Here is a 72089-nt window from a genome sequence, read left to right on the forward strand (position 1 = left end):
TAGTTTATTATCGTTTCAGAGATGTCTGTTTCATTGTGAACTAAAAATATTTTTTATTTTTTATTAAAAATATTTTTCATCTGTTTGGGGTATAAATAATTTTATACATTTTCTGTTTTTGATTTGAAACAGTAAAAAGTTTCTCAGTTGTGAGCCGAGCAGCGGAGAGATGTACAGAATCAATGTTTAAAGATTAAGTAAATTAAGAAATACAGAACTAACTGCAGGTAAAGTTTTGGGGAGAGGGATCACCCGTTAGTTACTACATTTCCCATGATGCACCACGCCACCCTTTCTGTTACGCATGTAAACAGCGCAGAAGCCCCGAGGTTACCGCATGGATGCCTGCTATCAAGAAACAAGAAGACTGCATTTATTTAGCCTAATTATTGCGCAGAGATTATTTTATATGTCTATCAATCCTGGAAGATGGTAGTGAATATGAGGTAGAGTTTTGTCTTTTTGCCCAAAAATAAAGAAATAAACTACCGGCTGCATTTTGTTTGCAGCACCGTGCCAAAGAAAGCTAATCTAGTAACACTAGTTGAAGAGCCGACTTTATAATTTAGGGAAAAGACAAACTGTACTGCTTAAAGGATGAATAAGCGAGAAGGTAAGTCAAGATACAAATTTTAATTTCAGACGAATTGTTTTAGATGCCCAGAATAAGCTGTTTTATTTAGCTAACGACAAATCTTTAGGAATGCATTTTTATGCACTAGCTAACTTCAGCCATAAATGTTTAACTTCTGTTTGTCCTACTGTTATATTGTGCCTTTTTAGCTCAGTATTAAGGCTCTACCCACTCTTGTTTTTGTCGGTACAGTTACAAAGTTTGTTGGTTTATTTTTTATCTGGTGTAATTCTAAGCAGTGTAGAATTGTAAAATAAGAGGAACAATGATAAGGTTTTTGCATTATATATCTTAAACTTCTGGGTTTTTGTACTCAACCGTATTTACTCATATGCTCCAATAATAAAATCTAGATAAATAAATTAATCAGCTTGTATTCTACAGTTTTATTCGTAATAAGACTTTATTTGAATTAATGAAATGCTTCTGGGACGCGCTTTATGTTGAATTGTGTTTTAACAATATTAGAAAAACATGCAACTGCAATGTTATTATTGTTGATTGTTATGACAATATTGTTTGTGATCAATCAGAGTTCCTGTTATTTGCACCATCACTATATCCCAGCCACACTCTGCGAGCTTTAGGATCTCGGGCCCAAAATTATATATCAAGGGCAGTGAGAGTTCCTGCCAATTTTCAAAGTATAACAGAGCATGAATGCATGACAAGTGAGGTAATATAGCCTCCTAAATACTTCAAACATTGTTATTGTGGTGATGACTTCACTGGCCAGATGTTAAAGCTAAAACTTAGTCATTCCAATTCCAGGCGGGCAACAAAAGATTCACACTGTTGGATAAAAAAGAAAACACCAGATTTAGGTCCCTTTGATATAGATTTGGGTTGAAAGGGGCTGAGGTGTGCACAAATGCCTCAAATTTGTGGAGCTAATCAGCAGATAAGCTGCTAATAGTGAGGAAATGTGAGTTCTTCAGTCAGGTTTTACTTGAATTCTGTCTAGAATAATAATAAAAGAAAATGGGCTTAACTCTTATAGCACTTATCCAGTCATTTTGACCACTCAAAGCACTTTACACTAGAATCACATTCACTTATACAATGATATGCAGATCAGTAGGCAATTTGGGGTTAAGTGCCTTGCCCAAGGGCATATCAACATGTGGCAGGAGGAAGCTGGAATTGAACCTACAACCTTCTGATTACAAGACAACTACTCTACCCACACAGCCACAATCGCCCAATCTAGCAGCCAATCAGATTTTTAAAAATGTTCATCATCCATGATTGCTTATTTCTGCATGGTGTCAGGTGAGGGCTGGTCACGGAGAAATGCTGAAGCTGCACAGGAGCGTGATGCGCTTGCCAATTCGTCCTCGCCAGTCATCGCTGCCTTTAAAGGTACGTCCGCCCTTAGCAATTTGACTCCACTTTTTAATGTTTAAATCTCTTTCATTAATAAATATTAAAACTTTCTTTCTGTCTTTAAAGTTTTCCAGCAGGAACTCGACACCAGACACGACAAATATGAGCGCCTCGTTAAGATCAGTAGAGACATCACCATCGAAAGCAAGAGGAGCATTTTTCTTCTGCACAGAGTGACCAAGTATGTTTAGGTTTTTTTCCTGATAAATTACTTTCTTTCTTTTTATTGAAAAACTTATTTTGAATTCCTGTTTGCAAATTTTTAATTTGTTTCTTGCACATTGAGAAATTGTACATTTCGGGACGAGTCTTAATTTAGCCTTTGTATTCCATATCACAGCTACTATGTTTGTATGCAAATGTTCTGTTTGCATGCATGGTGCCACATACCAGCTCTGATTTCCAGTTAAAATAATTCAGATCTTTGTTTTTCTGTGGCTGTAAAGCATTCCGGATCCTGAGGTAGTTTTGAATGAGGCCGAGAGCAAACTGGATGGAGTCAGGCAGAAGATTGGGCAAATTGCTGAGGAGCTCAGAGGAGAGGATATTTATCAGTTTCACAGAGCTTTCACTCCAGGTGAGCTGTTACAAACTGTGTGAAAACTAAACTTTTTTAATACATTTTCTTTATACTTTACAAATCTAGAACAAACTTAGAAAGTACTATCTACTTAGCAACCCAGAACAACTGGAACCAACATTTAGTTTTATACTTAATATAGTGACTATTTGTCCAAAAACTGAAAATCCAAAAATCTAAAAACTTGAAACTTAAAAGTGAACAAATCAAACATGAATTCGATTCAAATAGCCAGTTGATACACCGTGGGTTTAAATGCAGTTCCAAAAAAGATCAAAAAGTCAAAAATGCAATTCTTTGTTTATTCCATAGTTGCACGTAAAGCACGGTACAAACTTCACAGGAGCCCTACTTGGCTACCTGATTATCTCACCTGCGGAGTGACGACTGATTGACTGACTGATTGACTAGCTGGGTAGACTGATAATAAACCATGTGACCACCCATGTACATAAAGAGCTACTTAAAACCTACATATTTATACTGTGAAACTCCCATGTCCCAAACTGAAATTAATTAACCAATTAAGTGAATTACTAGCCAAAAATCTCATTCTAAATAACTAGAATTAAACAAGAATTCTAATTGTAAATTAACTAGAAAATAAGCAAATAAAAATAAACTAAATAATCTAAATTCTAAGATTTAACTGGAAATAAAGAAATAGCTCCTAGACTTAACCAACATTTAGTTTTGTACCTCTCTAATCCAGAACAAACTTAAGAGAAACCCCTATTAGGTTTTAAATTATTGGCTACTTATTATTTTTCTTATTAAACATGAGGAACCAATATTTAGCTTTGTACTTTACCTTTTTGTTTTTCTTTTGGTTTTGTTTGTATTTCCTTCTAATTCATGTAAAAGCACTCTGAACTGCCTTGTTGCTGACAATGTGCTATATAAGTAAAATGACCTTACCTATCAATAAATATGCATTTATTTGAAAATATGATACAAATCACACTTCTTTTTGTGGCTGGTGTACTACAGAAGCATATTACAAATGGATATGTTTTTTTAAAAACAGTATTTGTATTTGTGTGGCCATCAGCAATACAATTACCTAAAAAGGAGGTAATAAATAGTTATTATCATCACTTTTATAGTTATAACAATATCATCACAAAATATCGTGATAACTTCTGATTTGCGTCCAGGTAAACCAACTGTGTAAAAATATTGCTACATAACTTAAAGGGATATTTTATTCTTCTTTTCTCAATAAGTTGTATTCATATTTTATTGAAGTAGGAGAAAATGTCACTGAAAATGTTTTAAAAATTAACCCTGTAGTTTTAGTACATTTATGTAGAACAAAATGGCAGCAAAGTAGCTTTTTGCAATAAGTATGGTGAGTGCTGTATTGTGCGTCGCTACACGCATGATTTCAGTGAATTGTCTATTTATACTTCAGCCATTTTTTATCCTCACCAGGGTTATTTGAATTGAAAGATAACGTGACCTTGATGCTGCTGTGGGTATAACGGACAACACCCTCCGATAAAGCTGTTTTCTGACTAACACCAGTGCCGGTCTTTTTGAAAGCAGACATAAAGTCTGCTGCGTTTGGAGAAAAAACATTGCTGGGAGTGAGAGTGAGCTGTTATCTAGCAACTCGGAAGGGGTTTTTTAGATTGCGGCCACTCAGGGAATCGGCGGTGTCTCGTCCACGACGTGACCAGTGGCAGTTTCCACCAATTACTGGTTTCAGTGTTTTTTAACCTTATTAGATGGTGGCTGAGCTCAGGTCATGGGTTTCCCTGATAATCTTTGCTGTAGAAGTCCCCAGGCTTATGTAATGGGTCTGTTTTGTTTTTTGTTTGTTTTTTTTCCATAAGGACTGTCAGAGATATTGTGGCTAAATTTAAACACAATTACCACTGATAACGCAGCACTTTGATAAGCTATTTAGCTCGACCTCAGTAATGACGCTGTGAAAACAGAAATGCACTTTTCCCATGATTCACTTACTTCTCAGCAAATCTCTCTGTGGTCCAACGCAAATCAAATAAAACCTAAATATTCACTTTTCTCAGTATATTAATAAACAATCAGTATTTATAAAGTATAAAGAGATATTTTTGTCAATCAGATCCCAATAGACAGTCCACGCAGATTTAGCCCTCAACTTTTCCAAATGCTGTGCCAATGAAATCTCTTCTATTTTCAGTTTGTTTTTCCCTTAGTCATTGTTTATGAATTTCATTGACCAAAGGTAACGACCGCTTTACAGCAGACAGCATAAACAGCTCCAGGCCGTAAACTCAGGAACTGAACCCTGGCTGCTTGCCTCAAAGCTTTTGTAACCTTTTCATGTCAAATATCCTGTCCACAATCAGAGACTCCACTTTTTTTCGCAAGTTTGGTCTACAAATGGACGATATGGCTAAAAAAAACAACTTATCACAGTACAAGTGTTTCATATTTGTCAATATTAATAATTATTGATTTTTTTTTTTTTATTATAATTTTTTTTGTTTTAAATATCTGAAATACTGCCAAACTGGTAGTGTGACATTTTCTGCTTACCCAGTTTTCTCCACATGCCGTTGTTTTTATATTTAAGCATTTATGAGGCTCAGTGGTGAAACTTTAAACTGCTGCAGCGCCAGTTTGGCCCTGTTTACACGACAACAATTTCTGGTGAAAATGGAAGAGTTTTGTTGTGTTTGTACCGTACATATTAACACATATTGACAGATTAAAATAAACGAATAATTCATAATTATTTTTTAGATAAGAAAATAAACATTTTATTGCTTAAAATTCAACAAGATAGGGTCCCTCTGACGTCCGCTATGCAACTGGAGGAGTTATATACATGCTCCAGCTAATGAGTAATAGATTATGAAATTAGTAATTGCAGTAATTGGTTAATCTGATTCATCATTTCAGCCCTAATTCAAAGTAATTCATAGTTGTGACAAAAATAAAAATCAATAAAGGATGCATTTTTTTAAACCCTCTTTACCCTGAAACACCAAATAAAATCCAGACAACGTTTCTAATTAATAAACGTCGTCTACCTGTGTGTGATGTCGCTGTGAAGAGGCCCTCCTGCCTGCTTGTTGCTCCACGCTGCGGTGAGCGACCTGGACGCAGCGCGGCGGAGCCTTTGAAGCCCGACTGCAGCTCCTAAAGTAAACTTCAGACACGACATCTTCCGTCCTGCAATTATTTGATTGTTGTTTACTCAGGGGCTGAAAACAAATGAGGGTTCATCTTAGCCGCCACAAACAAAATCATCACCATTTCATCAAACAATAGAGGCAGGAAACAAGATGATTATTTTCATTTTTGCTCTTTAATGCACAGGCAGCAGGTGTTAGCATTTTCTGCATCATTTAATTTCTGCTGTACAACAAGTAAAATAACTTAATGCACTTTTTATAACATCTTGTGCTGATTTATATTTGTTATATTTTGTGCTTCAGGAATTCAGGAGTATGTGGAGGCCATCACCTTCCTGCACTACATCCGTCATCGCAGCCTTATCAGCCTGGAGGAGATAAACGCAAAGCTTGTCTTCATGAAAACCGGCAACGCAGATCCAAAAGTACGTTTGACGAGCTATCATCTCAAAATAACGTGTCTATCCACTAATGTTCCCTATCAAAGCTCACATAACGTACTCTGATGAATCTTAAAGTGGTGCGAGTAGATTTTGTGAAGCAGTTGAAATCTTTTTTTCAGTATTTTATTCGCTTTCAGGGCTTGGCGGAAGCCCCGCCTTCGTCAGCTCACGTCCTGACCTTCCAAGTGACGCCGGCCGACTACCTGCTGGGCGTGGCCGACCTGACGGGAGAGCTGATGCGGCTGTGCATCGGCAGCGTGGGCAACGGCGACATCGACACGCCCTTCCAGCTGAGCCAGTTTCTGCGGCAGATCCACGACGGCTTCTCCTACATCGGGAACACGGGGCCTTACGAGGTCTCCAAGAAGCTGCACACGCTCCGACAGAGCCTGGGCAAAGTGGAGGACGCCTGCTACACCCTGCGTGTCCGCGGCTCGGAGATCCCCAAGCACATGCTGGCGGACGTGTTCTGCACCAGGACCACCCACATGGACACAGAGGAAGGAGTGGTTTAGCGAAACACTCTTCATCACCTCTGGTGTGTCCTTGTTCGGCTTTATTGTGTTGCATTTTTAATGCGGTTTGAGAACCGTTCTTTCAGCATGCTTGTTAATGTAGCGCAAACATTGATAGAGTTGAAAATCTGTTGTTTTTCTTTGTTGAAATTTTGAATATTCTGCTGTTTAGCATGAATAAAAGTTCTGTTGTGCTCTCCTTCGGCCTTCCAGCCGCTTTGATTCATTTTGTTTATTTTCTTGGTGGCCTTCTTCTTCTTTTCTACCACTCAGATAATCTGGTGGTCAGGTATGACCATCGGACGCTCACAACAACCTTTGTACATCAGCAGACACAAACAAACCCCTTGCTTTAGCACACTTGTTTCTTTAAACAACCACCACCACTTTTATTTGCTTTTCATCTAAAGCTCAGAGCATGCAGAGAAATATTAAAGTCACCCGTTTTGTGAGAACACATTTCTGCACATTTTTAACTTAAATATATTACACTTTTGTTTTTGTTTGATCTGTACCACCTCTTCTATGGATTTGGCATTGAATACATTCATTTATTTATTTATTTTTTGCTAAAAATCAAAATTTCATCTGGTTTAATATGTGTAAATGACCATATTTATCCAGAAAGCTGCTTAAAAACAATAAAAGGTCAACAAAAATGATAACGCAACTACATTTTTAAAAATTGTTTTAGTGGAAATAGTCATCAGGAAGCTTCACATTTAAAGAAGCTTATTGAATCCTTTCCATATCTTTTCCAGAATCATCACCCCCTAGATGTGCTTTTAATATATAATGGTGATTAGCTGATGTGTATTTCTTCAGAAGTGCGTTTCACATTCGTCAACATTATCCAGAAGATATTTATTTTGGCCTTGACATTGATAATAATTTGAAAGCTCCTGCGTTTACTTGTACATATTAATGCTGCCATCTCCTGGACAGTATTGATACTAGCTGCAGACTCCATTATAATTTAAAAGCCATATAATCAGTAGAGCTACATAAATAATTAAAGACCCACTGTATGTGGATTTTTGTGCAATTACTTATATTTTTTAAAATAATAATGTGCTGTTTCATTAACAAACATTTGTGTTTCTCTGTTAAATAAAACTCCAATAAAATTCTTTGTGACAAAATGTGAAAAAAACATAAAGAAGCCCTTTACTGCCATCTGGTGGCAGTCGTTAAGTGCAACACCAGAAACTAGAAAAAGACATTCCATGTTTATTTTACTACTACCACCAAAGTAATATGTTTAATTTTGAAATAACGTACTGGCGATAATAAATAAATAAAATAAAAATAAATAAATAAATAAATAAATCTGGTAATGAGTCTATTCATTTAGAGGAAGTTTGCTGATTTGCCTGCTGCATTAGCTGTTTAATGCTGACGCTCCCGTAGTCCGCATGCAACCTGATAAAAGCAGCTCCATACATCACTCTGTGTTGAACTGAGCCGCTTTTATCTCTCAGTGTTGTCCATCAGCCAGCCAGGCTGAATGAAAGGAGCCTTTGGAAGTGTGGGAAAGAAAATGAAAAGACTCCTGCTTCTGTTCTGTGGTGGTTTTCCCATGGATTTCCCCTCAGCCAATGAAACCAAAGAACCAATGAAACATGTTAGGAACCCGTGGACATCAACATTTATCCTTGTAAACAGAAATTCATTTCAATCGTCAATATTTTTTTAGCAGGTTTTGGCAAAATGACTCAGACAACAGATCCAGCTGGATCTTTCCTAATTGCCTGTCTTTTTTAAATAAAGCACGAATAAACACAAACAGCTGCGGTGTTTAAACAGGTGTTTTAACTATATGTGCTACTCATTAATCCGTCCTGCCTTGTGGGAGCACAGATTGTCAGAACACCGGAATGTGTCTGCAGTTGTGAGGCGGTCTGAAGGAGTCTGGAGTCAAATTCCTGAACACGTAGGAGCTCCAACACGGCGCATGACGCAGGGCGCATGACGCAGCGCGCAACGGCGACCGACTAACGGATTTACAGATCGATTACCGATCTGACAAGACAAAGTAGATTTCTATTCACTGTTATTTCTCCATATTGGATAGTTCTTTTTGTCCTCCTGCTTTTAATCTCTTGAGGAAACATGACTACAGGAACAGCTTTTCTTTTCCGCCTGTTGAAGCGCAACTGAACCTACTTGTTTGTTTTCAGCAGAGAAGAGAGAAAAAAAAGTAAGAATCTGATCTGATCAGCTGTTAATACTTGTATTTAAAAAGCATTTTGAAATGGAAGAATCCCACGTTCACACGATAATTAGAAGGGGAATTAACTGAAAACAGCAGCCCGTGTTTAGTTTCCACAGCGGAAATGAGATCAGTCCGTTCTCCTGGCTCCACTTTTTCTAAAACATGGTGGATGTAACTCTGTTGCTGCAGGATCTGTCATTATCGGACTTCTGAAAACCTTTCATTTTATAGTTATTGATATAATTGAAGAAAAGATGTTTGCCGGACTGATGGGGCTCGACTGTCACCTGAACTCTCTACATCACCGCTGCGAAAGCACTGAAGGTAAGAAACTGCTTTATTTCTTTTTTTTTTCCTATAAGGGACCGGTATAATAGAGTGATGTAAAAAAAAAAAAAGTACGTAACTCTTTGCTTTATATCTCCAGTACCTACTATTACACTCACCGAGTGAATGGGTCCGAATATCCCCCAGCTTAATGTAAATAACACAGAAAACATCATTTTGGGGTCAAGATCAACTAGGACCTATACTGACAAGTCTAAAAGTCTGCTACTAAATGAGTTTATATTGTTTTACAACATGACCAGGGTAATGGATTCATGCCAAAACATGACAGAAAATCTGGTGCATGTCTTTATTTTCATTAGGCTAGATTTCTGCAATAGTATATTTACTTGTCTCTGTGATAAAAATAAATAAGTACCAGGCAGCTGAAAGTCATCGTCAGAGTCCTGACCAATGACGATGGCTGTTTTATGTGACTTTGGAGAAATTTTGGTCCAATCTTCTTTGTAGAATTACTTTATTTTTGAGGATTTTTTTTTTTTTTTTGCATGATTAGCTTTTCTGAAAGGACTTCAGTCTGGACTTTGAGTAGGCCGCTTTAAAAGCTTATTTTAAAAGTTTTAAAATAATTCACAGGTGGATTTGATGGTATTCTTTGTTTCTTTATTCTGCTGCACAACCTAAATGCCCCGTGACCTCAAGTTATGCCAGTTGTCTTTTGCTTTGCAAACCTTTGAATTTTATTACATTTTATGATTAAATTGCTGTCTTGTCTGCTTCCTGTTGGCTTGTAGGGATGTAGGGATGATGTGGTTTTTCCACATTTTCACTCTTCGTTTCACACCAACCCAAACTGGACTGTTTTTTGCTGTGAAAATGTCAGCATTAGTCTCAGGGACCTTTGCACCAGCTCTAAGTGCTCCATGCTTTGGTTTGTGATGGTTTGGCAACCTATGCCATCACTTCTACACCACCAATTGGGATGTAAACAAGCTATATTAGTTGTAATGAAGACAATTTTTCATAAACATGGGTCCTCTTTCTGGTGGTCAATGTCTAAAATAAGTTGGGTTTTGTTTTGCTTCATGTTTCTACACCAAGGAAACAGAAAATCATGAATTAGAAAATACCCAGAAATTGGATTGACTTCAAAAACTAAGTCTGGTTTCCAATCCTGACTGTTACTTGATTACTCTAAATTTCCCTTGACTTTGGTGCATGGATGGTTTCCCTTTGTTGTACCTGTATGAGGTTTTTTGCTCAATGATTGGAGATAAACATCAGACAATGGATGGATTTTCCTGTTACATTTATTTTAAAGGGACATTTAGGGTACCAATAATTGTCACAGCACCAATTTGATTGTAGCACCTCTTTTTTTTCCCTCACTGAATAAATGAACTCAAATTAAAGGTTGTATTTTTAAAACTTTTTTAACGTCAAAGATTATGATATTCTTCTTCAGGGTTCTGGTGAACGACTGGTTACACTTTTTAAAATATAAGAAAAAATATTTATCATAACAAGAGATTATATTCCAAAGTGCAGAAACTTCTTCTCAAGCTGTCTTTTATCTCAACACGTTTGATTTTGTAAAACAGGGAGCATAAAGCGTCTGCATATGTGTCCACCGCATCAGCTCTGTCACATTATGCTGGTTCATGATCGTCACGGGAATACACAGGAAGTCAGGCATTAAGCCTCACACCCGCAGAGATTTTTAATGCTGGACTTTCACGGGTAATAGTCAAGCTTCCTGTTTATAAAACTGGCAGGTTTTCAGATAGACTCATGGTTTATTTCACTTCCCTTTTCTTCCTGCTGCTCTTCATCACGAATGCCGAGGCGTCGCACATCTGCCAAGCAGCGCTTCTTCTCAGGAGGTTGCTGACATGCAGGACTGCTTGTGCGCTGATCCTGTTCCTCAAATGTTTGTGTTTTTATGAGCTCCTCTGCATTCTTCTGTTGTTTCAGCAGCCAGTAGGGACGCAGTGTTTAACCTGAGGGCCTCTTCTAGCTCCAAAGGTAAATAACTCTGTGACGCTTCGTTTTTCTCAGACTTCGCCAAAGCAAAGAGTTACTGAGGGGATCAATTGTTGCTGCAGATTAGATTTTTAGTTGTTGGATGGTAAAAAAAACAAGCCCCTTGCTTCATACTGAGAGTCTGGACTATTGAGAAATGATTGCTTGATACAAAAGGGATTCAGGCAATTAAAAAAAGAAAAAGAAAAATTCTGACTTTTTTTCTCGGAATCAGAATTGATTAAGTTGTTTATGCACCACCAGGCAAATTTAATCTTAAAACTCATATCTACCAAATAAATTTTGAACATGTTTCATTGTTGGTAAAGTGCAGGTTTACAAATCTTACAACAAGGGAAAATAGTTATATGATGATTGCTATGATTATTTTTATATTCTAACAACGTAATTGACATACATCTAATCTAAGAATGTTTGGTTATTTAATTAAATTTGGATACAGAATTAGAACTCTGAGGAGAAAAAAAAATCACAATTGTTTTTATTTATTTATTTTTTATTTCCAGTGGCCTTAATCCTACTCCATATCTGGAGTTGATTAGCCGTTACATTTACAATGCGCCAGTTTGATGCTATGAAGCTTACCAGAAATTAGCTACACTGTAAACTACCAGAAGTGTCGACCTTAACGAGGCCACCGTTAATGTTAATTCAATATTTAGAAGCGTAGCCAACAAGTGAACGTTTTACTAAAACTACAGGCAGACTACAATTTTAGTTTACATCATCGTTGACAATTTCTCCTTCTGTTTTCTGATTGGTCCGGTTGAAATTCCACCAGAGAAATCCAAGCCAATGGGAGAAAGCCCAGACGGAGCAGAAAGGAGATGAGAATCAAGCATAGGAAGACAATGACTAGTCTACTTTCTGATAGGATTCCTGGCAAATTATTTTTGCTCACATCCTCACAGGAAGCAGAGAGACATGCCATTGAAAGGCCAAGAAGTTGATGTCCCAACACACATGAACACACACACACAGTCAAACAGAATGAGCCCCTAGGCATTTCCTTCCCTTTTACTGGGAAAAGCGGTCTGTGTGCAACTGAATCATGGCGAGGATACAGTAACACAACCAGCAAGTCCTTCTCCTTTCACCAGCCAGGATCTTTTACTCTCCTGAGGGTTCCCTGTATAACAACAGCGACCACACCAGATGGTGGATGGTGCTGTGGTATTTGGTCCTTATGATGAAGGGTTGGGTTCCTTCAGTCTTTTATGGGACAGAAGCCACGTCTACAGATCCACTTTAATGAATGGAGCTGGGTGGAACTTGAGCTTTCGTGTTGCGGTCCCAGTGGACCGGGCGCTCTTACCGAGCCCAACCTGGGCATAAAGAAGGCTGCTTGTTATTACTCTCTGAGCCTGACATCCTAAAGTGGATTCTGTTTATGCCCTCTGCTTCCAGTCACATGGGACGATTGCATCACTGGAAGTCACTGCGGGCTGCAGCTGCTTAGCCCATTTTCTCGTCTTGACACATTGCTGCGAGACATGGAGTCTGTACATTCAGACGACAAACTACAATAACTTCTTTTAGTGTGTGTGAAATGGACAATGCTTATCTGATTCCTCTCTTTGCGGCACAAAAGTGTCAGTGTGCCTCTGTGCTTTTGGTGTGTGTGCATGAGTGGAGGGAGAAAAGTGAGAGTCAGAAGTAGGAAGTGCAGCTGGACACAAAGAGGCTGTTGATTCCCAACGTCTCGGCTTGCCTCTATTGAATCCATCGCATTATATGTTTTAATCAATTTGCATCGCAGCAGGTGTCTAAATGCAAAAACAGAGCTTTCTTTATCATTCTAAAGAAAATTAGGCTCATCGCTCAAATGTGATTGGCCAAGACAACGCTGTCCTATTTACTAAGTGTTTTTAGCTCAACAGAGGTTATTTGAGCTTTTATTAAGACTTCTTTTTTTTAGTTGTGTGGGAGTTTGTTTGGTTTTACTTCCCTCATTGATCTGAAGCTGCTCTCAAGTAAGCAAACAAAACAAAACAAACAAAAGTCTGGCCAGCTCTGGGCCTTTTTGTCCCCCTTCATGCTTATAGTATGTGTAACTGTTTCATCTCCAAATTTTACTTCATTCCCATGAACAATTTCCTTCTGCTAAACTTCAGTTTTTTGTTGTATATGAACTCAAATCTCAAGTATTCTTTGTTTTCAATCGATTTTTATTATGAGACAGATAATCCCCAAGAAATGTATCTCCTCTTCCTTCTTCCAGTGCTTCTAGTGTCAACTAGAAACAACCAATCAGAGCTAGGAGGCGGGTCTTAACGCTGTCAATCACAATCTCTTCTGGTTATGCTGCCCTTTAGCTATAATAGCCTGTTGTGAATGCTAAGGATAGTTAGCATGGCAACTGATGACAGCAGACAAACGGGTTTCCTGTAACCTTAAGTTGATTCTCGGCCTTTAGCACATTGAGCAGTGAGTACACGAGGTTGATTGACAGCACTAAGACCCTCGTCCAGGCTCTGATTGGTTGTTTTTGGTGCATTTCCTCAAACGGCAATAATTGCTCAGGGATTAGGCGGAGGAGATCGTTCTTTTCACAGATTATTTGTCTCACAACATGATGGCAGTTTTAACAAATAGTTAAAATTTATATATATATATATTTACAATACTTACAAACTGTAGTTTTAATTATGTAATCAGAAATATTTTCTCTCGAGTTAGATGATTGTTGTTCTGAGCAGAACAAGCAGAAGAAGTGTTTTTCACTTGGCCACTCTTTCAAAGAGAGCCGTGTTTCGGTCTAAAATATGACTGTGGTGTTTCCCAACAGCTGGAGCTGAACTGTGGGAAATGTTGCACAGCAGCACAGCTTGTTTTTTTTATTTTTATTCCAGACAGCGATGCAGTGCTGGAAGAGTCCAGTTAAAGTAAAGAACAATGTAATGCTCCAGATCTTCAGTCTTTCGTGCTGCAGTTTTTCCTTCCAGCCCGATGAGCTCACACTTTATCTCCCACATGAACCTACTGCCCAGATTAATGGTTAATCTCTGCATCGACAGGTGGCAAAGTATCTGGGACAGCTGGCAGCTCCGGCCGTAAGAGGCTGCACAGGAGACCAGGGTACATGAGAGGAGAGCAGGCCAGGCTGCAGTGCACTGCTCATGCTCAGGACGAAGAGGAAGACGAAGAAGAGGAGGAGAGCATTGCTTGCATCAGGAATGGAAGATCTGGATGCCATGCTGACCTCACCAAGGCAACCAGAGTTCAACAGTTGAGTCAAGCGCCTACCGTCAAAGTGTCTTTAACGAATGAACTACATCACAAGCGATCAACATGTAGTTCTTCAGAGAGTAAGAATTTGGCCGGCCCTTTAAATGGAGTTCAAACCACATCGAACGAACTCAGTCCAAGCCTCCAGTCTTCATCTGAGGTCGTCTTCAGCTCAAGTTTTAGCTTCATCCAGCAGTCTCTAAACAGCAACCAGAGGACAGACTCTGCCAGGCCGTCGCAGGAACCAGAACCAACAAATCAACCAGCTAATCTAGAGAAAAAAAGAGAGGAAATCATCACCAAATCCAGCCAGGTCCATAAGGAGGAGCGTTCATATGGTGGGAGATGTTGGCGGGACTGTCTGTGGACTGGCAAGGAGGAAATGTCCCACCTTCCAAACTCTGAGTCCCAGTCTCTTGACATAGAGGTCACTTCCTCCCTGTCGGTGGACTCGGACACAGCCTCGGCCTCCTCTGTCACCTCCGGCTACGAGAGCGCGACGCCTGCCTCTGAGCAAGGCTGGGACAGCCTGGTGAAGACGTACGATGGCGTCCTGCAGGACTGCCTCCAGAACAACCGCACTTACACCAAGGTGGGTACGTCACAACGCTCGATGCACTCCAAAAAGTGTATTTGGGCTGCAGTTCATGTTATGGACATTACATTGATCTCTCTTAATTCGTTTGGTTTAGTGATGACAACTTACTTTTTTGTGTTGAATTAACTTAATTTTAACTTAATAATTTTACTTTATTTGAAACAATCTAGTTCAGTGCCGCGTTCGTATCCTACGTCTGATGTTCTGACGTTAGCTTCACCAGGGTCAGATCCTGTATCAACCAGGTGCAGGGGTTAAGGACAACTCGCATAACGAGGCCTTTGACCTCAACGCGGCCGTCACAGGTTCAATTCCCTGCCTGATGACCTTTGCCACATGTCTTCCCACTTTCCTTTCTATCTACTCTCAAATAAAGGCCAAAAATCCCTTAAAAAAAGATTATTTACTGATTTATTTGAAGTACAATAAATTATTTGAGTAGGACTGACCTAAATTTGTCAAGTTGAATAAACTTAAGTTCCGTTTGTTCAAATAAGTCAACTTAATTGACTTATTTGTTACAGATTGAAGCAATTCATTTAAGTTGGTTCAACTATTTTCTTTTTTCAGTGTGTGACAGGGCTCAGGTCTGATTGTATCTAAAATTAAAGAAAGGATTTTTCTTATCTTTTTTTATGTAAAAATAAAACTTGTTTTTTGTAACAATCTGCAAGTTTCTGGTTTAATCTTAACCGGATGTTTGACCACTCTTCTTGGGTTGTTTGGTAGAGTCAATCAAAATTGTCTGGTTTCCTAAGGGCCTGGTTTTAAAACACGGTCCATAAAACTCCACTAGGTTTGAGTTTGGCTCTTTGATAGAGACTCAAAGTGAACGTTTCTAAAGCGTAAACAGGGATTTGCTATTTCCAGCAGCAGAAATCTCCAGGAACTTCATCTGTGGCGACTGCTTAAAAAGTTGAACTACAGAATAAGAAACCAATGATACAATTTCTTTTTCCAAAGGTCAGTTTAAGTTAGATTATTTTTTGATTGATCTCTGACGTAAGTATTTGAACTACTTCCGTCAGTTTCACATCGCTTTAGTAACCAAACTGGATTTTGCTTTTAATGTAATGATAAGGTACTTGTGAAAAATCACTTTGGTCACTTAGAGATTTTTCTTAAAGCCTTTCTAAGGATGACTGAATATCATAAACTTAAGGAGATATAAATGTGTACTGGACAATCTCATTCTATAAATATCCTAAAAATGAGATGTTAAGACATTTAATCGAAATGTGAATTAATCTAATTTCATGTTGATGAAACGTCCAAAACTCTTTGACCGAGTCACTTTGACATGGCGGTCGCTGCTCTCTCTGACCCGTGGAAACTATTTAAAGAGTTTTGACCCGGTGGACTCACCGCTCTGTCTTCTGTCCCCTCAAAGATCGAGTCCATGATGTTGAAGCTGCAGAGGCTCCAGCAGAAAGCCATTCTGGACGACGACTACGACGCAGGTGAACTTTGAACCAACGTTTTGCTTTAATAAATATTCATTTAATAATACGAATAATCAGGTTGTAGTTGTGGAGGTTTGCTGGTAAGTTGAGTTTGTGTTTTCATATTAAAATTTGTTAAATGAAGGGAGACCTTTGCAAAGTGCTTTTATCTGTTTGTTTTTTAATTACATTGTTTATTCCACGCTGTCTATTAATTTATACAGACACAATTTACAACACAAACCTTTTAAAACGAGAGATGCATGGCACCAGGTTTTGAGATAATCAGATGTGATTTAACAGATTATGACTTGGCAAGATTTCTCCCAAAAAACTTGCTAAGCTCGGTGCAGGGAGTGAGAGGGCAGTCATCCAGCCAGTCGCCATGTTTTTGAGTTAAAAAATGTTTAAAGATGACAGGAAATTTGAAAAATATTACTTTATAGTTATGCATTTTTGGAAGACTGGAAGATTATTACCTTAACTCCAACTATAAAGTCTTAAAAAAGGTAATAATTAAAGTTTTATTATATTTTTTAGAAGCAGAGTGAATACTTTAGCAATAGAGCTATATAATAGAGATTAGAGTCATGTTCAATAAATTAGAATATGCTTTCGAATTAAGTCATTAAAAGTCCACATTTCTGCTTTGAAAATTATGTTTCTATAAGCCTGACGTAATATTATGATCTTAAATGTCTTATTTTTCTTAGCTGTAAATGGAAATCATTATATAAATTAACGTGCAAAAACAAATTCATTTGTACAATTTGTTTCGACTAGCGACATAAGTTGTTGAAATAAAAGGCGTTTTACAGTATGAAATGTTAATTTTCTACACTGACATGATATTAATTTTCTCAAAGTTAATTTGCATGTTACGTTTTCAGCTGAGCGCTTTGGGAAGAAGCTGGAGGAGCTCTGCGGGGAGCGCGGCGCTCTCAAACTGGGTTTACCCTCCATGCAGCCCAGCGTCGCCCACTTCCTGGAGAGACTCTCGAAGGTGGTGCACAGCGCCCTCCAGAGGGAGGACTGCGGTCATCGCAGGTCAGTTTACACCAAAATGACCGTCATTTTCCATTTCAGTGGAAATAATGTTGACTGTCGAGAAGTGAAAGGCAGCATTTTGCACTGGTTACAGCTCACTGCACATAACGTAACATTTATTATGTTTTTATTTTCCGTCACACTGTCTTGTTGTCGTTCTTATGCTGTTGTTGTAAACAGAGGAGATCCTGGAAACGATAACCTAAAGCTCAAGAAGCATTGTAGCTACTCTGACATGATTATTGTTGAATAATCAGGAATATTATTATTCCTTTTAAGGCTGAAAAACATATCATGATAAGTTATCTGAAATATTACCATGCTAGTGGTGTAACCTTTCCTGTTTTAGCCACAGTTTTCACTTAATGACGTTGTTTATTGTTTTTAAGCAGTCGCGGTGAAAATTTAACTGTGAATTCTGAAAACGGATGTCCTGGGACCTGACTTTTTGTGATTGACGATTTATTATTATTCTTTTGGCAGAGAGGGATCAGAACCGGATTCAGTGGAGCAGTCTGACCCAACGCAGCGGAGGGATCGCTTGATTCAAGAAAAACATCAAGTTGAGGTAAATGCATTACAGAATATTTAATGTTTGTCCTTCCCAGGGTTGGTGGATAAATGAGCCCATCATGGATTCCTGTAATTTTCTGACTTGAACAAACTTATACTAACTTATATTTCAGAGTTTTATCGGTTTTATTGACCAGGTTTATGGATTTACACGAGCAGATATCACTTTATTCACAAATATATACGTTTGACGGACTCTTAGTGCCATCTATTGGCAAATTTCTTTAAATTTTGATTTGCTTTCACTGCTAAATAATACATTTTTCATTAAATAATGCTTAATTTAACTGAATCTAAAAACAAACAGTGGAGCTGATGATTATTCGTGTGCAACGTGTCACCAGGAGGAAATTGAGAAGCTGCAGACGAGGCTGGCGCAGCTGAAGGATCGCAGTCGATACCTGGAGCAGCTGATCCAGCAGGAGGAGCAGCGGGCCGAGGCCGCGGAGCTGGAGGGGTCGGTGGTGCGGAGCTGCACCGTGGCCCAGCTCCGGGACATGAGCCGCACCCTGCAGGACCTCATCTCGTCTGAAAACCGCACACAGATCTCCGTCTCCCCTCCACCTTCAACGCTCAGGTCAGGAACGCAGATGGGAAGAATATTTCTCAGTCTAGCAGCAAATTTTGGTGTGTAGCTTGACATATTTCTAAGGAGAAAAGCTGGAAAAACTGAACATTTTTTTTCAATTTGTTCTGTTACTCTTGTAGGGATTTCAGGAGATGAGATATGCTGTGTGATTTTTAAAGATGTTACTAATGCCCACTGAAGCAACTAATCGATTATTAAAATAATTGCCAACTAATTTAGAAATCAATTAATTGTTAACTGGAGTATATAGACTCAAAAAAAGAGTAAACTGTTGAAAAAAACCCAACACCTTCAAAGCAGTAATGATGACAAAACTGTACAAAAAATTTTTCTTCACCCAAAACTTCTCAAATAACAGTTTTAGCTTCACCTGGCTCAAATTCTGTAAATAAAAATGTCCTTTTAAGGGCTTTTTATAGTCTGATTATTAATCACTTAATCAAAAAAAACAGTCAACAGATTAACTCTACACTGTAAACAATCAAACCAAAAGAACTAAGCTTTTCACAAGTGGATGCTAAAAGTATTATTTAGCTACAAATGCATTCTTTGCCACAAATCATCAAGCGTTCACTAAAGAAATGCTGTCAAAGCATTTTAGGCAACATTTTCATTTTTTTTGTCTAAAAAAAAAAAAGAAGTGAAGCATCTGTTTACTTGCATTATTTATGAATTTCTAATATTGTATAGTGTAAGCCTAAGTGGTTAAAATGAAAAATCTGCAGAATGTGCCAATATTTCTGTCTGATTAATCAATGAATTGTCAAAAATAATCAACAGAATAATTGATTGTTAAATAATTGTTAGCTGCATCTCTTCTTTCCAGAAAGCTGATTATTTTCCAATCTTGGGGAAGATTGTCACACCTTTTGCAGGTGCATTAGACACATGCATATTTATTTCTGTTGGTTTCCGGTAGTGCTGGAAAGTGAAACATCTTTCAGTAATAACAGCGTCCCAAAACTAAGTGTTTAATTTAACATAAATACATCTGTGGATGGACGCAGAAAGTATCTGTGCTTCAAAAAACGATTTCAGCTATTTAATTAAATGTTCTTAACAAAATAATAAAAGTTGTATTTCAGAATTGCTGAAGTGGAAATACAGTGACCGGAAAATCCTTTTCAAATTTAGTCACATCACAACCACGAAAATGTCAATTTATTGACGTTTGTCTTTTGCTGCAGTTAGCAGGTTTTTCTCCTGGAAGTTTGTAGGACTTGGCGTTGACAGCATCATGCTGTAGCGTTCAGTAACAGAAAATATCATTCAGATATATGCATTTATATAATTTAATGCAGCTTTTAAAAATATAGACTCGCATCAGAACAAAGTTTTTGGATGACTCTTGCTTTTTTCATTAAGCTCAATCAATTATTGTGAAACAGAATAGAATACAATATACCTTATTGATCCCCAAGGGGAAATTTGCTTATTTGTTGACAAGCTACACAATAAATATTAAATATTAATATATTAATAATATAAATATAACCATAAGAGATAACATTTATAAAATATATATATATATATATATATATATATCTAAGAGTTATGCAAGTAATTCAATATGACTGAATATAAGTAAATAAATAACAAGCATGCACATACAAATATGTTAATCTAAACATAATCTAATCAGGGGTTAACTGCAGTACAGTTAGTCTGCCTTTAGGGGACACCAGAGAGCCGTGAATGTCGCTGGCAAAACAAGCTGCACTTCTACTTTCCTCTTTGTCTTACAAAATATCTCGCATCTAGAATAGCTTATTTGGAGAATATTTTATGATGTTTTTTCCTCTAACCAAATAAATATTACAGTCAGGTTGATTTTTCCCTCGAGAAAGAGTAAAATTGTGATTATTCTGAGAATCTCACATTGGTATTAAACCAAATCTGAAAAAAGAAATATTTGATAATGTTCTCTATTAAAATAACAATAATAAAACAAAAACCTCAACAACAACAACAACAAAAAAAATCAGCGTTTTGATGGAGGCACAGCAAAAATAAAAGACAGGCAACAGTTGGGTGAGGCTTGAAGAATAATTTATGAGAATGCATTAAGCAGCACCAAGTACTTTATTTTATTTATTTATTTTTATCCAAAGCGTCCTCTGTGCCGCCAGCCTTCTTCCCTCACACCTGCTTGCTCCTGCTTTGAATTTTAATGGTTTTTCTCAGATGCTAATGATTACTTTGCATTTCATCCTCAGAAGTTAATAGCTTGCGAAGCAACCCTGCGGAAAGCCCCTCTGTCTTGACACTCGTTACAAAGACATGTAAATTGTACTTATCGCGTTCTGCTGGTGTGACCCACCACCAGGGCAATAATTTGATACCTGACACATCGCCACCACAAATGCAGCACATTTATCTGATTGAAATCGTGGTTTCCGATTGGATCTCCACGCGACTAACTCTGGGCTCTTCTTTTTCACGCTGAGGTATTTCTAATGGCGGCAGATTAGAGTATTCATGAAAAAGTGGTTGTCCAACGGCTGATAATTTTGGAACATCAGCTTGAATAACATGCAAAGGGCACAACAGATTTTTGTGATATGAGGAAGCTGGGACTTCCTCAAGGTGACTGTGTTGTGCTTAATGGATTTTATGCTCCATTTTCCTCATCTTCTAATTAATTTATACCTCTGCCACCACATAATGTCACCTTGCATGTTTGTCCTGTTTGCATGTTTACAGAAGTATAATCTATGTGACCTTTGCCCTTCAGATTTTGAAAGAATCGTGCAAACACTGGATTCAAATGGACGTACTAATGAAAACACACTTATAGGCAGCCGTGGTGAAGATGTGTGAAAATCACACTCATGCACAAAAACAAAAAATTTAGTAAAATTACTTTTGATTGGAAATAAAACGCCCACGATAGAATTTTTTTCTCCACCAAATTAATGAAACCAAATGTTAAAATAATTTTTTCTGGTAATTTTAAGTTCAAGTCATTAAGCTAATAAACAGTCACACAAATTTTAAATCAGCGATCCATGTCTTCCAAATTCCCTGGATTAAAAATGACGTGACACAGAAACCCATTTGTCTTAGCCACTCCTCAAAATGGGAAAGACAAACCATATAAGTTGTGGAATGGCTCCAGTTTAATTTAAAAATTAAAAACAACTACAACTGTGACAACAGACTGGACAAGGACTCAAGTTCGTCTTCCAGGCTTTCACCATTAGAAATGGGAAACCAAACCAATAACTTACATTGGCAACGTCAAATATGAATCCAAAAATACGCACCTCGTCTTTGTTGTTGAACAAATCATACCAGCGGCAGTGATCTTTGTCAAACCCGTTCTTCTCTGAACTGTTGACACTTCTGATGGTCCAATTATCTTTCTTGTCCTAGCATGCTTCAGCTCAACACATCTGATGTCTTGACAATACAGAGTTCAGGCCTAAATCTGACTAAAGCCACATTTGTTAGCTTGAAGAGACGAGGGTTGAGCTTTACAGCCAGACTACAGATGATTCTGGTGTAAAAGAAAGGATGAAAATGCAAAAAAGTACCCTATATCCACTGTTAAGTACAGTGGAGGAACTGTCATGATGTGGGACTAAGTCTCAAGACTTGTTACGGTCTTTAGGTTCATAAACTAAATTTAAATCAACCTAAAATTATGCCAAAAATTGTAAACAAGTTATTTCCCATATTTCACAGTTTAGATTTATTTAATTTGAAAAGAAAAATATTTATTTGTGTATTTTGTGCAGACTCCAGGAACAGGAACAGGCGCTGAACCTTTCCATGAAGGAAGCTACAGCTAAGGTAAGCCGATTTTCCTTCCATGAGTTAACCAGGATTGACTGAATGTGAATGAAAACCTAATGAATTGTGAGTTAAAATAGACGGCATATGTCTTGTGACAATGTCTGTGTGCTCACAATATGTACCGATGTCAGAGTTGGTTTTTTTTTATCTGCTCTTTTTGATCTGACAAGGCAGTGATTTCCTCAGTTGTGTGCTGGAGTCAGAAGCAGCAGGATATGCCATTTCGAATAAATTCTCCCCTGATTCACTCTTTCTCTGAAGGAAAAAAGGACTAAAAGTATAAGAAATAAAATGAGAAAAAAGGAAAAGTTGGAAATCTGGTCAGTATTGAACCTTTGCAACTACGTCACTTCATCTTTCAAGGCGCCATGATGGACGTTGGAAGTGAGGGACGGTGTTATGCCGAGAATTGCAAGCCCCGTCATGGGAACGCGCGTCGCTCTAAACCCTCGCAGATAGATGAGAAAACGGACCGACCGAAGAGACAATTTTTTAAAAAACTCGTAAAATTATCATGTTTCTTAACCATGAAAGCCCTAAAACGGTGGGTTTTATTTTGCAGATGAATTGAAATAAATACAGTTTTGACACCTTGATTGAGACGTTTGAGTCGAACATTTTAGTCAGTGTCTGATGAGTATGTTTTCCACTAATGGTTTGCATTTCCCCTCTTTTTCTTTTAACACCGTAATAGCTTAACGCATGACAAAACAGAGGCCCATGATGTAGAGAATTTGATATGACCCTTAACTGCTTGGAGGAGATGCATTTTAATTTCTGAGCCTGCCAATATCCGCATCCCCTGTTTATTGTCCTATTGATATGAAACTTATACCAGTAGCTCAGAGAACAAGTGTAATTATGCAGAAAAGGTGAAATCCCTTTTAGCTCTTTGTTTCTCCATGTTAGCACAGCGATGCATTTTTTTGGCAAAGCAAATTATTAGCCTGCCAATATTTGAATGCCTATCCATTTCCCCCAAATATTGTCCTATTGGTATGAAACTTATACCAGCAGTTCATAGAACAAGTGAAGTGTGATTATGTAGAAAATGTAATTTCACTCTTGACTCTTTATTTCTTCAAGTTTGGAGGGGAGAAGAGAGACCAACGTCATGTGCAAAGGATCAGTAGTGGTGCTTCTGTGTGACTATTTGGTAAACTAAAGCAAGCAGAAACTTTGAATGGTTTCAGGACAGGAAGAGGTGTCACACTTCTCTATGTGAAGCGTTTTTCTCCCGTCACACTGTCCTTCAGAAACCCATCATCAAATCGCTGGTTGATGCTGCAGCTGCACTTCAAAGAAACCTAGAAGCTCTTCACAAAGAGACACTTCTACCCCGGTTACCATTGTTGTGTTGGAAATGGAAAGTTTGCTTCTTAAATGAAATATCCATCATGCTGGAAACGGCACACCTGCTGTGACAAAACGATTGCAGGCATGAAAGTAACCCTGGCTTCTCTCCGTTGACTTTTTTATTTTATTTTTTTGCAACAAAAACTGGCAAAGAGCTGCATGTTTTGGAAATTAAATCACAAGTGTTAGAATTTTTACAGTTTGAAAGGCACTCCAAAGTTGTTTCCAGTTCGTAGATTGTGTGAAATTAAATTATTCAAGCCTGTTTTGCCGGATTTCTGTGCGAGGAAAACTCCTGGGAGATGTTTTGCCTTTGAAATACCAATCAGGACGACATTTTCTCAGAAAACTGTGACAGATTCAGGAAGAAAAGGAGTCGGAATATCCAGTTCAAGGTGTAAAAACAGTCCCTTAAAAGAAGGAGGTGCATTGTGGCAACAACACAGTGCTACACCAAATCTTGCCAAATATTTATGGTGTAGTTTCTTGGTACACTTGGAATGAGACAAACTAACTAAAACATAACTTTTCAAACACATATTGGAACTTGTTTTGAGTAAATAAATTCTTAAAATCGATGTGAAATACTAGCTCCACTGAATTAAGGAGTTTTTAAAAATGTGTGGCTCTGTTGATTTGGAGGGACTAGAGGGACTTATTGATGTAATCTGGGAGTAAACGGATAAAAACTGCTTTGATTTGATTGCTAAAATAACATTTAAGCACACCAATGCTATCTTGAGGAGTCTATTTATGCGTTCCTCTGAAGTCTAAAGGGTAAAAACTTAAAAAGTTTGGCCCCTAAGCCTTGAGTTTGACACGTATTGTAGGTGATTTGAAGCTCACCAGCAAGCCAAGGACTATATTACTAAAAAAACAAACTGGTTACGCTCAAAACCTTTCCAGTGTGACTTAATTAAAACAATTCTGCAAAAAAGAGTGGACCAAAGTTTCTCCACAGTGACTTTTTGGCACATCCAGGGCAATTACTCCTTCCTCATAATCATAACTTAATAGCTGCATTTTGAGTTTTCTAAGCTAATATTTGTCAGAGGAAATCCGTTTGGGCCTAAATGCTTTTCTGAGCTCCGTATTCGGTCACAGTGAAGCAGAGGTTTAACGGATGTAGCGAGTGAGAGCAGACGGAGGCCAGAATCCTCAACGGATCGTCAGCGGCCGCATCTCCATCAGCCGCTGACATTCAGCTTCCTTTTCTATTTTTTCCTTTTCTCTCTGACCTTTTAATGATATCTTTCATAGAGATTCCTCATACTGCTGTCCCACCCTGTTTTGTTCTTTCTAAAGGTTAGGGACAGGTAACACGTTCAGTGTTGATTCACAGCTGCATATTCCAAGCAGGGCGAGCACAGAAGGATGCAAATACACCCGCAGAATGAGTGTTAAAAAAAAAAGGAAAATGGAGGCAGAGGAGGAAATGAGCATTGCGTCCTGTGGGATCCATGTGCCTGCAAAGGTTTTGCTGGTTAGCACCATCCCCCCACTTTCTACTTTCGATCATCTTCTCCGTTTTATCCCCAGGTGGTCATGAGTCAGAGGCTGGGCAGCAGCCTAAGGAGGAAAGTCAGCGAGACTGAAACGCAACTCTTGGCTCTGCACGAAGCCAAACTGGCGGCCATATCTGGTAACTTTCCACTCATCTCCACCCCGAAAAACATCCCTGCTACATTACACATCCTTTATTTACCCCATTTACTTGAATGGCTTACCATTAGCCGCACTTAATTACGCCATTAATGATGAAAAAGCTCATTAATGGGCGGTGAAAGCGTAATGTCCTCCTGCGGTGCGCCCGTGCAGGTAATGACTTCGGCTGCGCCAAGGAGCTGAAGGCGGAGATGAAGGCGGTGTACCTGGAGCGGGACCGCCTGGAGGCGCTGGCCAGGCGGCTGCACAGCCTCAGCTCGGGCAGCAGCCAGGAGCTGGCCAGGATGAAGGAGCAGCGGCAGCAGCTCAGGCTGGAGCTGGAGCACAGGGAGGCCCTGCATGGTGAGCACTGCCGGTTATTAATACTCATTAATAATTACTTCCCCAAGAAAGTAATCCAGATACTTTACCTACAACTTATTTTCAAAAGCAATTCAACACACTCACACCTATTTGGAGAGGCCAATTAACCTGACAGTCATGTTTTTGGACTGTGGGAGGAAACCGGAGTACCCGGCAAAACCAACACATGCACATGCAAACTCCATGCAGAAGGACCGGGGCTGGGAATCGAATCCAGAGCCTTCTCACTGCAAGGCAAGAGCTCTACCAACTGCGCCACTGTGCAGCCCTCTATATCTAACAGTTATTTACAATTTACTATCTGTTAAAATAGTATTTCATGAGATTAAACTGAAGTAAAACACGCTCCCTGCAACGGTGGGAGTGAATTACTGTAATAATCCAACATTGGCTGGAAAGTGCAACGTCTCACCTTTCAGAAACCGTTGACATTTTTCAGATGGTGCAACGTATCGCAGAGTTACGGCAACGCAAAGCTGGATCGTGAAAATGTCTCGTTGGCGACGCATTTTGGCTGATGAGCGTTAATTACTTTGTTACTTCTTAAAAAACAACGCAGAAATACTCAAGGTGCACCAATAAATTGGTCCCGATTTCCTTAATCTTGGGAGATTGGTGATCAACTGATGCTTACATGTGAAGCCGATCTTCTCCACCGGTTTTATCTGCATATAAGATCTAAAAATCAACCACTGTCCTCTTCTACTCTGGGTTTGACTGACAGACCAGATCATTTTCCAACGTTTGCAGGTAACACTGTTGCCAATTCAGTAAATTTCTTTCTATATTTGGCAACATTTCAGACATAAAAAATCACAATCAGATGATTTTTAAACATCGGTAATCGGTGCACTCCTACTAAACACCTAATTAAAGCAATAATTTCATTTTTTCTGCATATTCCATCATATAAAACTAAATCAAATGAAACGGTTTCCTTTTAAAACTTGATTTGTTTCGCTCTGTAACTTTATGTACATTGCATCATAAATATTGAATAATGCATCAGTCTCGTTTTTAAGGAATTATGTTAAATATTTGAACTTATTCTCTGCGTATTCATCTATATTTTAAGAAAATCTGTGAATCTGTATTTCATTCTTAGTCCACCATATAAAATACAATTAGTTTTGTGTTTTCACTCCTTCATATAAATAGATGTGTAATACAGCGATTAAACAAAAATAATTAACCCTCCATGACCGTCTGTATGCATACAGTATCTATCTACAATGTGAAAAAGGCAAAACTATGTTTTACATGAAACCTGCCAGTGACTTACAGTAACATCATTACATAACATCTTTATAAAGTTAACAGCATGAAAAATTTAGTGGTTCTGTAAAACTTTTTTGCATAAAAAGTCAAATTCTCACTCTGTGTGGATAAAAACGTTATCTTAGAAATTATTGATGCCCCCAAAATTGATTGAATTTTTAAATTTTGCTCTTTCTAGATGAATATTTAATGATCATTCAAGAAATTTTGCTGCTTAAATCTGTTTTTGCTTTCAGGCTGAGAGACTAGGCTTTATTTTCTAATATAATAACAGTAGATGTGTTGTTTGCTCCTGCATGTAGATCCTTTAAAAACTTAATTAAAAGTTTAACTTAATTAATTTAAACTTTAAGGTTATTTATTTCTGTCTAATGTCGATTGAAGACATTTTCAACAGTCTTACTCAAAAATAGGAAATTATTAATATCAGAAATATTTTCAAATTCTTTTTTTTAGTTCCTTCACTTGACAAATATCACTGAGTTGTTCAAAAAGCAAAGCTGAAGACTGAAAAAAAAAAAAAAAACAACACTTCAGCTTCACAGTTGCAATGCACAAATACTTTTGCACCAAAATACCTCCATGAGGATTTTTGGTAGCAGTCAGTCTTGCAACAAATCTGAAGGTGCTTCTGACTGAAGAGCATCACTGTATCACAGTTTCATGACTGTCCATTCAATAGAGGCAACATTTCACACTAATTTGTCATGGATGAAATCATCAGTTCTTGGTAAGCACTGCTAATCCACCTCATTTGCTTTTGCCGCTCCTCTTCAGAGCGTCGTTTGGTTAGAAGGCCGGTCCTAATCTCTCTGCTCTTTGGTCCTGCTCTGCATCAGGAAAGCTGAATTTTTTTAACTCCTCTGGGATTCAGGGACAAAGATCCTTTATTTCAGCTTTTGAGATGCTAATCAGCTACTCCAAGTTGTAGAAACAATACCTTGTTGTCACGGTTACGCATCGTAACATTGACCGAACGTAAAAAGAGAGTGCACAAATCTCACCAGCTGACAGCAGAAGGAATAATTACACAAACATGCAACAGTTTAACCCAGAAAACTATGAATAACTGCTCTTCATTTTGGTTTATAAAACTGTTTTTAGTGGTTGATATGACTAAAAAAAAAAATAAGTTCAGTCTATTTCTATGCGCATCTTTTTCACTGCCTTTTTATCCTAGTTCTCTCCTATTTTTTCATGTTTCTTTCCTTTCACAAGAACACTTATTAAAGAAACATTACTGTTGCTTCATGCAGAGCAGGTAGTTTTTAGAGCTGTTAATGGTTATGTTCTATAACCATTTTAATGCATAAATATGAATAAATGCATGCAAGCTTAAAAGTAACCTCCATAGATCTCTGGGTTTTTCTCTTTTTTTGTAACTGCCTGCAGGTTAAAGAAAACTTGTTTTGTAGAGGATCTTTCTTTCTATTTCAAAAGCTAAATTCAAATGCGAGTCATGAAAACTCTTTAAATGCTGCCACACACTGTGAGGACATCAGTGACTTTTCTCCAAACCTAAGAGCTGGCAGAGGAAGAGGAGGAGGCGGCGGCGGGATGATGCTGAGCCCGTTACCTTGGAGCCCCTCAGTGCACACATGATGCATCAGCGATCGGACAGTCTGCGTCCAGATCACAGACCCCAAACGCTGCATAAATACGGGGCTTGCTTTTTAGGGTTGGGGATATTGATTCGGCACGCTGGCGCTGGCAGAGATTTAAATGGGTTTTGACGGCACCACCTGCAGTGCTGCTCTCTGTAGTCCATCAGTCACACAGAGATTTTCTAAAAAAAAGGTCACTTCGCTCTCTCTGAGGCGCAGAGACGAGGGAGCAGAGCGGAGACCAGCAGCTGCAGATCTGGGTTCTCCTGGAAACCTAAAGATTAAATTCACACACCAAATATAAATGTTTAACATCTCCATAAATTAATGTGTGGTTAGTTCTTTTGTTTTGCCTGGCTGCACCCCTTTCTGTCAGTAGGGGGCACCCTTTTGTTGTAAGATTTCATTCAGGATTTCGTGGCGCACTCCTGCTCCAAAGACATTCAAATCAACTATCATCACTTAATTTTGTAAATTCCTTTCACCCATGCATAACATTCAGACTCGCACTGTGATTTCTGGAGCCCGAAACAACTCGTCCCGGTTGCATTCTCACAACCCTGATCCACATTGAGCAACAAAGACTTGCCCAGCTTCAGCGCATTACAGCGCAGATCTTAGACAAACAGGCTGGGGAAAAACCAATGACATGATAATTCTGCGGCCAAACAAAGGAGAAGCAGTCAGGTGGGTGTTACATCACAAAGAAAACGGCGATTTAATGGCTGGGTGTGTGTTCTGATCAAATGCTTAAGTGGGTGTGAGCGCTACGGGCACAAAGTGTTACAGACACCAAGGAAAGGGATTCATTAAATTGTCATCCTGTTTGGTAATAAGCAGGTTGGCACACCCTGGCTGGTAACTGATAGCAAACGGCACGTTGCTGTTCTGTATGTGGACGGGATTAGGAATTACTGTCAACATCTAGATGGCTGAGCTTTTGCTAACCGGAGCATTTGTGGTTGATTCTTGTCATCTCCCCTGACAAGAAAACCATACGTTTCATTGTGGAAAAGCTTTTTGTCTTCAACTAAGCTCTGGAGGAACATATAGTTCAGATAATGGCGTCATGCGTTCGTTCGCCACTTCGGCATGTTGGAGCTGCTGGCCGGGGAGCCATTAGGTCCCTAATTGCTGCTGGCGTTGAGTGTTGATGAATACCAAATTGGAGGTTTGATTCCCTGCTGAGCGACGCTAAATTTACAAATAAATAATTGAAAGGCTGGAAAAGATGAGTAAATGACCCCCAGAATGGGGCTTTTCGAACTTGGAGTGCTTTCTTTTTTATTTATTTTGGAGTGTTCTTATAAAAGCTTTTTAAATGGCCTCCAGTTTAATACAATTAAGTCGACTATGAGTGTTTATTCAACTTTTCTAGTGCTTCAGATACAAGATTTTATGTATGTTAGAGGTTTTCATGTAATAGAATAACATAAAGTAGTACAGGACTGTAAATTGGAAAGAATGATGGCTAGTTATTTTTAATTTGATATAATTCATGTTTTTTAAAAACAAGAATAAAACACAATCAGTAGGACATTCATAACCAAGAACAGAACATGTTTATTACCACTTTTCTGTTTGAAAAGGGGTAGGAAGGAGTGAACACATATTTAATCCTACCTCTTGTCTCAGTTTAATTAAATATATTACTGACTCCATAACTGTCAGAAAAAATAAATATCAGAAAAATGTGGCATTGATTTGACTCCTAATCTTCTCTCTATGAATCAGATTAGATTAAGAAACATACATTTTAAAGTCTTACCACCAATATTCAATTGGATTTAGGGCTGGAGTTTGACTAGGCCATTCTAACATTTTCTTTATCTAAGCTGTTCTGTTGCAGCCCTTAAAGAGACAGAGGCCCAATTTCAAGGAGTAAAATTATAATTATTTATATATATATATATATATATATATAAATTGTACTCGAGTAAAAGTAGTAAAAATACTCCTAAAGGTACATTTTTTCAAAAACAGTTATTTAAGTAAATGTAATTGAGTAAATGTAACTAGTTACTACCCAACTTTGCTCACGTTGAAATGTATAAGCTCAGTTCATTAAGTACATTTAAGAGTTTACAAGAGCTTCACCAGCTGTAAAGATAAATTACTGAGTGAAAGTAAGACCGTTGTTGAGAAACTAACTTTGTCTTAGGGAGAATTTGGTTAGTAATCAAAGTAAGATACAAACACTTTTTATATGGTTTTTATGTTATAAAGTGGTGGTACAGTAGCCGTCTAAAGTCCATTTTGACATCTTGTGTCTCTGCTGGTGCAGGATTTTGCAACCTATCCAGGTCAAACTCAGCTTAAGCAGCTGAAGTGCACATCACAATGCTGTCAGTCCACGTTATTTAACAAATGCAATTCCCCACATGCTTCTGTGGCACTAGAGAAGGCGAGGACGTACATGATTTATTCATGACCTCTTCTTCTTTCAGGGTGCTTCTGGTGAGTACATGGTGGAACATATGATAGCTCTTCTCCTAAAGAGCATCTGAATGACTGAGACGGTTTGAGCAAAAAATAAATATATTTCTGCTGTAGGTTTGGACAGGATGCTGCATGGAGGTGATTCTGCATGTGGAGTTGTGGACCTACGTGTCAGAACTAAAGGTGGTTTATGATTATTGTCAAACCACTTCATACTTCAAAAGTTAAATGCTAAACCATAAAACGTCTGTCACTTAAAGAAGACAACACACACCTGATCACTTTTTATTGTTACTTATATGAATTATTGTCATTTTCGTCTTTAAAATACCAAAATTTCCACTTAACTTTATATTTTTGTCTGATTATGTAATTTTTAAATATTAAATGATTGATATTTTGACCAGATACTCAGTACTAATAAATTAAAATCTAAACATTAATGCATGACTGAGAATGGATAAATGTATTTATATTCATTTTACTATATTTTTTTATCGGTTGCATTTAAATTGTAAATAAATAATGATAAAAAAGTGACATTTATCTGCTGGATTGTGACACTGTTGTCCCTTTAAGCGCAGTGGTGCGTGTGCTTTCAGCCTGAAGCGTCATTCTTAGTATAAATAAACTCCTGGTTGTGTTTAGACAGAAATCTTCCTGGGGAGAGTGACTGTGCCAAATTCAGAAAAAAAATCACTTTATTTTGGGAGAGTGAATTAGCTCGGATTTCCCGAAGGAAGCCAGAGAAATAATAAGATGTGAGATTAATGGAGCAGGATTGTGAGCAGGTGGAAAGTTTTCAGTGTTTCTCACTACATATTTGGGGGAGAGTTTCTCTTCCCAGACTCGAGTAAAACATCTTGGCAGCCTGCAGCAGTCGATTTTTGATTTCGCTCTGCTAACAGAGGTGGAACAGGACAGACAATAGCAGGGAGAGTGTTTTAAGTTTACACCCAAAGCCAAAGAATTGAACTATTTTTGGACAAAGTGTTGCACATTTGTGCAGACCAGAGCTGGAACATCACAGGTTATCGATTGTCTGTCAGATATCCGCCTGCAGGTCGTTTCCCCTCTCGGCTATCCTGCTGTTACGTTTGTATACAATCATTCAACATGTCTGCATGTGCTGACTGAGCGTTAGTGCAACCCGCGGTGCTTCTGCTCCCAGACATCCTGAACCGAGCTGAAACACATTAATCACAGCTCTGCTCATTTATGAAGCCTTACATACTTTCTCCTACGTTGTTATGCAGACATATCACCTGTACTGGTTTGACAATTTAATTTATGTCAAAAAATGAAGACTACTGTTGTTTGTGTTCCTACAAAGCAGTGAAAAATGTAAAGTATAATTCAATTTAAGTCAAAAAAAAGATGTTTAGGTACTTATATTACAGATTTATATGCTAATGCTAGCAGGTTGACTCACAGTGCTTTGCACAAGCATTTATACACATTTACTGTTCCATCTCAATGTATTTTATTGGATTTTGTTTATGTGGTTGACCAAATTAAGGTAGTGCAAAACTGTGATTGACACAGCAAACATGTGGAAGAGGTCAGATTAGTAGAAAAAATGCTATGGGAGAAAACAACTTTCAACATCAGCAGCATCAAATGTTCTAAATAAAATGTTTGGAAGATAAACTATTACACTGCAAAACATTTGAAAGTGGTTTAACTTGAAAGTGAAAGTCCACCTGCTGCCTTAAAAATGCAACAAAAAAACTGTTTTGGTTTTAACTCAGAAATTAAAGTTCATGAAGTTGATTTAACAACAAGAGACAAGTTGTCTAAACATTGTTTTTTAAGTTCATTAATCTTGAATTGAGTTTTAATTTAATGCTGCAATTTAAACCAAATAATTTCACAATATGCAAAAAAAAAAAAACCTCTCCCGACCTAGTTAAAGGGCAAATATTTCTCTGTTATTTCACTCACACTATTAAGATAAAATAATTATTTTACTTTGGAATACTTTAAATTCTTATTTCAAATCAAATGAACAAAATTTCTGATCTGAATGAATTTTATTAAACATCCCAAAGGACATTAAAATGAATATTTGCCTTAACACAAGAGTCAGATCAATGCAACTCACTTCCATCTCAGGATACAAAAACCCGCCGCTAAGCATTCTGGGAAATAGTTCCCTCTCCTGTCTTTTCTTCTTTCAGTTTTTTTAAGTGCTAACCTAAACTCTCATTTATTCAACTCTTGGAGGTTTGACAAAATTAACTACTGTAAGTTTATCTTTCACAAACTTTCACACATTTATGTTTAAAATCTAAAACTCGCTGAATTTATTTTGACTTAAAGAATAGAAGACAGTAGACAACTAAATGTGGCTCAAATGTTTTAGAGTGTACTGCAATAGATTTGTGACTAACGTAGAGATTTACTTTCCTGCAGGTCAACGACCTTTGAAAATACAACCTGAGAAATAGTGGATCAAAGCATAATTAATGTGTTACGGTGGTCTAGTTAAAGTCGAGACCCAAATTCAACTTAAAAACTGTGGGTGGTCTCCATCCATTCCTACTGATTTGAAACCATTTTGCCAAAAGAGTGGGTAAGTTTGTACTCCATGACAAAGAGCAGAGCAGTTTAACTCAGTTATGGCTCTGTTCATCATTAGGACGTAACAACCTGAGTGCAGCTCATTCTCCTGATCTCTCAGAAGCATCCCGGTTCTGTTTGTGTTCTGAACGAACGACCTCTTCCCAGTTTGGCCGGGGCCCTTGGCAGCAATCAGCGATGTCTGACGCCTGCTGGGATCACTGGGGGCGACGGCAACCAGAGCTCATGAATTTCTAATGCAGCCTTTCTCTCTCCCTGAGTGGCTTTGTGGAGTTCCTTCAGCACCAGAAACACACCGCTGCGCGTGTTGCCGAGTGGCCGAGTGCCTCCCTCTTTAGTGCTGATTTTATCCGCATGGCCTGCCAACGACGGCGGCCTCCTGCAGACATACAGGAAGTGGTAACATTGCCCAGTGTGCGCAGGCAGGGTTGGGGGTGAGGCTCCGCCACTTTATGTTTTGCCTCACGCTATTAGGGGAGAATAGTTTTTCCCCAAATAACTGCTCTCTAACCCAACTAGTTGCCATGGAGACAGGGTCATGCACCGAGTGTAAACATGGGGTGGGATTTTTGAAGAAGTTATTATGCAAAATTCGCATTTTGCACATTTTTGTACTTCCATTTGGGTTTCTACTGCTACCAGAAACAACCCAAATGCTTAAAAAAAGAAAACACCTGGCCGTCTTTTGGCAATAATTAAATAGGCGCCCATAACTCCTGTTCTCACCACTCTGCACTGGGTTCCTTTGAAGGTTAATTTTAAAAATTAGATTTTAACTTTGAAGGCCATCCAGGGCCAAGTTCCTATATACATTCATCTTTTAGCTTCATCTGGAACCATGATGTCTTTGAGTCAAATGGGGACAGACTTATTTAAGAAACAACTAAAGACATTTTTATTTGGACAGGGTTTTTTTTATAATTTGTTTTTGTTATTTTTGTTTGAATTGTCCTATGAAGCACTTTGTGATCTATATGTCTGTGAAAGGTGCTATAGGAATACAATTTTACTTATTTAAGCTTTTTGGTATCTGGAAAATGAGCCATTTCAAAAACCTTCCTCATTCAATGGCCACTGAACATTACCTAGAACTCCAGCACTTTTGGTCAGCAGGTTTTACCGACGTATGCGCTGCACAGTGGCATATGCGTTTTGTTATTGACTTACCATTCAGAAACCCCTTACTGCATTCTTGTTGGTTGTGCAGGAGGCTCTACTAATGCTTTTCAAAGATGTATGGCTGTATAATTGTGTATCTGTTTGCAGCCATTTTCATCTGCGAGTTCAAACGTTGAATTGGGGGAGCTCCCAATGGGCAAAATTGACTAAAATCTCATTATCTAAGAATGATTTTGTGCCAAAATCTATCTATCTATCCTAACAGTTGGATCTGTGACTCCTTTGATATGTATCTCGTTGTCAATAATTTTCTGAATCGAGTTTTGTCTCAAGAAGGGCCTGCTTTGTCATTTTGCCTGTGCATGCTCCGTGCCATCCGGCGTCAGGCTTCATGCCTGCATGTATTATTCAGCAGCTATCCCGTTGCAGGCTGCTTAAGGGTTTGGCATGAATGGAATCTGACAAGAGAGACTGTCAGGTGGGACAGGATCTCCGCAACGCTGCAATTAGGTGATGGGTGGCAAGTGAGCTGTCTGGATCACCTGCACACACTTTAAAGCCTTCACAGGCCTCGCTCTGTTGATCTGATTTAGTTACTTTAGATGAAAAACTTTAGGGAGAGATTCACTTCTTTACTTGCACCTCCTCGTAAATAGCCCTACTGTCTCCAGCTCCGAGTTATTTCAGTTATCTGTGTTAGTGGGTGTGTGGAAGTGTGTGTCACAGCCACTTTCTCCAAGACATTTCCTTTCCCCCCCGCTGAGCCTGGCCCCGAGCCTGTCACATCCTTGAGCTGAAGCTGTCTAATAACCATCATCAAGACAATGATACAATTATAACTCAAACTTCTCTGTGACTCAGAGCGTCCAATTAGGTGACGCTTTTGGAGCGGATTCTGGCTCAGTATGAGAAGGATGAGTGGGATTAAACTGAATTAGTATCCATTCATATCCATTTAGACTTAAAATTAAGTGCTTTCTTCTTTTTGTCTGTGAGAATACCTTCTCAAAGTTTTTCTGTGAAACTTTTAATGGGTTTTCTAGAAAAAGCAAATGTATTTATTCTACATCAGACGTGAAGGAAGTGAATACAGAGCTAAGTTGGACAAGACATTGCTGAAACTGCAAGAGTACAGTGTCTTTTCACAGAATGTTTATTTGTTCTTGGAGAAAATTGATTATTTAACAAGCATGGAGTGTTAAATGCATTCGCAGATTTATTAGGTTAGTCTCTTTTGGAGCTCAAACCTCAAGCAGAGCGTAGAAAAACACAGAATGAGTTGTGAAGTTTTTAGTTTGGGCAATCTAAAAACTGTGTTTTCACGGTAACTACACTGAGAAAAGGAAATAGACATCCAACTTTAAAAAAATGAGTTAATTTGTTACATGTAATCATATGACAGCTTTGGGAAGAGTTGGAGGCACTTGAGCTGATAAACGGTCATGACATACCAACAGTTTTGTATAAAACACTTTCTTTTTAAAAGTTATATACTGGAACTTTTACCAAAACATTTGGTAAAAACAGAAAGATCCAGATGATAAGACTAAAGATTTGTTTCCAGCTTGGTTTTATCTTGTTTACTTTATGCATACGTAATGTTTCAGCAGCTTGTTTTACGTCAGTGAATCCTGAATATTGATGAAAAGCACTAGTTTCATAAGTAGATATCATTTATAACAAGGTATTTCCCTCATGTTATTATTGAAAAAAATCTGCTAGCGGAACTAATACTTTTTAAAACCAATAATAAGCTCCTATATTGTGCTGAAAAGTTACTTGCAAGTTAGTTTTGGCTCAATTAAAGTGAAATAAAATTATTTGCACTAGAAAATATTTGCCAAGATTTTGTATTTCTGCACAGAATCTTAGCAAAAACTGATTTTTTTGCTAAGAAATATCAGCTCCACTCGTATGCAAAGCTAAAGATAAAATGGAAAAGTGTCTAAGAAAAAAATGTTAACCCTAACAATCCTAAATATGTCCAATATAAGTTAGAATCCATCATTTCGAAGGTGATTTTCTGTCTTTTTACCCTGACGACATCACTAAATTGGCTCGGCTATGATCTTCCTTTTTCTTTTTTGTGCTCAACTACATATATGTGGAGCAATTTGATTAAAGTGCATCCTATTGTGTTCAAGGGTCTCCTGCTGTGTGGGGCATATTCTCATGTTTCATACATGAGCTCATTAACGGTGCTCAGATTGCCCTCGTCTCCGAACCGAACACCATTCTGCGTCCTCCACCTGCCTCCTCGGGCTCTGCTCTCCTCTGGCAGGAGGGCACAGGAAACGGCAGCATAAGTTATCCATCTATCCATCCGTCTTGTGCCCTGCAGAAAATCTGGCAGGTTGAAAGGAGCGGCACCATGATGAAACCCTGAGTCTTCCTCAGGCTGCCTGAAATTTGATTCCCTCCTCAGATGTGTGCTAGCGTAGCGAGAGGAGAACCAGCTGGTTCTTTGTACTGTTGCAGTTTCTCTGCACAATGCCGTTGCCAAGTGTGATGATGACTACCTTTCCTGAAAAGGCCCATATAACACAGCTAATGACAAGTGGGTTTTAATAGTATTAGCGCCGTGATTTGTTGCTAGGATACCACATCTCTGCCAATAAAAGCTGGTGAATGAAAGTAACAATATGCGTTTTCCTTTTTGTGCCTTTGTCTCCACGCAGAAAGCCGGCTGAAAGAGAACACCACCAAGTATGTGGAGCTGCTGGAGGACAGGCTGCAGAGGTATGGCTGCTCTTTTTCTCCGTGTTCCTCAAGTGAAAGACATAAACAGAGCAGAACCCTCAGAGGAATTTCCTCTCACCTCTGCCGTCCTCTAACCAGATCGCCGTCTCCTCAATGCATCACCTCACAGTCAGCTCCGTGCAGTCACACCTTGTTGTTTCCCAGAGCCGCTTTCTCACATTTCACTCCGTCTCTCACCTGCACTTTGTCTTCATCTTCTCACCCTCTAATGTATTTTATGTCTTTACTTTCATTTCTATCTCCCCCCCCACATTCTTCTCTTCCAAAGAAACTTCCAAAGTGGCTCCTCCTGTTGTGTTTGCTCACACAGGTAGCAAATTTGACATACAGAGTCAATAAATTCAACACCTGCCTTACGTTTTGCACCAAACTAAAACCGCTTCGGCTGTTGCAGAACAATTTATACCAAAGTGATAGAAAAGGACCTGAGTTAATTTCCAAACAGGGCCAAACTGGAGCCAATCTTTAATCAAATATCCTGTTTTTCTTCTTGGCATTTCGTGTTTCCCTGTGTGCATCCTTTTACAGACAGAGTTATCTCTGGAGGAGTTTGTGCCAGACAGAAATGAGTCACTTTATGTCAACATAGCTTGTTGTGTTCCTACCCTTTTTTTTTTTTTTGCATTAAAAGTGCAAATAATATTATTAACGCTGAATGTAAAATACGTCCCAGAATAAAAATTAATTTTTAGATCTCGAATGTTTTTAAGAGCCAGTTATATGAGTATGTGTTGATAAAACCCATTAAAAAAACTGTTAAAATATCAATAACTAGCTCAGAATTAAGTATATTGAACATCAGGACTCGTCATTGTTTTTGTGATTTTTGTGGAGCCACTAGAAATATTTGCAAAGAATTTTGAAATAACGCTGTATTGATTACAACTTGACATCAAGTAAGACTGAGGAAACGGTGTAAATAGTGCCGCCTGCAGGTGGGAGTTACCACCAAATGTTTCTCACCATTTTGGGGAAAACATTTTCAATAAACTCTCAATAATGCATTAGTGTGAAAAACTGCAGGGGTCTGTAAATTTCCACAATCGCAAAATTGTGAAAAACTGTATTGACGTAATTTGGTGTCTGGAGTTTAGAGGGCCACATGAAAAGCCACAGCGGGCCGGATTTGGCCCTCAGGCCTCGAGTTTGACACATGGACTAAAGTGTTTCAGTTTAGGTTTTCTTTTATTAACCCTATAAATATCCTATTTCTATCTAATGTGTGACATATTCGCCTTTTTTTTACGTCTTTAACCAATTGACTGGCTTAACCAACCTGGAAACTTTGCATCTAATCTCAGGAGATTTTATTGAAAGATTGAAAAATGTAAAAAATGTGACTTTCTTACACAGATTCAGTAACTAATGCCAGTAACCAAATAATTGATTGTATAAGATTCTATTTTGACTGATTTAAACCCAAATTTATTATACAAAATAACTAAAACTGTAATTCAGAAAACATTTTTAACAGAAATAATTAAAAACTGTAATTAAGTTGAGAGTTCAAAGACATTAAAACAACCTCTCGTTACCTGGTTAAAGTCTTGCTCTCGCTCACTTTCTCACAGCCTGTACAGATCTCAGATGTCAGAAAATACAATTAAAATAAAAATAGTTCCTGACAGCTTTTCTGATTCTCTTTACTTTGATTAAACATCTCACTGATATTTAAAACAGTGAATTCAGAGTCTTAACTAACAACCTTTACAAAATGTCAAAAAACACAAAATCCTACCAAGTATTTTTGGCAAATGTCAAGTGCAAATATCTTAGTACTTCAATTAAGACAAAATTCATTTACAACCAACTTTCCAGCAAGATATAGCAGCTTGTTTTAAGTAAATAATCCCTTTAGTGAACAATTCACCAGATTTATATTTTTGAGTCACAGCAACGAGTTAAAGAACTTAATAATCGCCCTTCATCACACTCACAAATGAGTTCAGTTTCTCAAAATGATTGAACTAGACTAGAAGTCTTGCTCTCTCTTGCTTTCTTGCAGCCTGATTGAATCTAATCAGAAATGTTTACCTTTTCAAAAGGCTCTGTCAGCAGAAACACATATTATTCTTGGTAAAATACACCACATGCAGATGCAAAGATCACCTCTCAGTCACTGTGAATGTTCTAGACAGTGGTGAAGAGGTAGATTAGTGTCTGGTCTCTACGGCGACGGATTCCTCTGAAAAAATAAAAACTATTATCTCCTCCATACCGAAGACTAGAGAAGAATAATAGAGCAGTGCAGAAGCTGCTAAGTGTGTCACCAGACAAAAATTAATTTAATTCAAATTAGCTGCACCTCGGAGTTGTTTAAAGCATTATGTAGATGCTTCATTAGTAACTGCTTCTTGTGTTTGTCCTACTTTTTCACGCTCCTTCCTCTGCAGAGACTCGGCTGCTATTTATCATGTATGATAGATGCAAACCAGCTGGGTGTGGAAGTCATTAAAATGCTCAGGCATGTTCTCCTCACAGTGGTTGCAGACACACAGTTTGCATGTAAGCAAAAAAAAGGAAAAATGAGCAAAATCACAACATAAATTTAGGAAACCTTGAATGGACGTGTATGGTAAAAAAAAGACGTGTTAGTAAGTCTTATCGGCTTGTTAGTGCCTGGGAAAGACTTTTGTTTTAAAACATCTCAATGGAGTCAAAAAAGTATAATTAAAAATTGTTTATAATTTCAACATTTTTCAAACCTATCATGTATTGTATCATGTTCGAAAAAAATTTCATTTCATTTCATTTAAAAAAAAAAACCTAAAATCCTGCTTTCACTAAATTTCTGACCATTAAAAAGGGTTAAAACCCAAGTTTCAAATCTCAGCCTTGATATTTTTGCTTATTTTAATTGTATGCAGTTCTTTAAATGTCCTGTGAATACATATATATTTGCCCATTTATGCATAACAGCTGTAACTTTCAATGGCTACCAAGTTATTTTCGCAATTTACAGTCTATTAAAAGAGCGCCCCTCAGATTAATTTCACTCCCTGCTACAGCTGGGAGTGAAATTACCGTAATAACCTGATATTGGCTGGAAAGTGCAACGTCTCGCCTTTTAGAAACTGTTGTAATTTGTCAAGGAATTACGAGGAATTTGGCTGGAACGTCGCAGATCCGTTCAGTCTGGAAGGGTTAACTAGCATAAAACTCTTTTCTTCAGTTTTTGCTGTTCATAAATGCCACTTGAATTTGTCAATATTCAAATAATGTCAGTAATATGTCAAATTCACTAGCTGACTTATTATTTGAATACATGCTATTAATACTTTGTTGGAACGACTTTAATAAGACAACCATTAGCTTGTTGTCTCTTTAGAAGGTTGGAAAATGCAGAAAATTATGGATTTTGTATCTGGTGAGTTATTTCTGTGGTGATTTGGTCAAATGTTTTGGGTCATTAAACCAGTAAAGATCCTATTTTCATTGAATTTTGGTATAAAATCTTTTAATATTTAAAAAATTTCACTAAGCCATGCATTCAGTCTATGTTCCCAAAGCCTTTTGGAGAGCAAAAGGCCCTCAGCATCATACATCCTTTACTGTACTTCGCATTACGTAGGCAGTGTTTTATTTCTTGCCATTTCCATCTGGTTTTCTGGAAAACAACATGATCCTCTCTGTGGTTTATAGCATGATAAATAAATGTCCTAGTCCAACTTTGTCACCAGTAGATAAACAATCTACTCTCTAACTTCAAAATCTTTTGTTACATTTATTTTCAGGTAATTGTTGGGAGTGCCTGTATTCTGAAACGATTCCGGTTAATAGTTGGATGTTGCGAATACTTTCAGTGTAGCAATATATTGATAGAAAAAGAGATAAATGTAAGTTTCATCCCATTGTAATGCTAATAAACGTGGCCCCCGTTGTTCTTTTCCCGTCTGTCACTCCTACCTTTAGAGACCCTCTCTTTTATTTCACAGTGTTATCAACACCTTTTTCACAGCTGGTTGTGTTGGAAATTACATCACTAAGATGAAACACTAACATCCATTTCTAAAGTGTGAATACCGACTGCAGTTTGTTAGATTTTCCTCGCTCATGTCTGATTTTTCCAGCAGCTGGATTGAATTTTGATCATCATGGAGGCATTTGGAAAACAGTTTCATTTAAGTTTATCGTGCATTATTTTGGGAGTAGATGTCAAAATATTGGTACACTGACTAAAAAATCTGTGCATTTTTGAATCTGTATTTTCCAGTTAAAGATTAATCGATTACTAAATTAATTACTGATTATTTCTGTAATCGATAAATCAGGATTAATCTGATTCAATCCTAGTTTGGATATACAGCTCTAGAAAACAAAAGAAGAGATCAGTTTCTCTGATTGTACTCTCTATAGGTGTATGTTTGAGTAAAATGAATATTGTTCTTTTATTCTATGTACTACTGATAACATGCCTCCAGAAATCCAAGCAAAAATTTAATATTTATTTACAGAAAATGACGAAAAAGATGCAGTGCTTTCAGACCTCAAATGATGCAAAGAAAACAACATTTCAAAACAAAAATGCTAATGTTTTGACTTAGAAATCAGCATATATTGGAATAACCAGGAGGTTTTCAGTGGGGTTCAGTGCAGTGGACTGTGGATGTAGATTTTCCATCACCTGTTTAGTTTTTAACTCTCAGGGGGAATTGTGTTTGCTTTACATTATTTTCCACCCAAAAGCCAAAAGCTGAGCACAAACTTTGTGCGATTCTTTAATGCACCTTTTTTCACGCTCCAACCAAACCTGCTTGCACAAGCAGGATGAAACCAGAGCCTTTTTGCTCAGCAGTTAGCCCTCGGTATATTTATAGCGCTCCCTCGGCGGCTCTCTGAGCTCAGACGTAACGTCCTCAAGGAGAAAGAGCAGTCCTGTCAGTCTGCGCTCCCTCAGGACAGCTGGGTGTTTCTCCTTCCTGACTGGGCCGTCAGAGGCGCAGCACGCCCACACCCTGCCACTGTCAGATGGAAGACCGAGCGGCTGCCACCAATTAACCCCCTGAGTGGGAAGTTCATAGCGTCGGGCACTGGGACGCCATCACAACAAGGAGGCTTAGGCACTGATGGGTTTATGTGAGCTTTGATGCCGGCTCTCCACAGCGAGTCTCGAAGATTTTCTGGCATATTTATATTTCCCAGAAACGCATGAACCTCCAGTTGATAATGATTTAGGAAAACGTGCATAAGCGAGCATGCGTGTGCCTCTCATCTTCAAAAGAAACAAAGGAATAGAAAAAAAAAATGGCTCACTGGGTGCATCCCCACGATTAGAGAAACTCTGAAACACGAGTGTTGAGTAGAAAATTGGCGAGGGCAGGGAGGTGGGGACGAACAATCTCTCTATTGTCTCTTTGCCAAATGAAGGTTAGAAAACAGCTGAGAGGCGTGCGTTGGCAGGGAACAGAGGTTGGCAGCCTTTTCAGGCGGGAGATGGGCTGCAAAACAAGTGGCATTCAATTTTGGGGGCTGAGACTCTCATCGCTGAGTAGAGAGAGATTAAACAATATCATCTGAGTGCGTTTTGTGTTTTAGTTTGTTGACAGACGAAAGAGAGAAAAAAGAGTTTTACACTCTAGGTAAAAAAGGCAATACTTTAGAGGCTTAAATCTAAGCATATTGTGTCTAAGAGGATGATTTGTATTTTTTTTGTACATGTGGCTCATCATTTTGAACTCTTCAAAAGATCCTTCTTCCTTTAGGATGGTGAAAATGTCAGTTTGAGTTTAGTTTCTTATTCATTCCTGAGATAAAACTTACTCCTGACATGTAACCCCCTGAGGAAATCTTTGCTGAAAAAAGGGAAACATAACATTATCTACATCAAAACCAGGAAGTGTTTGTGATGTTTCAGTAGAATCAACTTTATTGCTGGTAGCAGATGATGGTAGTACCAACATCACACAATGCAAATGGGGGTCAGGAAGTAAATGCAGCCCAGTTACTTCTGGGCTGCACTTATTTTGGACCAGAAACAGTAAATGTGTCCATAAATGTTCAATGTTTGAACAAAAGGCTGAGTCAAATACATTGTTGTACATGTTCAGCGTCTCTGTATGTTTTTTTTTTTAATGTGTGATATGTTAAAGCTAGAATGTGTTTCTATGAAGATCAATGGATATAAGTCGTAAAATGTCACCTGCTGGGACTGAAGCCAGCTGGTAATAATTTGTTATCTAAAGGTCACTAAAAGAGGAAGGTGAATACATAAAAGTACTGAAAAGGTCAGGAAGAGACTTCACATCTGAAACTGTAGAGAGGCTGTTTGATTTGAAGCAAAACTGAAAAAGTATAGAAGATTTTCATATTACGCTAAACAAAAAGATGCCAATCAAGGATAAGAATTACATTTTAAACCATTCATAGCCTCCAGTGTAGCATTAAAAAGTACAATAATGGATTGAAAATAATTAGTTTTGCATCTCCAGGTGAGTTTTTTACTGGTCAGAGCGAGGGATCGTAACACTCAGAGAGCAAAAATCTTCTTGTTCTCTTTCATGCTCAGAAAGATGAAGACATCCACGCTCCTTTTTCCCTCCATGCCGCCTCTCTTTGAAGCTAAAGGGCAACCTGTCAGGAGCACATTCACTCTCGTTACGTTTCTGTCAGCGTCTCCCAAACCCAAACGACTCCCTCTCCTCCCGTCACTCTTCTGTCGGCGCTTTAATGTGGAGATGCTGTTAAAGATGTCCTTTACCGCGCTTCTGCTCTCAGATGGTGTGACTGGCTTTAACACAGAGTCATTTTAGCTTCTCATTATTATTTAATGGTCTTATTAGAGTTGCTCCTTATCAATGGATCTTAGCAGATAAATCCACATCTCCTCATTTATGCTTTAAATTTATTAAGGGGCCGGTTTTATGTAAAATCACCATCATGCTGTAATGTTATCAAAAACATACATGGAGTGATGCTTTGATTCTTTCATTCATGTTTGAGAAAAACTTTAACCTCCTGAGGCAACCACATGTGCAAATCTCCACCTCTCAGCTCTTTCTGACTAGCCAGCAGCAATTGGCAAACATCTGGTGGAACATCACATCTTCTGAGCTCATTATACGAGCTACTTCTTAGTTCCACAATGTTAAAACATTAGAGGAGTGATGTTAGCTTCAGAAAGAGTTTTTTAAGAGAAAGAGGTACTAAATTACAAAGTCAAATGTCTTTGAAGTCATATTTGATTAGTATGGCTTTTTTTTTAACAAACTTTAGGCATCATAGTTATTTGATTGTACTATAAAATGAAGGAATGTCCCACATCTACATGTCAAACAAGACGACTGTAGCTTTTATATCGGTATCATACAGCAAACTGTTGTGTCTGTTTCTGTAAATTTCACTGTAATTTGTAAAAACATAATGCTGTGCAGTACTAAATAACTTCTTCCAGTGTAAAAATGCAAAGAAATAAAGTGTGAAATGTTTAACACTTGGCTGGTTTGAACACTAGGTGGTGCTCTTTAGGAAATTAGTGCCATTCATTAAGTGTCTGTCTGTTGCTGCCTGGGGGATTTCTTTTATGGTGTTTAATTTAAATCCAAATGAAAGAGAGAAAATCAAGACATAAACGTTGTTGCAAAGTGTGCATGGCAATTTCCCAACTAGGGGCAAACCTGAGGGCTGATTTTATGGACATAAAATAAAAATACGACCTGCCATAAAGGAGCTATTATACGATTATTGGGCATTTATCCACGTCTCACTGTCCACCAGAAACCTAAACACACTCTGCTGATTGAACACACACAGTTGGATCATCCTTTTATCTATTTTTTTATTACTTTGGTGTGAAGAGTAGATGGTGTCTTAATCTACTCATGCTTTGTAAAGGAAAAAAAAAAATTAAATACTTAATTACAGTACCGTGATTGTTTGGTACAAATACACGCAACCCAATAAGGACTTAAATATTTATCACAACATTTTACAGTACGATCATGATAACAATAAAAATGAGGATAAGAAATATTTCTATCTTCTCTTTTAGATAACTGCACGGCTGTTATTGTGTGTCGTAGCAATTATAATCCCACAAACACAAACACTGCTTTTAAAAACATTCCCATTTTTAAAACACCAGTTAAATAAAAAGGTATTAACTGTATTTTCAAACTTATTGGTATTTTTTGATGTTTTCATTGAACAAACAGTGCAGAAAATAGTAAAACTAGCATTACTGATTATAAGTTTTGATACCTTTATTTAGGGGTGCCAATTTCCTTAATTTTGGGAGATCGGTGATCGGCCGATTTTTACATATGAAGCTGATCTTATCCACTGATCTTATCTTCTTTGGCAAAGGTCTAAGAATCATCCACTGTCCTCTTTTGCTCTCTGGTGAGAAAAGTTTGACTGACAGACCGACCCACCAAGTTACGTCTGCACGTTTACAATTAACAATAGTGACTCCACTGTTGCCAACTCAACAACTTTCTTGCTACATTGAGCAACATTACATAAAAAAAAAAAATTGGTATCGGTCAAAATCAGAATCGGCAAATTAAACTTTTTAAAAGATCGGTAATCAGCGATTGGCCAGAAAACTGCAATCGGTGCACCCCTAGTTTTATTATCTGTGGGCAGTTTTGTTTTTTTTTAAACATCATCAGTTGGGATTTATTGTTATGACAATAAATCAAAAGTCTTATAATGAAAAGAAATAAATTTCTGAAACATTTCGTTCTTTTCTCTCTCTCTCTTTCTTCTCTCCAGCTGTGGCTGTCCCGGGTTGGAGCGGATCTGGGAAGCTGACCTGGAAGCGTGTCACCTGTTCCTTCGAGGCCTGCATCTGCGAACCTCCAGCTGCGGCGGCCCAGACGTGGACGACGCCCCCGATCCGGTGGTTTATGCCTCCACCCATCCCTCCACCAAAGAAGAAGAAGACTGCGCCATGCTGACTGCGTTAGGAGGCCGCTGGTGTCCTGAGGCCAACTTGCAGAACTCAGAGTTCACAAAGGTAACAGTGAATGTATTCTTACCAACACAACATGCATTATTCATGTACATTCATGCTGCAGTGCATAAGATATATGAAGTTTCTTGAATGTATAAGATCCCCCCTCTCTCGCTTTAAGGCAGGATAGTAACATAACCTACGCTTGCCACCAAGAGGTCAAACTGAAGCACATGTTTTTAGACTCAGCTGCATTTTTTTACATGTAATGTGGTGTGAAGCGTGGCCTCAAATAAAGCATGCCTGCTTTGTCAGCCATCCCACTTGACTGGAGAGGACGTTTTCAGTTCACACCGCTGTGAGAGCCTAAAAATCTGCCGACCACAAAGAGTTGAGCAGCAGCCTATTAGCCTGTTAGCTCGGAGGCATTTCTGAGGGAGGTGGCCGTTTGGAGACGCCATCAAAGGGCTTCATTCAATACACTGCTGAATTTCAGAGTCGGTTTCTACATGTTTACATGTGTTTAGTGTAAAGCAGGCGTGTGTGTGAGTTTTTTTTTAACCCGACTGAGAGGAGAGGTCCCGCCGCCTCAGGGTCGAATCGGACTCGCTCTCTCCTGTTCTCGCCCTTCCCTCCACCCACACGGCCTGATAGACTCATCTGAGGCAGGAACAAAGCCAGCAGTGGAAGAAATAACTCCGACATGTTTTAATCCTTGGCTGTTCTGGATTGTGATTTAACCAAATGGTTTTCTATAATTTTGCTCATTCAGATATGTAACTTCACTGATGCATTGCAATAAGTTTAAATTTCATAATCTTTCTCTGAGAGCATAATATAATCCCTTGCATGTATTAAAACTCCTTTATTTTCTTGCACTCTTTAAGCCTTTTAACTTTTCTTAAACCTGCTATTTGCATCCATTGAGGTACCTTCTGCGTTGATGTTTACCACTCCCGTCTCCTGCATTTTACAAACTGCATGCAGTCATTTTCTCTGCCTGCTTTGTCTCTCTGTCTTTCTTTTCTTCCAAAAGCCCCCAGGCTCATCCTAACGTCTCTCCAACAGCTAAAAAGGTGAGACAGGGAACCATTTCTCTCTTTTTGTGTCAAGGATATTCAGTTTTCCTCTTTCTCTGCAAAAGAAACCCTGAAAGGAAAATAAAAAAATATTTTGTGGCTCATGTTTATGGTAAAGATGTTCAGAAAGTCGTCAAATAAATTCATATATTATGGCAGAATTTTAGACTTAAATGTGGATGTTTTTCAGTGGGGGAGATAAAAATCCTTATTGTTTTGAACCAAATTGCAAGTGTCAAGTACTTTGGTTCCCTGCTATTAATTTCAAATAGGACAACACTTAGTCTAATGTAATATTTCATAAGGTCGGAACACAAAGAGAAAAAGGGATCCTTCACCATTTCTCTTTGCAAAAGATTACTTTTTAATAGAGATATTTTGCAAATGAGCTGAATGAATCATGTTTTTTAAATTAAAAAACTCCAGTTGATAGTTTGTGCTTTGCAGTGCGATTTATCTATTTCTTTTGCAAAATATTTGCTTTTTCTGCTATTAAAATTTTCGTGTACATTTTCTTAACCGGGTTGCAATTTTGCCTTCCAGCTGCAATCATGCTTTGCTTCCCTGCAGGGTTGGAAATAATCATTTTGTGAATGAACTCTTACTGCTGGTCTGCTGTGTTTACCTGAAAGGAAAAAACGACTAAGGCCTCCGTTTTTAATTAAAACCGCTGATTATTATTTGTTGCCTCTCTTATGAACTTTCCCTTAAGCCACAAACAATACGCCGGCCTGCAAGAGGAACGGTAATTACTTCCCTCCTTAGTGAGGAACGCGCGATTACATATCTTGAATACAAACAATAAAAACCTGCAGCAAAGATAATACAAATATTCGTTGTCCTTTTTTTTTTCATTATTATGCTTGAATTGGGGATAAATAATCACGACCTCTTCACAATATGATGATGCTGCACACATGGAGCCCTCAACCGGCATAATTGGAGTTTTAATAATTCATGAGCAGGTTTACGACCGAATGACCTCAACAAACGTTTCCCTCTTTTGTTGCAGAAGCTGGAGGAGTTTTTGTTCTGCATGGAGGAAAACCACCCAGAGGTTGGTATCCTGAACGCTCTCGCTGGATGTCATCGCTGTGATTGAAGTGTGTTGACCTCGGTTGATGCAAAAGAATCCGATAGTTGACTTCAACTTAAACATGACCCATGACAACTTTCTCACTGTCAGATCAATATTTTCTACACGAGAAGCCTTGGCTGCGTTCCCAGACTGTGTTTGGTTTTTATTCATCTGGACGAAGCTGGGCGTCTCTTTGCTGAAAAAAAAAAAGAAAAAAAAGAAAACATCCAGTTGTTTTTTCTTTTTATATATAGTTTTTTGTCTGGAAAGTGAGCCGTGTCAAAAACCTTACGAAGTGTAAAGTCACAAATCAGCAGGCACTGCCCCGTTACCTAGCAACCCCAGCAAAGCACAGGCCGTTACCTAGCAACCCCAGCAAACTGAAGCGAAGGGAGTCAAAGGAGCTTGTGACAAATCTCAAATATAGGGCGGGGTAGACCTGAAAGACATTACTAAGCAAACATTTAACAGAGTTTTTCTTCAGTTTTTAAAGAATAATAGGTAGACTACAGTGATGTGTGTGAAAAAGAGGTATTAGTTATGAAACGTCCCGCTGTAATTTGTGTTGGTCTGTCATGTAAAATCCCGCTTAGATAGACTGTGGGGCTTTTAATATGATGAAACGTGGAAGGGCTCCAGGCGGTTGGATACTTTACATTATGTTTGTATGTCCTTGTGAACTCTTAAATCACTCTGGGTTATAAAATCTGGCTGATGTACAAAAAAAAAAAAAAACCCCGATTCAGTCACAATAAAGTATGATGCATCACTGAGTCAAAGGATCTGATGGCTGTTTAATGGGGCCGGTATCGTTCTCGTCATGGTGTTGTGATAGTGCCGCGCAGGAGCCGGATTCTCTGCTGAGGCGCTGACCTCTTTCTCCTTTCCATAATGACTTTAAGTAAATGATTTCCACTTAGCTGCTGCTAGGCCGCTGCCCTGCTGCCACAATGGAGATTGATTGGTGTGTGTGTGTGTGTGGGGGGGTGTGTGTGTGTGTGTGTGTGTGTGTGGGTGTTTCAGCCCTCTTATGTTTTCTTTTAATCCCTGCTAATTGTTCCTTTATCATCTCAAGGTCCTCGCACGCCCCCCTTCACAATGGTTCACAACGGCAAACAAGAATTAAACCGAAATGCTGAAGGCTCAATAATTAGCTTTGTTGATTACAAAACAGATCCTGGATCCTGACTAAATAACCTGACTGTTTTATATTTACTTCTAAGCATGGACTAATGTAGCATGAAGTGACTCTTAAAGTTTTAACACCAAATTTATGTCGTCTTAAAAACGAAACAATGATAAGACGCTTCCTAAGTTATTTCCTACATACTTCAACGAGAACAAACACATGTTAGATGCAAGGTTATTGAATTATACAGCGTCTATATTGCATGAAAGGTAAAAAAGATTTTAAAAATATTTTATCTCTCTTTTCTTAAGTTTCACTTCAGAATAAAAAGAAATGCAAAATTCAGGTAGCTGCTGTTCCAAGATAAAATGAACCAGAGAAAGACCTATTTGTTTAAATTTCACAAAATCTGCATGAAAGCCCAGAGTTATTCATTCACTTTGCACTTTAATAAACATAGATTTATATTTTAACACGATTCTTCTTATTGGAAGTGATATAAACATTTTAAAATGGCCCACCAAAGAAAATTTGTGGAGAAAGCTAGAGATTAGTTTGATAATGAGGAGACCTTCCAACTTTGGAGCTCATCATAAGATATATAATTTAAATCCCAGTGGAGACCTGCAAAAATCTGCTGAGTAGTTAAAAGAAGGGTTTGATTGCTCTAAATCCCATAGATATTTCCCCATTGATTATTGAGAATGGTATCAGTGATTCCTAAAATCCCGTCTTTTAATAAAACGTAAATATAAACACTTATTTTTCAAAATTGATATGATATTTCTATCATATTTGTGCTTCTTTATACAAAACTTTATTAATTATAAGTCTAAATCTGCCAGAAGTATGAATAATTTTGGGTTAAACTGTATCTAGTTATATTTAATTTGTTTGTTTGTGAAATAATCTTGCTGGCTTTTGCTTAAAGCAGACAAAAACTTAGATTTTTGTGGCCTGTATTTCTATTTAGACGTGGATCTGAGAGATTCCAGCTTCCTGCACATTAACGGCGTCCACCTTGCCAATCTTTAAACTGGTGTATGAATGTGTGCTTCTGTGTGTGAGTGGATGAATGAGAATAAGTGCTTTAGTGAGTCATTAAGACTAAAAGTGCAGCCCATTTACTGGGCATTGATTTCTTTAATACTGGAGTATAAATTACCTGTAAGCATTCACAAGCTTTGACAAATCAATAGCTTTCAAATTCTGCATCTTCCGCCACATATAATTGCCACTTTTCTAATTCCTGAAATCTTCCTGCATTGACTTAATGCATTATACAGAACATAGATGGTAAATGGATGCATTTCCTAATAACATCTCAGTGCAAATTGAAGATACTACTTAATCATCTGCTACTTAATTTCTTATTTAACACGAATGGAGGAAAGTTTTTTTTTTTTTTTTTTTTTCCTGAAACCAATTACAACCTCAAGTGTAACCCCGGTGCAATATAAATTGTTTGTATTGTGCGCCTGAGAAGTATCCGGCAGAACAACACCCGGGGGAAGCTGCAAAATTACCTTCTGCCTCTCGTTCATTATTGCTTAAATAATCATACTAAGGCATGCATAAGTTTGACTACTGAATTCATAAACAATTTCTATCAGCTTTATGCTACTCTAAGTGTTTTAATATTAGCACTAACATGGAGAGAGAATTACACAGACTATAGGTGTATGCTTTTAATTCATTAATGCAAATTAGCGTCTCACTAAAATCTCATTTATGATGTTTTTCTTCTTTGTTGCATGGACAGTAATTGGTTTGAATACCAATTGGAGCAAATTATAGCCTTTGGATTATGTATTTTTAAACGGTTTGTGTGCGGAGAGAGAAAAATGTGTCATTATCGTGCAGAGTCAGAACTATTGGTGACCTAAGTTGACTCATTTCTGCCGCGATCCCAGCATTGCATCAAGTCAAGCTGGAGGACATATTTGTGCTACTATTTCTCCTCTTAAAATTCCTCAAACATGGAGAATGATATTGTGGACTGATGGTATCTCTTTGCCCAAGTCTTCCTTAATTCTGCAGTTGCATCAGGAATGATATGCTCACGTTGTCGGGCCTCGGGCCTCTTGATGTTTTACGTTTCTTTGGGGTGTTACATCATCCAAAATGGGGTGCGCAATTACAGGCAGACACCAGATCCAACTTTCTGGTGATTGCTCTGACACCTCAGAGCTGCAGGGAGCTGATATTTTTTACCTGCAGCTATGAGTCAGATTAGGATCCCTGTGTGTTGTTTGAGGAAAAAGTTGGGTTTTTGTGCATGTCTGTGCCCCAGCGTGTGTGTTTGGGTTCTCTATGCCTGATAAGTGTTAAGAAACTGGGACACAATGTCTGCAGAGGGGGCTGGTCTAATTATGGCCAACCATACTCTGAGTGCTCTGTCCTACTGCACTCTGCACCTCCATCAAGCTGCCATCCTTCAAAACACACTCTGTACTGCTACATTCGCTGCTGCAATGTATAGATACATTCTGGTTCTCCAGATAAATTTGATATGACGTTGCCAAAACATTTTTAAAACAAGGAGCAGGTTCAAAAGGAGATTATTCTGTATATCACTGTTCTTTACTGGTTAAATTAGAAATATAATTGGAAGAAGAAGTCGTCTAAATTAGTGAAACGAGACATTTTCTCCATGTAATACGTTTATATAATACATTATGTATTATTACAAACTCATATAACAAGTCATTTTTCCTATATCCTAAGATATAATGTGGGATAATATGGAGATTATTAAACTTATGACTGAAAACTGTATAATGACCGTAAATCGAATCAACAATATCAAGAATTATTGATCAGTTTTTTGTTTTAAATATAAAATATTGTTGATGTCACAGTGCTTATTCTATCCACAGCTCTCAATCCACACCATTTGTTTGTTTTTAAGCAGTTATGGGCAAGGTGGAAAAAAACTTAAACTGCTGCAGTGCACGTTACTCAAGAGGTTGTTGCTAGGTAACTAAAGAGTGAGTGGGTTGCTAGGTAACCAAAAAGGGAGTGAATGAGTTGATTCCACCAAACTTGCTTAGTTGACAGTGAGAGATTTAGTGGCCAAAGCCTTTTTTCTACAAACGTGTTATATTGATTGCGTATCTATTGCAATATATTGCTATTGATTTATTGTTTAGCCTTACTTATAACTAGCCTTACTTAATCAAAATTACAGAATTATTGACTTTAAACAAGCTGATAATAACTTCTCTGTTAATTTTGTGTCATTTCAAGTGTACTAAGATGTTTGCACTTGAAACTAGACCAAAAATATTTGGTAAGATTTTGTGTTTTTGCAGGCGGTGCGGTTCTGAACGCTTATTCATGGTCCTGCAGTGCATATTCAGCTGCCAGCGCATATGAAACAAAAGATGAAATGTTAAAACCTGTGTAAAATTTTTTGATTCAACCGCTCTGAACTTCTCTTTGGCAGCAATAACATCAACATTACTTCAGTTGTAATCTGCTATGCAGACCCTCTGTCTGCGCTGATGAAGTTTCTCTCACCTCTTGAAATCCTGTTCACTAGTTTTGTTTTACTGCTGTATGTTTTACTTTTTTATACAGTTCACCACAAAACCTTAGGTTGTGTAAATTTGGGGTTCATAATTTACATAACTAATGACGTTCTGTTGAGGTGATGATGGTTGTGTTTTGGTCTTTTCAGTATCAAACACATATTTCAGAAGAGTTTGATTTTTATTTGGTTCTTCTGCCTTTTCTGTACCGTCCAGGATGCGTGCAGCGAGGCCGACGCTGCAGACCTGACGGAGCGCTGCGAGCTGATCGGTGACCGACTGATTGCCTTGGAGGACAAACTGCAGACGGCTATACTGAATCGGGATCAAGCCCTCACCCATATCCTTCCAGTTCAGCCTAAATGTTTAAAAATCCTGCGTTTCTTTACGTCTGTCTCTTCGGATCCTCTCAAGGCTTTTTGACTTAAAAGTAAACAGCAAAACCACTCAAACACTGACGGATGTTTGCTTTACTGACTTTACCTTTAAAGGGGAAAAAATGTCATATCTGATTTCATGAATCCATTTTAGGGAGAGAATAAAGGATAGACAGCGATTAGTTTTGAGTTTTTTTTCCTGGAAGACTGGCTGTGCCAACTGGAAAATGAAATAGTAAAAGTCCATGTGAGGTTATTAGAGGGCCGCTGATGTGCGCTGCCATTCACGACGGGCTGAGATTAAAGCGGGCCAATGGGGGCTGGGCCCGGGCAGACAGAGGAATGTCACTGTAATGACTCTGCTGCTGTCATATCTTACCGTCCACCCTCCAGCTGACCCTCCTGCTCTCCCTTTCTCCATCTGCCCAATTCCACTTTCTGGGTCTGGCAGAGAGGAAATTACAATATCCGTGATAATGACTCGTATCAAACTGTTCTGGCTGATTACAGGTCACAATACATCATTCTCTGCGCTAATTAGAAAGCTGATTGGAAATAGATTAGTGTGTTTTTCCGGCTCCACCTTTCTCTCCCCTCCTGTTTTTACTAAGTGAGATCATATTTCAGAAGCAAAATGAAGAAAATCTGCCAACTAACAATTATTTCCTCAAACAGTGGACAGGAGATCTTATCTGGACCCAGGTCAGCTGTGATTGAATATTTATTTAACTGTGCCTCTCTCAACTAATGCACAATAATAATTTTTTATGTGCCTGGCTTTTCTAGTTTGAACAGTACACATCGAAACATAGCTGGAGCCACAGGTAGCATGGAAGTACAGATAGAAATTTTATTTAATGGTGTTCAGCCAGACAATACGACTCAAAAATGTAAAATAATATAAGCATTTAATATCAGTCAATATCAATAATTATTGATTCGGTTTTTGTTTTAAATATCTGAAATATTGACAAACTGAGGCATGACATCTCCTGGTTTTCATGCCACGCCTTTGTTGTTTACTTTTAAATAATTATGAAGCACAAATGAGAAAGCTGAACCTACTGCTGATTCAACAGGTTGTTGCTAGGTAACCCCATGTTACTCAACAGGTTGTTGCTAGGTAACCAAGGAGTGACTGAGTTAGATCATGCCACCAAACTTTCTTTTGCTTAGAATGCTATGTGGTTCTGGATCAATGAAATTATTAAATATTTTAATATAAATATTATGTATTGATATTGATCATATGTCTGTTACAAAATGTATCATTTTTGATTTATTGTCCAGCCTTAATGAATATTCCATTTAAAAAATTACATACAGACTCATTCAATAAATTTAAATATTATTGAAAAGACAATTAATTTCAGGAACTTTTTCCCTGATTGAACTAAACTATATAGATGAAAGAAGAACAGATAGTTGCTTAGAAGTCTTTATTTCTGTTGATGATTTCCTGCTTACAGTTCATAAAACAGACATTTAAAATTAGAATATTACAAAAGACCAATTAAAAACGAATTTTAAAATCAGAAATGTAGTCCAAAAGATGATTCATCATGCAAAAAAATGACATTTTGGAAGTCTTTATACTTCCATTTGGGTCTCAACTGCTTCTAAAATCAGCCAACAGCTAACAGCAGCTTATTTGACAAAGGACCTAAAACAACTCATAGAACAACTCCAGAACGCTGCTGCTCGCGTTCTCACCAAAACCAGGAAGATAGAGCACATAACACCAGTTTTAAAGTCCCTACACTGGCTCCCTGTAGCTCAGAGGATAAACTTTAAAATACTGTTGTTAGTTTATAAATCACTGAAAGGTTTAGCACCACAATACATTAAAGATCTGTTATTGCTGTACCAACCGTCTAGACCCCTCAGATCTTCTGGTTCTGGTCTGCTCTCCATCCCCAGAACCCCAACAAAACAAGGAGAAGCAGCATTCAGTTTCTATGCACCACACATTTGGAATAAACTTCCAGAAAACTGTAAAACAAAGGAAAAGTAATGAACATGTTTTGTATAGCCTATAAACATATCCTAACATGTTCAAGGAAGCATAATTGGTTACCTTTAATTAAAAGTATACTCAACACCTGCTTAAAGGTTGATATTTCCAAATGGTACTTTTGATCTAGACTCATTAGGACGTATATCCTAATTAACTGAGTGTGATTGTAGATGTTCATATTGTTATCTGAAGTGTTTGGGGTCAATCCGCGCTCCTCCATCACGGGCGGCATACCAATGCAGACTGGCAGGTGGAAACGTACAAAGACTGACCTGCTTCTTTCCACCTCTCTGTTCTCATGTCCTCATGTCCTCATGCGTCATTAATTTCTCATAGCAAGAACTCGCTGCACTCTGCAGTTGTGTGGTGGACTCCTGAGTACAGTGAAGATACAGAAATTGATGAGAAACTGTACTGCCTGTGATGCCGCGGTTACCGTAGTAACGGTAAGATCAAACCAGCAGACAGTAAGGGTCTTAATTGGAGCCCTGCTCTCAATAACAAGAGGTTGCATGAAATGAGGACACGTTTTTCCATCCTGTTTGGACAAAGTTGCCTCTAAACGTCGTGTCTAATTTTTTGCAGTATTCATGATCTCTTTTGGTTAATTATAAATAAGGACGTCTGCGTTTATTCAAAAAGTAAAATAAGCCATCGTGCTCCGTCTGCTCCTCCATTATGGCAATCGCTTTGCTTTGCAACTCGGTACGGACGCTCACGGTTAATTTAAGTTTCCAAGCAGATTAAACATTCCCTCCACTGCCGCCTGCTTCTTTACCGTTTCATCAATGGTTCATGAATAATCTAACTGGGCAATCTGCTTGCATGGCTGCAAAGTTTAGATGGGCTCATAAATAGTGAATTAAATAGGGTTAAAGTGGGGATAACTTGATGATCTGTCCCAGTAATCTGTTGAAAATTGATGGCTTTATTGGGCAGTGGCTGTCCCAAACCATTACTGTTAATAGTGTTGCATTTCCCCTGACATTTTGTCTGCTAGTGTTTTTTATTTCCTTTTACATACTAATGTGCGTTACTCAGAAACAACAGATTCTTCCCTAACCGTCTCTGCACAGTGTTTGGAAAAAGAAGTGCAGGAGGTGAAATCCACCTTACAGCGCATGCTAACGCAGCTCCAGGTAGAAGAACAGCAGGAGGACGACACAGATGTTTCGGATGAGCTGGTGAAAGACGAAACTCGGGTGAAAGTAAAGGCAGAAGAAGAAGATGATGAGGAAGAAGAAGAGGACCAGTACTTCAGTGACAGCTGGGATATTTGAGATAGGCACCTGTAGCGAATTTGGGAGCGCGTACGCTAGCGGCTTGATGAGAGCGTTGATGTGATCTCAAATCAGTTTACTGTACAGCTTCACAACCAGCTTATGTGCTGTTATATACTTCTAAAAGTATAAACTTTATACTTTTATACAGGTTTAAATTCAGTGAACCTCGCTGCAAAACATAGACTCTTACCAAGTATTTTTGCTTAGTTTTTAGTGCTAATAACTAAAACTCCACTGGCAGATTATTTAATAATCTAGCACTTTTTTCATCCACATTAAGGAATTATTAACTTAATGCAAGCTTCTGAAATGTTGCTTATTGTTTAGGTTTGTCCTGTCTTAACTTTAATAAGATATTTGCACTAGAAACTAAAAAATACTTGATAAGATTTTGTTTTTGCAGAACTTTTTCAAATTTTTTCATGTTACAACCACAAACCTGTGTGTATTTTACTCTGTGTTTTACCACCACACACTTTTTATTATAAAAGAGACACCATCTTTTAATCTATACTGCAGGATCTAACAGCTTTTGCCATTTGTGTTTTGTCTCTGCCAGCTCTGCACCTCTGAACGCTGACTTTTTAAAAAACTTTCTTTGCAGATAACTCAAGCTCAGTTACATTTCATGGAGCGAAGCTCTGAACAAAATTTTTAAGTTTTACTATGTATTCTCAAATGGATTTTGGTTTGGACTTTTAGATCCCATTTTGATCTAAACCATTCGATTATAGATCTGACTCCATGCTTACACTGCAAACAGTAGAACATAGTAAGTATTTTTGGTCTAGTTTCTGAAGCAAAAATCTTAGTATTCTTTAAATAAGACAAAACTGTAAGATATAGAAGTTTGTTTTAAGTCAATAATAATTCCTTATTTTTGATTAAAAAGTACTAGATATAAAAAGGGTAAAAATATCTTGTCTGCTATAGGAATTGGGTTTAGGGATAAATCTCAACTTTAAACCGCTCTATATCTTCCTCACTGTCGAATAATTAAACAATTTGTGGTTCTAATGTGAAATTGTGTAAAAATGTCCATGGAGAATCAATGCTTTTACCAATGTAAACTGAAAAATATTAAGGATTTGAAGGATAAAATATGTTTGTAAGACTCTTTCTACTTTCTTAAACCACTTTGATCTTTTTTGAGGACCAATTTTGTGACATTTTGTTTTTATATGAAGTTGTAGTGTTAGTTTTAATTCTGCAGTCCAGCAGAGTCGGAGCATTTTGAAGAGTATTTAACGTTTGGACTCGATGCTGCCATGGACAATCTGAACACTTTTAACTGTTAACTTGTTTGTTTTTTTGCACACAAACTAAAAGTTATTTTAACATCAGAAAACTACTTTTTCCTGTGTTTTCCCTGTATATTTGCACATAATGGTGTTCATTGAGGAACTAATTTTTGTGGTGCTACAAAATGTGAGTTAACTTAAAACATTTTATTTTACACTTTGTGTGGAAAAATGCAATATTTAGGTTTTTTTTTTTTTAAAAATGCAAGACATGTTCTGAAAAATAAAAATGTAAAAATTGTCTTTCAAATTTTGAAGTTTCCTTTTCATTGCCACCCTTTTGATTTATTGGTGTAATTTTACTTCAGAATGCACTTAAAGACACGACTCCTTCATCTACAGAGCAGTTTGAAGTCACTGTACGAGACTTCATATTTATTCCTAACAGCGTCTTACTAATTACATCACGTTGCGTTCAGCCTAAAGTTGCGTCCTGCTGTTTTCTTCTTGGATTAAATCATGCCCCCCTCCGGTGAGTCAGGCACGCTGCCAGGCGAGTGAGGGCAGCGGTGACATGTAGGAGACATCAGTACGTTAATACGTGAACTCTTTAGGGGATACATGGCTTTCTATTGTTATCTCACCTCAGCAGCAGCTCTGTGGCTAATTGGTAGGCAGACGCACAGAGGAAGTGGTTCTGTTTGGACTCCCATCTCATTCTGGGTTGGTTGTTCTACCATCCAGCACCCTGGGCTGTAAACACAGCTGAGTGCTCAGGGCTTTTTGTTTTTTCTTCCTCTGCAACAGCAGAACACAACGTGCCGTTCTCACGTCTCTGCCAGGTTGCCGAGCTCATGCCTGGCCAGAAGTCTCCACATCTACCCGCTTCAGGCAGCGTGTTAAGATCTGGAGCCCTGGCACAGCGCGCCTTCGTGCCAGACACCCCCACCTCATAACAAAATCTGAGCCTGCGCCACACTGTGCTCCACGTGGCAACTCGGCTCATAAAATGACCACAAAGAAACACGCAGATGGTTTTCAGCAGGCGGAAATGGCTGGGTGAGGTGTTTCTTAATGTAAAACGAAGCGCCACGCAGCGTCAGGGCCTTTATCGCTGCAGTCTGGTTGCCACGATGTTGGGCAGCGTTTTGTGAAGTGGACCACTTTTCTAGTCTTTGTCCCTCAAAATGCCATCTGGCTTGGCTTTTTCTCTTCATAATTGTGTCATACATTAAACGTTTAGATGTCACTAAATTAAAAAAACGCAGCTCATTGTTTAACGACCTCTTATGTTGTTCATGCTTCGTTGTTTTTGCGTTCTTCAGTTTTAAAGTCATCTGGTGACCAAATATGAGTTCCTTTAAATCACAGATTCTTTCTCTGACACGGGGTTCTGTTGAAAGGTCTAAAGCAGGTAATATCTTACCTGCAGTAGACTCTTCAAAAAGCTAACTCATTCACAGTTTTCATTTTCAATTAAGGTTTTTTGTGGAAAAACAACAACAACAAAAAACAAGTAAAATATTTGATTAATATGCAAGTTACATAAAAAAATAGGGCTGGGAGGTAAAGTCGATAGTTATTTGAATTTTTTAAACAAAAAAAAAATTAGTAAAATTTAGCGTGTAAATTCTCAAATTTATCTGGTAAAATTTAGAATGTACCATATTCTAAAATTTAGAATTTTAAATTTCAGAATTTAAAATTCTAAATATTTACCATATTTCATAATACGATCAATTCTAGAACTTACTGTATTCTAAAATTTAGTTTTATAAATTTTACAGTAATATTTACTGTAGGCTATTTAAATTTTAATGTAAATTTAAATCTAGTAAAAATTAAATGTATTAATGTATTTATATGGTAAAATTCTGGCAACCACAGCTGCCGGTATTTTTTTATTTATTTTTTACAGTGTAGTTCAGAGTGATGTCAGCAAAGCAAAAGCCGCCATCTTGTTTGACCTGCATATTTTACAGCTGTTGTTTATTAGTTCTTTGAATTACGGTACAATGAAGGTCAGGCTACAATTTTTATTTTCTAAAGTAATAATTTCACGAGTACGCCAACAAAAAATTAAACAATTTAAATGAGGAATGTTGAGCATCTTGTGAAATATTATAAAAAACACTGGACAGAAATAAATCAGAATCAAATTATTATCATCAGCAGGACTTTATTTCGAAGAAGGAAGCAAACAAATTGAGCTGTTTTATTCTGAAAAATAATAGCTTCCTTGTAATTTTTAAGATGTTTTTTCTTATAAAATTGTTTTTATTCTGCTAATATTATGATTCTTGTAGCCTGCCCCTATCACTTCAATGTTCAACTTGCAGAAGGGATGATTGAAATAAAACCCACTTTTGAAAATATTTTTCATCTTTTATAATTTCTGTTTTTAGATAATGAAAGCAAGATTCCCCAAAAAATAAAATTAAAACTGGATCTAGACTGTAAAAAAATTATTTTTATTTATTTTTAAACCATATCGACTAGGCCTACACAAAAACGTAACGTTTATTTTTGCTTCCTCTGCTCTTCCTGCAGATTTTCTCAAGATGTTGCTTCATCCAACAACAAACAATTCTGTAAATTGTTTTGTGTGTGTGTGTCTCCTTTTCTTTCAGTTCCTTAGAGATTTCTGTAATTTAAACCTGACACATTTTCCCTTTTTATCGTGCGGGTGACTTCACGTCTGATTTTCATGAGAGGTGATTCAGTACCAGGTGAACCTGCAGCTTTAGAGACAATGTATCTCTGCCAAACTGGGCTTTTATTTCATTTTTCTCTGTAGTTTCAAGAATCTCATTTAAATTTATTCTCCCTTTTGTCTCCGCCGCTGAATAAATTTACAAGATTAGTTTAAAATAAGAGAAACCCCTCAGGAATTAAACATTTTAAATAATTTAAATGGAGCTTTTCCTAATTCAAACTGCATTTTCTCTCTCAGGCCAGTAAAAGACATAAGGGAAAAAATATAGACAGCTGGAAATTGCATTGCCCTTAAAATTTAACACTGATGTTTAAAATCAAACTCAATTATAAAACTTGCCCTGAGGAAATAACCAATGTAACAAGAATTTGTTTGAATTATTGTGTGGAAACCAAGAATTGAACATCATAAACTCAGACACATATATTAAGATTTTACTTTGTATTTAAAGGCTGACACAGAGATCCTCTGCTCCAAGACATTTGGGTTCAAGTCTAATCATAATTTCTGCTTTTTCTGGTATTTTAAAGTCTAGAATATTCTACATATTTAGTGTTGTATAAACCACAAAGTCACTACAAGCTGTAATCTATCTCCACGTCTTAATTTGTATTATTAATTACATAATAAGCCTCAGAATAATCCTTTCATACCAATCTTATCAGCTTTCGAGCGGCTAAATCTGAACTAGTGTTATGGAGCACGATGATCTTATATTGACCTTTTGCACGTGACGTCACTGTAGCATTGATACGCACATGCGCGTTATCACAAGGTAGGACGGATTCATGGGTAGCACACATAAACAGAACACCGGCTCCGCCATGACGGATGAGCTCCTGTAAAGCCTGTTAAAAAAACGCCCATGTGGTGGTCTATTGTCGCTTTTATTAAGTCGATTTTGCAGTAAAAATGATCACAAGGTGCAGAGAAAGACGAGGGTGAAAATCAAATTTGTAATTTTATTGTATACCTTTTAGAGCGATGGATAGTAGCCGTTAATCAGACTGTCAGACTTTGGTGTAACCGCGGATTTGCAGCGAAAACTTTTTATAAGGTAAGAGGATTAACATTCATAAACTTTATAAATAAGTGGTTAGAAAGATGTGAAATATTGGCGTTGTGGCGAAGGTACCGTAACCACCAGTAACAATGGAAACAATGCCCCACCGTCATGTAGCCTAGCATGTGCGGAAAACACTGGTTAGCATCTCATCTTTTACACGTTTTGCTGCTCCAGTTTAAGGGGAAACGCTGTTTATGACTCGGTAATATAAATCATGTGGTGTGATTCAGGCAGGGTCGGTAATTTGATCAACACGTCAGGAGGGATGAAGTATGGCCCGATTTCTAAGCTAGCTATTTCCAACTTTTGTAAATACCAATGTCTATGAGCCCCAACCAGGTGTGTTCCAAGGCAAATTAGCTCGACTCGAACGAGTAGAAACCATGAATAAACTGGCAAAAACAACTTAGGAAAACAATTTCAGTTGCTCCGTTCAATACTCCCGTTCCTCACTTCCGACGTCCATCATGACGCCTCGAAAGATTATTGACCCTATTTGCAAAGGGTCAATAGCAGTAGTTTTAAAAAGCTCTCAGTTATACAAACTGCATTATTAAAAAGCTTATCATTTTATTTTTTACCCAATAATTTAATTATCACATTTTTCACCCACAGCAGACCTTTTGTTTCTTTCCTTGGTTGTAAATATTTCAACAGGCTGCTGGTACCAGCCTGTTTTCAGATTCATGGCTGATAGAGGCTGAGAGTTCAAAAGATTAAAACAAAGCATCATCTGGTAATCCATTTATCCGATCTGCTGCTGCTAAGCTCCTCTATGACAATTTGATGTGACTTATTCTGATTTAAATGTTCGCATAAAATATATAACTAGCATGTAGTTTATATTTTGAACACTAAAATTTCCTTTTTTTTTTGCACCTGACATTAAGCAGTAAAATGCTTTTGAGTAATCTAATGATGACATTTAAAACTGTAATACAGTTTATTCTGCAATACTTACTTACAAAAAGAAGAAACTAAATCCATTTATGTATTCAACCTAAACAGGAACCCAGAGAAGATGTGCCTAAATGCTTTAGTTAAAAAAAAAATTATTGGCTCATTACCTAAGCATCCAGTAAGGATTGAAAGTTACATTACTTTGATACAGCTCTGGAAAAAATTTAGTTTGCACTGAACCCCATTGAAAACCTCTGGGTTTTTCCACCAAATATTGATTTCTGAACTCTTCCTGAGTTAAAACATTAGTATTATTGTTTCTGGATGAATATAAACTTGTTTTCTTTGCATTATTTCAGGTCTGGAAGCACTGCATCTTTTTTGTCTTTTTCTGCAAATAAATACTACATTTTTGCTTTGAATTTCAGAGACATATTGTCAGTAGTTTATAGAATAAATGAACAATGTCCATTTTACCCAAACATATACCCATTTAAAAAAAAAATAAAATCAGAGAAACTCATAATTTTAAGTGTGAAAATATAGAATCAAATAAAAAGACAGCTTGTCTCCACTGAACCCAATGCTCTCTTTTGGAAAGGAAAATCTGCATAAAAAGAATTTAAACAATTTGACAAAGCTCCACTTTACCGCTAGAGTTTGTGATCTTTGACTTTCCAGTCATCAGACATTTAACGCAGATTATAAGGTTCAAACTGTGGCCATGACCTGACTTTATATAGAGGGAGGATGAAAATGTCCACATTACGCCCCCTCCCCCATGTCCAGATGTGAGTTTGTATTTACAGACGCAGAAATGCTTTAACCTAATTCCTGCTGTCGGCATGCAAACATGTATATGATTACTCTGCAAAAATCAATGCCGAATTTATTTACAATTCCCTTTAGAAAGTGTTCAAATCCCCAGAATATTTAATGGCTAACATTATGAAGCAGATACATGTCTTTCATACGATGAAAACTGTGCATAAACAGTAGCTTTTTAAAATAAAATAAAGAAAACGTATAGGGGAAACTGCAGATAGTAAACGGAAGACTCCAACAATGAAAAACCAGAATCTTAAATATTGATGCAGAAAATGACAAAAAAAAAAACAAATGGAAAAAGAAAAGCAGGTAAACTGAATGGAGAAGCTGAAAAAGAGGAGGCCTGACAATAATCTAATAAATAAATTAAAAGAATACAAGAATAAACAAAGAAACTAAACATAAAGGATACTATATGGCAACACCTTAATATAATAATAGTGAAAAGAGAAATGAACTGAATATGGTAAGACTTGTAAAATATAAATAAACCAGGAAATGTTCAAAACACAAATAAAAACTAAAACACAAACCAGTGAATTGCGACAACCAGGTTGAATACACACACACAAAATTGAGTCCTGCAACAATTTGGAATAAAAATGAAGATTTTTTTTATTTCAGTTGACTCGTGTTTTGGTGCAGTTAGCCTAATCAAGCATCAAGCGATTATCAGCAACATCTTTCCCACAAGGTCTTTTCATTTCTATTTAACAACTATGCCTTGAGTATTTCAATTCTACTAAAAAAGCACAGAGCTCCAGCCCTGAATCAAACATTAAACAATCCACTTTTATGAGGTGCCAAAAACAATCTTCTTCGTGATCAAACATTCAAAATTAATTTAAAGTGAAAAATTAATTTCAGTGCTGCAAACTTGTTACATTTTACTAAATAAATGTGCCACGTTATGAGTTAAATCCCAGTTTGAAGCCTACCAAGTGCTTATGTCAGTCTGCTCTGAAATATTTTTCTCAGGGGCAATTGCTTTAAAAGCTTGCTTCTCTTCCCAAAAATACATCAGAGTAATGAGATCAAAGTAAGGAGAAACTATGTGAGACACACCTGAAAATCTTGGTCAAAAGGATTTATGATATCCATTTTCTATTGTGAAGCATCAAACGACGGTTATGTCGATAACAGGTTTGCTTTTGGGTCAGGAAAGATGTTACCGGAGATACGGGTTGTGGCCTATTGTAGAAAACTCTGAGAACAGGAAGCAACGGATGGATTATTATTTCAGTGTCCAGGCCAGGAAACATGTTCTTAGTAACTCCTCCAGGAACAGTTCGTCCATTTAGATCCATGAAAGAAGCACTTTCTACAAGACGCCAAGCCTTTGGTTCACCTTGTGCATCCCAAGGGAGGCGGTGCTGTCACTGGAACGCTGAAATATCTCATGCCACTTCTGCCAACCTTCATATTTGGACTGGGAAAAAGGGCAGGTACTCCACCAGGGGGAGACGAGATCAATAGATGTGATGGATGGATCTGGCTGCGAGTTGGCAGGAGGGCAGAGGTAATGAAAGCTGTGGTGAGGGATGGAGAGCTTCCTGGTCCTCTTTCCTTTTTAAGTGGTTCTGCCAGTTTGGCCTAATGGGACTAAGGAGTTGGCATTGCTGCTGCTTCCCAGCATCTGTCTGTTTGGGATGATCAGGTCCCACCCACAGGGAAAAACAAACACAACATATGGTGAGGTGTATTAGTGGAGTAAACTTGGTCAGCACACCGCTGCTCATCCTGTTAGTTTAAAGGGGAAAACATCCAAGGTGTTCCTAATAAATCTCTCTTAAGTCGTCGACATGTCAGGGTACCAAACCCAGACAACTGATTATTCAACTTTATGAAAATATTTCACAAGAAAGTGTTTTCATTTATTTTAGGAACAGACCTCTGACATTTATTTGGCACTGATCTCTTAAAGGTGACCTATTATGCTTTCTGAATAGGGGAGGTTGGGTCTACAGCTCTCTAAAAAATTAAGAGACCACTTAAAATGATCAGTTTCTCTGATTTTACTCTTTATATATGTGTATATGTGTGTGTGTGTTTGAGTAAAATGAACCTTGTTCTTTTGTTTTACGAACTACTGACAACATGCCTCCAAAATTCCAAGCAAAAATTGTGTATTTATTTGCAGAAAATGAGAAATGGTCAAAATATCGAAGCTGCAGTGATTTCATACCTTAAATAATGAAAAGAAAACAAGTTTAGAAACAATATTAATTTAGAAACAACATTACTAATGTTTTAACTCAGGAATAGTTCAGAAATCAATATTTTGTGGAATAACCAGGTTTTCAGTGCAGTGGTCTCTTAATTTTTTACAGAGCTGTATGTGCTTTACAAAACATATTCATAATTTTTTTGTTGTTGCTCAAAATCGTTTTTAGATCTTGATATTTCAGTTTTTCTAGGTGATGGTGCTTGGCTTGGCGGGGGGTGCTAGGCAACGGCACAGCGTTATTTATTGTGACTTGGGAATTGGGAGATTTTCAAAATGGCTCATTTTCCAGACAGAAAACAAACATTAATTTATTGCTTAAAAACACCTGGGTGTTTTGTTTTAAAGTGTTTTTAGAAGTAGTTGAGACCCAAATGTAAATGTAAAAACATGCAACTTAAGGCAATCTTAACTTTTAATGAACTTCTTCTGGTACTAGTGAGACAACCATTTTTTTGGGCGCTGAAAAAAACAGAAAAATGTGATCTTCTGGCAAAATTCTCCCACATATTTCAACCTTTTGCCCGTGTTAAACACATATATTATTGTTATCATCCTGCATGTACACGGTTTGGACTTCTCAAGCAGAATAATCCATCCCACAAGAGACGCATGGCAATATCTGCTGCTGTGTAAAAGGTCATCACTCCAGGGGAATTATTTTTCATTCACCCTGACAAATAGCAGCATATGTCAGCATTTGTACAAATAAATCAAATGTATATCTCGTTGACCCCTGTGACCTGGAATTAATGTTATTAAAATATGGCATCCCCAAAAGATTACAGCAGCGATCCTGTTTGGACATCTGACTCGACTTATGGTGCGCACATCTATTCTAGTTGAAAGGGGTCGCCTAAAGGGTCAAGCTGGTTTAACACCGGGACATTAGATGACTTCATCAGAGCAGCAGCCCCCCTTAGTATGATTGAAAATAATTTCCTTAATCTGGAACCAAGGTTTCTGTGATAAACACTTATAAACTTGGTGTTTATTTCAAAAGGTTAAGCCAGTTATAACCCTGTGCTCTGACTCCATTGGCCTCTTTCCCATAACCTTTCCTGTTAAAAATGGATGCTGACCCTTTACCCAAACTGTGGCACTGTAAAACATCCGAGCCACATTTAGTTGTCTACTGTCTTCTACTCTTTAAGTCAATTAAATTCAGAGAGTTTTAGATTCTGAATCTAAATGTGTGAGTTAAGATAAACTTACTAGTTAATTTTGTCAAACCTCCAAGAGTTTTTATGTTAGCACTTAAAAAAAACTGAATGAAGAAAAAGACAGGAGAGGGAAGTATTTCCCAGAATGCTTAGCAGCAATTTTTTGTATCCTGAGATGGAAGTGAGTTACATTGATCTGACTCTTGTTTTATTATAGCAAATGTTTATTTTAATGTCCTGTTCATGTTACGCCCTTGTAAAGGGGAATAATGAAAACATGGACACGATGTTGTTGCTCTCGTCTCCAGTGTTGTAATGATATTTCAAAACGGTTTCAGACATTACACTGTCACATATGCTGGCTCAGTAAAACAAACCTAGCACACACAGAACACAGCTAGCCAGGAAGCTAAGATGAGTATAGTAGCTCTTTAAAAAAACTATAATTATCACAGCCACCACAACGCTCCCTGTTCATTCAACAAACATACTAAATAGCTTTAAAGTCACACCTTATATGTAAGTTGCTTTACCTGTAAAGGGGAATAATGAAAACACAGACACGATGTTATTGCTCTCGTCTCCAGTGTTGTAATGGAGGAGCAGAAGCGTCGCGTTCCCCTACATCCGATCAGACGAAACCAATCGAGACTCGAACGATTAACAATCTCTCAAAACGTAAAATCTAAAAAGGTTGAACTTTTCAAGAATTATAAACAAACATAACCGGAAAAGTAAGATTAAAGAAAATACATTTTAAACTTCATTAAACTTAGGCTACTTTTTACTGTATCGGCCTGTAGCGCTGAACTTGAAAGACCAAAATAATCGATCGCAGATCACTAGATATTGTTTTCCCTTTTAGTTATCTAAAAGTTTTATAACCACTACATTCACACTAAATGTTTTTGAGCTGAATTCATTGTGATGTTTAATAAAATTAATTATCAATCAGAAATTTTATTCATGCAATTTGAAACAAGTATTTAAGTAAAATATGTAATTATTTTAATTGTGAGTAAAAATAAGAGAAATGTTTGCTCTTTAACTAGTTGAGGGCAGTTTTTTCTTACATTATTTAGTTTAAATTGCAGAATTAAGGATGAATTAACTTAAAAACAATCTTTAGACAACTCATCTCTTAAGTGAACTTCATGAGTTCAGGATCATACAGCTTGGCTGACAGACAGGATCATTTATGAGTTAAAAACAAAACAATTTTCTTGTTGACTTAAATTGTATTTTTAAGACAGCAGGTAGACTTTCATTTTCAAGTTACACCACCTTTTAATGTTCTACAGTATGAATATTTCTAAACTCTTCAGAGCCCAGACCTCGAGGGTATATTTGTTCACCACGTTGACTGCAAGTTTATAGAATCACTCCCTAAGTCTTTTACATGATTCTTTAAAAAAAAACAAAAAAAACAATTTTGGAATATTTCCTAAGAATGCCAACACTTTATTTTTTTAGCAATTTGGCCTTGAGCCCTGCAAAATAGCAATAAACGTGTCAAGAGCGGCTGTATAGGTACCCTTAAACTTTCCCCGTTCTTCGCAGCGCTAACGCAACAAGACGATGAAGAGTAGCCCAGGGACATCAGTGTCATTTGGGATTTAAGATGGAAGCAGGGTGAAAGAGAGGAGAAGAAATAGAGAATGACAGAGAAAAACAGATAGCAGTGAGAGCATTCAGGGATGCGGCCTTTGGCTAGAAAAGTTGCAGGCTGTGACAAACATCCGAGAAAAGATGCTTCTTGGAAAATGCCACGGTTCATCGTCAACAGGAAGCGGCTCTGAAATGTTTTGGTTCTTCGTTTGAACTCCTGTGCCTCCGTCTGCGATTAGCCGCATCAATCATTTGAACTGCACACCTAGGTACATCTCTGCGACGATCATCTAGCGGCTGTTATCCAAATGAAATGGAGGCGGTAAGCCCTGATAAGCAGATCCAGAGCTACGGGACACGAGATAAACTTAAATGGAAACATCAATATTCTTCTCAGGGCTTTCGAGTTGATTAAACTTTAATATTATGCCTAAACACCAAGTGTTAGTGTATTAGACTTTGTGTGTTCGTGTTCTCCCATTTAAGTAGCTGTAATTTTATTTTAATTTAATTTTTATTTCATTCTTTTAATGAATATGAATAGTTCATGTAACAACTAAGAACTCATGAATGAAATGGAGCAGAAAGAAGTATGGCTCTCTAATTTTTAGATTTATTGCGTATATAGTTATTTAATTACTTGAAAAATAAATTGACCAGTAGTCCAAAACTGATGTGATGATTTAAACTCGGCATGCCAACAAAATATATATATGTATATATATATATATATATATATATATATATATATATATATATCATACTTTGAGAATTGCGGATCTTGCGATTCGTTTGAATATGTGCAACTTTTGGGAGAAGAAATGTGACAGCTGCAGTAATGAACATATTGGTCTAAATATGCTGTAATTTTTTTATTATATAAAAAATTGCAGTTTGTGATATGCCAAAACTCATAATTACTTCAAAAATGTTTGTTTTGTTTATGATGCCACACTGTTGGCTGTAATTAAAAAAAAAAAAAAATAAAACGGTGAGCTGAATCTGGCAGTGCCTCGCCTATAATCTTGATAAGTAAAATAGACCTTAACAGTGATAAGAGAACATCAATTTGTCCATTTGACTTATCTATAAAGTAGTTTTCTATTGGTAAATCACCATTTTTATGGTCAAAATCGATGAGTTTACGATTCATGTTGAAAAACATGAAAGATGTCTGGGGCGAGGAAGAGTCTGACCTCTGGCGCTGCTTCACACAAAGTGCTTATAGCCAATATACTTGTTTAATTACACATGCTGATATTTCAGTCGGTCTAATGTATTTAATGAATGCGTGTGGCATATTTAGCCATTCTGGTTGGTCATAAATGTGCAGTGAAAATGCGCAGGGTGATGCAGAAAGTACCATGCCTCACTGATAGGGGGCAGTGCTGAGCTATGTAGGCACAACAGGCATTAGGTGCTCTTCTTCTACGCATTGTATAAGAGATATATAATGTAACTATTCAGATCTTTAAAAATAAAAGGAAAATGAGAGAGCAGAATGTTTTTATTGTATTCTTGGTCCAGTGTGGATTCACACTGAACACGAATTAACAAACTCTTCTTAGTACTGGGACCAAAAACAGCCCTACAAATTAAAAATTTATGAAAGACCAGTTAAGTTGTTGTCTTCCCAAAGACATCCCAGTATCTCCAGGGGTATGAAGCAAAATTCAATCAGTATTTCGTCCTCCCACCTTACTGCTCCTGTTTGGTGTGTTGCAACTTTACAAATTATGGCCACATAGTTTCAAGGGCAAAAGAGGAAAACAGCAACCACGTTAGAGAAGCAGCAACTGCAATCTGTATGGTTTATTAATATACAGCTGTCACATTAATAACAAAAATACAGCTTGGCTGACAGACAGGATATCTACTGGAGAGCCCAGGGGTCACTTTGTGGCATCTCCCCAGGAGGTTTCCAAATGCAGGCAGTCCTCCCACCGCGTAGGAAATGAACTTGAAGAGCCCTTTGAAAACTCCCACCGGAATCTGTCTGGACGCGACCCCGAGGTCACGGACGCAGTGAGGGGAGCTCTGGCTGAACTCGACCTCAGCATGAAGCCTGGACTCTTCAATAAATTCTTCATTCATGTTGTCGAGAGTGAATATTAATCTCTAAAATAGTTATCGCCAGTAAACACGCATGCAGAATTTCATTAGTAGAACCTGAATCAGATGTAGGAGTTATCAGCAATGAGAAAAATTATTTATAATTAGTTTTGTTGCACAAGTTGCATAGAAAGCCAACTGAAACCATCAGTATTAATGAGCTGTCAACCTGAGTGAACATGTTGCCACCAATGATAAGGGAAATCCAGGAAAAGAGCAGGAGCCGTCACCGGGGGAGTCTCAGCCGCACCGCCCTCCTTTGTTTTGGTTGCCATGGCGCTGCTGGCTCATCCATCCCTCACACTTCTCCCAGGCGTTTCGCAGTCCGGCTAGTGCTACTATTACTCCCTTCTCCTCCACACGTCTCCAGCACACCCGGCCGCCCCATCAGCACCAACGTGCCATCTGCAGGCTCAAAACCCACTGGGTTTTTTTTTTCTTTTCCTGTCACTGGGCAGCTGAGGGACAGGTGAGGAGGCGAAGTGAGAAATAACCTTCTGGCTGGAGCCTCTAAGTAGCCAAAAGAAAAGAAGCCCCTTTACAAATTGAAATAATAATAAAAAACTGAAGCAAATGTGTCATTCTTGATCTTTTTGGCAAACATTTTAATAAAAATCACCTGTTTAGACTTACATTGACCAACATACTGAGGACTCTCATCAGAATATAACACCTATTCAGTTGTTGCCTGTATGGTGTTTTTATTATGTAGAGTTGCATTCGAAACATTATAAATAAAACAATCAACATTTTGATGTGTAATGCTATGATTTTTGTGTCTTTATTATTTAAAACATCTTGAATTGACTTGCTGCTGAAATGTGCTATAAAAATAAACTTTGATTTGGATTTGATCTGGTTATTAATGTGACAAGTCATGGCAGCTAATTCATACGTCATAGTTGTCCAAAAGTATTTAAAATATTTCATGCATGTTTGCGGGTAGTGAGGGATTAAAAAGGTATACCGATGACTAACATCTGAAAATTTAATCTACTTAGTGTATGTTGAAAAACAACACAGGTCAGAGTGTGGAAGAACCAAGATCAAGAGCAAAATGAGGAAAGGATGAAACAAAAATATTTAAAAACAAAGGACAAAATAATATGCATGGAGAGGTTCAGAATAATACTGCAATCTTTGTTGTTGATGTTCTTCATACGTC

The 72089-nt window shown here is 37.7% G+C and overlaps 2 protein-coding genes across 3 annotated transcripts; both read left to right on the forward strand.

Annotated features, from left to right (window-relative positions):
- The first annotated feature begins 292 nt into the window (after nucleotides 1-292).
- On the forward strand, nucleotides 293-6888 carry tsnax (translin-associated factor X). Its single transcript, XM_014997129.2, has 6 exons — nucleotides 293-613; nucleotides 1907-1996; nucleotides 2087-2201; nucleotides 2467-2597; nucleotides 6035-6156; nucleotides 6312-6888. The coding sequence occupies exons 1-6, from the start codon at nucleotides 598-600 to the stop codon at nucleotides 6687-6689; spliced, it is 852 nt and encodes a 283-aa protein (XP_014852615.1). The 5' UTR covers nucleotides 293-597; the 3' UTR covers nucleotides 6690-6888.
- Nucleotides 6889-8567: 1679 nt separating this feature from the next.
- disc1 (DISC1 scaffold protein) lies at nucleotides 8568-58617 on the forward strand. Of its 2 annotated transcripts, XM_088013028.1 has the most exons (15): nucleotides 8568-8889; nucleotides 9136-9228; nucleotides 11167-11217; nucleotides 14253-15055; nucleotides 16452-16521; nucleotides 17394-17550; nucleotides 18034-18118; nucleotides 18468-18700; nucleotides 22453-22507; nucleotides 25406-25508; nucleotides 25685-25873; nucleotides 37596-37656; nucleotides 46390-46633; nucleotides 48662-48706; nucleotides 53606-54992. In XM_088013028.1, exons 2-15 carry the CDS (start codon nucleotides 9159-9161, stop codon nucleotides 53810-53812), a joined length of 2373 nt encoding a protein of 790 aa, XP_087869154.1. In that variant the 5' UTR covers nucleotides 8568-8889; nucleotides 9136-9158; the 3' UTR covers nucleotides 53813-54992. The 2 variants fall into 2 exon arrangements, with proteins under 2 accessions (XP_087869154.1, XP_014852611.2); XM_014997125.2 differs by lacking the exons at nucleotides 8568-8889; nucleotides 11167-11217 and adding an exon at nucleotides 56858-58617 and having other exon boundaries at nucleotides 9033-9228; nucleotides 53606-53729.
- Nucleotides 58618-72089: the final 13472 nt, after the last annotated feature.

Source organism: Poecilia mexicana, unplaced genomic scaffold, assembly GCF_051168715.1.
Source record: "Poecilia mexicana isolate PSO_F unplaced genomic scaffold, ASM5116871v1 scaffold_15, whole genome shotgun sequence".
NCBI lineage: Eukaryota > Metazoa > Chordata > Actinopteri > Cyprinodontiformes > Poeciliidae > Poecilia > Poecilia mexicana.

Excerpts from the sequence above, each read along its gene's own strand:
- tsnax (XM_014997129.2), top strand. Across the intron at positions 2,202-2,466 it reads CTTCTGCACAGAGTGACCAA|CATTCCGGATCCTGAGGTAG; the intron begins GTATGTTTAGGT and ends GTGGCTGTAAAG. Across the intron at positions 6,157-6,311 it reads CCGGCAACGCAGATCCAAAA|GGCTTGGCGGAAGCCCCGCC; the intron begins GTACGTTTGACG and ends ATTCGCTTTCAG.
- disc1 (XM_014997125.2), top strand. The coding sequence starts at position 9,159 with ATGTTTGCCGGACTGATGGGGCTCGACTGTCACCTGAACTCTCTACAT. Across the intron at positions 9,229-14,252 it reads CCGCTGCGAAAGCACTGAAG|GTGGCAAAGTATCTGGGACA; the intron begins GTAAGAAACTGC and ends CTGCATCGACAG. Across the intron at positions 15,056-16,451 it reads ACAACCGCACTTACACCAAG|ATCGAGTCCATGATGTTGAA; the intron begins GTGGGTACGTCA and ends GTCCCCTCAAAG.